We start from the raw sequence: 72,089 nt of genomic DNA, 5'->3' as shown, positions 1-72,089 counted from the left end.
ACATGTTAACACAGCACATACTTAGATCACATTCCCGAAGGATAACATAATAAGATAAAAGTATTAGGAATAGTCACATTTGTAATGATCAACCCGGGGCTTACAAGAACAACGTGGGATTCAATTCTAAGAGAGAAATTTAGCCAACATACCTCGCCTTGCGCGTCCTTAAATTACTACAATGTTTTAAAAATCCTAGCGACTTTGGTCTATTTGAAAATATAACAAAATTGAGCACAAATTAGGAAGGAGTTCATGGTTCCAGCTCATTTGAGCATTTTATCAAGCACCAGGTATGCATTAAGGTTTCAAGGTCCTCCTATTGTGGATTCCTTCATCCCACTACCCAAAGTCTACCCAATTGAGCTCAACAATATTCCCACAAACCTTGGTAGTACATGCATGCATAATGAACAACTCCCACACCCAAGAATTGCTTTTCTCATAACCTATTTTCAATTAAATCCTGAAATTGAGGGTTAGGGAGTAAAATCTTACCTCTAGGATGAAGACCAAGTGAGTTTTCCTTGTTAATCCTCCATGCCTTGATCAAGAATTGATGAACAATTAGTTTAGGAACCCCCTCTCACTCTAGAGCAATTCCTCACTCTCAAAATATAAAATTCTTACTTAATAAATGGTCCTAACGTCTATATATCGAAGTAGGGTTGGGTTATAAAAATCAAAAAATGGACTCTCCGAACACAGCTCTGCGGTCGCAGAGTGGACCGCAGAACAGATATGTGATCCACAAAATGGGCCGCATAAGTGATGTCAAGAACTGGGTTGTTCGGGTCAGGTCTGCGGCAGGTCTGCGGTCGCATAATGCACCACAGAACTCCCCTCCATAAATATTCATGTTGGATCTACGATGAATTGTGCGGCCCGCGAAAGCATTATTCGGTCGCATATTGGACCGCGAAATGACCCTCCAAAATTGGCCATTTTTCTGTTATACTTTGCGGCTGATCTGCGGCCTGCAGAGTGATTCTGCGGTCGCATAATGGACCGCAGAAATGACTGCAGCTACCTTGGCATCGCGAAAACCCGGGTTCTAGGTGAAATTTTTACGGGGCCTTACACCACCAAAGTTAGTTGTGGATTGTGTCTTCTTTGAATTTCTGTTTTGAATATTTGCTATCCTATTGGGCCAGTTTTGGTACTAAGAACTGAAGCAGATTTACGGCCATCTGGAGTGTAGGCCTGCTCATCCACATAAGGGTCCAATCTTAGTTGAAGGCCCAGAAGCATCCCTGGTTTATTCTATATTTTGTGTTAGGCCTGTAGTTGTCCTAGTTTGTCCTATGATTATTTTATTTAACCTTGAATTTATGCTATTTAGGTTAATAATAATGAATGATGGGGAAATTAGTGTAAGAGGGGGTTGGGGTACTCTAATTCTTGCATGAATGGGTGAAACATATGCCTATAGGGTCTAAATGCTTTATTTGCTATTTTGTTTACCATGCTCTATTCCTATGAACTACTTGCATATAGACAGCTTGCTTATAGGCCATCAACCTCGCATATTCACCTAGAGAACTTGATTTAGGACCTTAACTAATTCTAATATTGGCCGCGTCAACAAGACTCGCAATATGCTTAGAAAATATACCTATAGGATTCAAATTGAATTTGTTTTCTATTTGCTTAGCCTATTTTACTTCCCCGTATAGACAACATGCCAATAGGATTCTACTTTAAGTAATTGATACTACTTACATTGATATTTCTTTCAATTGTATGGCTCGCCTAAAAATCGTGCCTATCGGATCAATGAAACAAAACTTGCGCCTTTCAACAGCTTCACGCCTAAATTTGTCTAAATTTGACCATTTAGAAATCATGCCTATAGGACTCCATGTTTGAAACTGTTTACGATGATACCCTCTTTAATCATGTTGCCCACTTAGAAATCATGGCTATAGGATTAAATACAATGAGAATCAGCATTACTCAAATTGCTTGGTTTTAAACCGTTTAAGTTTAATCATCTAGAAATCATCCCTATAGGACTTAAACAGTGCAGCATGTCCACCAACTATTCATGTACCGATTCCAGGTCTTCTTACTTATAATTGATCGTCCACTCGCTCACCTAGTAACCCCGCCCAAGGCTTAATTGATTCGTAAAGCAACTACTTGTCTAATTCTGACTAGGGTGTAATTACTTTACCGTTCTACTATTGTCTATTACTTGATGAAATATGTGCATATGCGCCTATGTGTGGAGGTAAACATGAAACTCCCTTTTGTGCTAATTGTATCTTACCTGAAGTCCTATTTGTTTCATTTGTATGACGCCTAGTCTTCTCATTTTTGAGCAGCCTAGTTTGAGTCTAGAACCACCTACATAGTGGTTCAAAGCCTCCTAGACCATAGGCATGGGACGGGTAGGCAGGCATAGGACGCGACTTAGAATTGAACTAGTGTGTTTTAGGTAAACAACTTAAAGATATTAATCGGGTAGCAGAAGATGATAGTATGCGCTCGCTGAATAATATAAGCAACCCTTGTACTTTAAAGGGTTGCGAAGTATTATTTATGTTGCACATGGTGATCTTTCAGGCTAAAAAACATAGGACCCCCATGTATAACTATTGCTTGTGCAACTCAGCTTTGACTTAGCTATATCTTGTAACCTCCAAAGAGTTGTACCAGTTAGCTTATTAATGGATGAATTATGTTTCCTTCGAACTATTTCCTTTAAATTACTTATGTATGACTTCTTTATGTTAATTGCTTTAACCCGATTAGCTAATCAATCATTTAGACTCCTCACTCCTGTGTTTTGTATGCTCACTTAGAATAATTTTCTATAATTTGATAATCCCCATATAGTTTTAAATTCGGTCGGGAACCACAATTGTGGACCTCGAAGAGTATCTAACCCCTTCTCTTTGAGGTAATTTGAGCTCTTACCCGATCTTTGATAATACGGACTAGTTTAAACAGATTTATTTACAAATAGGTGCCCTAGCACACCTCAAAATCGTTAGGTGGTGACTCTTCTCTTTTAACACCCATTTAAAAGAATTTTCACATGTCAAAACCCGCTTTCGCGAAAAAACGGGGCGCAACACATGAATCATCATGTGATGATAAAATTGGTAAATAAATCTGCATTGATAATCTATCATCACATTTCTTTTAAGATATTATTGAGAAATTAAAAATTAACCTTATTAACTGAAACCTCAATATTCTAACTCTACTGATAATATATGATTAAATTATCGCTCTAGATAATTTTTTGAAACTGAGCAATCAACATTTATTATATAATATTTTTAGTTTATGTTAAGCATGATTAAAAAAGTAATATTAATTTAATATTATGTATAACAGTGTAACGACCCGACCGATCATTTTTGTGAATTGTAGCCTCGTTCTCCAGTTTATCGCTTCTTCTATGTTCATTTGTGGTTATGTGACTTGCCAGGTTGGTTTATTTGGTTCCGAGATGTTCGAAGTGAATTGGGACACATAGTCCCAAGGCTGGAAGTTTAAGTTGAAAGAGTTGACCAGAGTTTAACTTTTATGTAGACGACTCTGTAATAGAGTTTCAATGGTTCTGATAGCTTCTTATTGTAGTTCTGAGCTCAGGAGTATGTCCTAATATTGACTTGGAGGTCCGTAAGTCATTTTGACTTGAATTGGTAAAAGTTGGAATATTGAAGGTTTGGAAGGTTGAGAGGTTTACCGAGAGTTAACTTTGTTGATACCGGGCTTGGATTTTAGTTATGGGAGTTGGAATAGGTCTGTTGTGTTATTTGTGACTTGTGTGCAAAATTTTAGGTCAATCGAAGTTAGTTTGATAGGTTTCGGCATTTGTTTTAGAAGTTGTAAATTCATTATTTTTGTTAGGCTTGAATTGGGGTGCTATTCATGATTTTGATATTGTTTGATGTGATCTGAGGCTTCGACTAAGTTCATATCATGTTTTAGGATGTATTGGTAAGTTTGTATGGGGTGTCGGGGGCCTCGGGTTTGATTCGGATTGAAATCGGATCAAGGATTTAGACTTAAGGATTGCTAAAGCTTAAAGCTTCTGGTATGATCGCACCTGTGTGGTTCTGGCAGCAGGTGCGGGATCGCAGAAGCAGCCATGGGGTCGTAGAAGCGGTTCTGGGTTGGAGTTGGCAAACTGCACAGGTGCGGGGAATTTTACGCACCTGCGAGCTCGCAGGTGTGAGTAGCTGGTCGCAGAAGCTAATATTGGTCAGGTGAGGTTAGAGTCGCAGAAGCGAAGCTTCTCCACTGGTTCGGAAGCGTATGAGCGAGGTCAGGACCATAGAAGCGGTCCTACAAATGCGCAAAAGGGGTCGCAGGTGCGCTTGATCGGGAGTTAAGTGATTTTTGCAGATGCGGACATGTGAACGCAGAAGCGAGGATTTAAACCACAAGTGCGGTTTTGTTGGACAGAATATACATGTCAAAGGGTTTGGCATATTTCTTATTTTTGGAATTGTGGAGCTCGGCTAGGGACGATGTTTGAGAGGAATTTCACTATAATTCAAGAGGTAAGTGAGTTTTGATCACTTTTGTCCATAAATATTGAATACCCATTGATTTTTACACCTAAATTATGTGTGTTTGAGGTGAAATTCGGGGGATTTTGGACTATGTATTGGAGACTAAGATTTGGGGATTTGAGGGTCGATTTGTGGTTTGAATTGGATGATATTTGTATAGTTGGACTCGTAATTTAATAGGTATTCATATTTTGTAGATTTTGTCAGGTTCCGAGGTGTGGGCTCGGGGTTGACTTTTTGATTTTTGTTAAAGATCTTCGCTTTAGCGTATGGAATCGATTCCTATAGATTGTATTGATTATATTAAGTTGTTCATGGCTAGATTCAAGTTGTTTGAAGGCTGATTTACGAGGCAAGGGTTTGTTGGAGCATTGAGTTACGCACTTTGAGATAAGTAATACTTCTAAACTTGGAATCCAGGGTATAAATCCCTTGAAAACGTATTATATGGTTTGTGTTGGGGTGACGTACATACTAGATGACGGGAGTGTGGGCGTGCACCGTGGTAATCATGATCCGACTGATTCTTTGTATTGTGTTGCTATCAAGTCTTTTCCTGTCCGTGAAAACCTTATTTGTTAGAGCAATTGAACTGTGATTCATGTTAGAAACCATGTTTAGGCTATGTGTTTACTCTGTTGAGACCTAGTGTGGTTATTTCTGATATTTTGAGTTATCTCCTTTAACTGCAATTATGTACTCAATCATTCATTTACATATCATATACGAGTCTCTGTTATCCTTTATTGTTACGTCACATGTTATTATTGATTGGGCTTAGTAGTACGAGATTGTGAGCCCTTGAGACTTGAGAGATTGATGACTGAGGTGGGCGTCATTTTGTAAGTGTTATTATGAATCGGGTTGCACACCGTAGCAGGCCTTATTGTCTTATTTATTATTGTGGATTAGGCTGCACAGCGTAGCAAGCCTTATAGGCTTTATATTAGCGCTTGGGTCGGATCTGCCCCTCTAGTGTCTGACATACCAACAGTGAACGTAGACATAGTGATTTATACACGTGCTTTGGTGAGGGGCATTGATGTCAGGCACCCGTACAGTTCTGAGTGATTATGTGTGTGATGAGTGGGTACTTGAGAATGACAGATTGAGCACTCTCAGAGTGGGAGTACTTGGAAATATCACTGTGATACCTTGCATTTGACATGCATATTTGACATGTAGGCATAGAGATGTATCATTCCTTATTCTAGCTATATTTTACATGTTATTATTCAGTTTTGGTCTCTAATTGTGAACTTGAAAGCATGTCTAAATTCCGTACCATGAACGAGCTGAATATGGAAGTTTCTTTGAGTTATTTATTATCATTTTCATTGTCTTACCAGCGTTGTCCTTATATTGGTTCTAAATATATCATTCTAAGCTCGTCACTACTTCTACCCAAGGTTAGTCATGTTACTTATTGAGTACATTGGGTCGGTTTTACTCATACTACACTTTTCACTTCGTGTGCAGATCTAGGTACATCTGGACAAGGTGATTTCTAGATCGTTGCCAGTACTTGCTTGGAGATGTCAATTTAGCCGCTATGGTGTCCACAGACCTTGACTCTCATTCCTTTTCTTTTCTTTAGTACTGTTATATTATTCAGATAATTGTACTAGAATTTTGTCTTATGTTGATACTTAGTAGGGCTTATGTACTCGTTGACACCAGGTTTTGGGATGGTTGTAGTAGAGTTTCAGTTACTTTTATTATATATTTATAAGATTATCCGTCGTTGAGTTTTTTAAAGCATGTTCCATTCAATTGTTTAGTTGTTATGTGATTGTCGGCTTGCCTAGAAGTGTGTTAGGATCCATCGCGATAGGTTGGAATTTTGGGTCGTGACAAGTTGGTATCAGAGCACTAGGTTACTTAGGTCTCACGAGTCGTGAGAAGGTTTAGTTGATTCTTATGGATTGATACGGAGTCGTCTGTAGTTATCTTAGAGAGGCAATCGAACTGTCAGGAAACTTCACTTTCTTGTATTCTTGTCATGCGGATTGTTTATTCGGGAATCTAAAGTTCTATTCTTTCTTTCAATAACAGATAGTGAAAACAAGTGCAACCAGATCATATGGATGGCCACCAGTACCACCTGCTAGGTTCACAAAAGGTCAGGGCCGCGGTAGAGGCCGAGGTGCGACTCGTACTACAGCTCGAGCAGCACCTGTGGAGCCACCAGTTTCTCCAACTGATGAGCAGATACTAAATGATGTTGAGCTAGTGGGACCAGCTCAGGCACCAGTTATGCCCCATTATGATCCTAGGCCTTTAGGAGGCTTTGGCCAAGATATTGATTGTATGCATGAGCCTTGCTCAGGCGGTTTCAGTTCCGGCTGAACCAGCCACTTCTCAGGTCGTAGGAGGTGCTCAGACTCCCGCCGCTCGTACTCCAGAGCAGGTAGCTCAGGGACTCCAAACACTAGGGGTATTACCAGCCCAGCCGATTATAGTTGCTCAGGCCCAGGTTGGCCCACAAATGGGTGATGAGGAGAAGAAAAGACTAGAGCGGTTTGGGAGGCTTAAGCCTTAGAAGTTCAGAGAGGTAGAGTCAGAGGATGCTCAGGATTTTATAGATAGGTTCCAACGGATCCTTCGCATAGCTGGTATTTTAGAGACCAACGGAGTCTCATTTACTACTTTTTAGCTGGCAGGGGCAGCCTACAGATGGTGGGAGGCCTATGAGTTAGGCAGGCCAGCCAATCAAGCACCACTTACATAGCATGAGTTCTTAGTTCTCTTCTTAGAGAAGTTTGTCCCACATACTTGCGTAGATAAGTTGCGTAGGCTGTTTGAGAAGCTACTCTAGGAGGGTATGACAGTGAATCAGTACGAGATGAGGTTTCCAGAGTTGGCTCATCATGCGGTATGGTTAGTTCCTACTGAGCGGGAGAAGATTAGGAGGTTCATTGATGGCCTCAACTATGGATTACACTTCATTATGGCTCGGGAGGTTGCGACGGGTGTGAGGTTTGACCAGGTAGTCGATATTGCTAGATGCTTAGAGCTGGTTCGTAGTCAGGAGCATGAGGAGCGGGAAACCAAAAGGCCTCATAGTTCAGGTGGTTTCAGTAGTGCCTCATCTGGAGGACAGTCCCATCACAGCAGGGTCATCCTTATAGTCCCGCTCAGATGGCTTGTCTAGTTCATCGTGGTACATCAGCTAGTCATGGATCATACAGTGCCCATCTGGTTCAGTCATCTTTCAGCGCCATCCCAACTCAGAGTTCATCCCATGCTCCATTAGTTTAGGGTTTATCAGTACCTGGTTCTTCTAGTGGTTATTCTGGCTCTCGGGGTCCGGTTTAGTCCTCGCCACCATTTGTAGATAGAAGTTTCTATGAGTATGGAGAGTTGGGGCATATGAGGAGGTATTGCTCCCGTCTTATGGGAAGTCTAGTTCAGCAGAGAGGTCAAGTTATGACTTCTGCACCAGTTACTTCACCACCCGCTCAGCCAGCTCAGGGTGGGACTCAGGCAGTTAGAGGTCGCCCTAGAGGGGGAGGTCGATCAGGTGGTGGTCAGGCTCGATGCTATGCTTTTCCCATGAGGCCAGAGGCAGTTTCTTCAAACATAGTGATCATAGGTATTATTTCAGTGTGCCACAAGGATGCTTCCATATTATTTAACCCTGGTTCCACTTATTCATATGTATCATCGTACTTTGCTAATTATTTGGATATGCCCTGTGATTCCTTAGTTATGCATGTTCATGTATCTACACCAGTGGGTGATTTTATTATTATGGACCGTGTTTATCGGTCGTGTATGGTGACTATTGGGGGATTAGAGACGAGAGTTGATCTCTTACTTCTTAGTATGGATTAGTTATCACCATGTCACGCTATTCTAGATTATCACACTAAGACCGTGACATTGGCGATGCAGGGATTGCCTAGGGTTGAGTGGAAAGGTTTCCTAGATTATATTCCTAGTAGAGTGATTTCATACTTGAAGGCTTAACGGATGGTTAAGAAGGGATGTTTGGCATATTTGGCCTTTGTGAGGGATGTTGATGTTGATACTCCTACCATTGATTCTGTTCCAGTAGTACGGGACTTTCCAGATGTGTTTCTTGCAAACCTGTTGGGCATGCCACCCGACAGGGACATTGATTATTGTATTGACTTGGTGCCGGGCACGCAGCCCATCTCTATTTCTCCGTATTGTATGGCACCAGCTTAGTTCAAGGAATTGAAATAGCAGCTTTAGGAGCTTCTTGATAAGGGATTTATTAGGCCTAGTGTGTCTCCTTGGGATGCACCGGTTCTATTTGTGAAGAAGAAGGATGGTACTATGCAGATGTGCATCGATTACAGTCTATTGAACAAAGTTACAATTAAGAACAAGTACCTGTTACCGCGAATTGATGACTTATTTGACCAGCTTCAGGGTGCTAGAGTGTTTTCTAAGATTGATTTTAGGTCTGGGTATCACTAGTTGAAGATTCGGGGTTCTAATATTCTGAAGACGGCATCCAGGACCCGCTATGGTCACTACGAGTTGCTTGTGATGTCTTTTGGGCTGACCAATGCCCCAGCAGCATTTACGCATCTGATGAATAGTGTATTCCAGCCATATCTTGATTCTTTTTTCATAGTATTCATTGATGATATACTGGTGTACTCACACAGCCAGGAGGATCATGAGCAGCATCTGAGGATTGTACTCCAGACGTTGAGGGAGAAAACGTAATATGCTAAATTCTCTAAGTGTGAGTTTTGGCTTGATTCTGTGGCGTTATTGGGGCACGTGGTGTCCAGTGAGGGGATCAAAGTAGATCTGAAGAAGATTGAGGCAGTTCAGAGTTGGCCCATACCGTCTTCAGCTACTGAGATTCGGACTTTTCTTAGCTGGGCCGGATATTATCGTTGTTTTGTGGAGGGTTTCTCGTCCATTACTGCATCTTTGACTAGATTGACCCAGAAGGGTGCTCCATTCTGATGAGTATGAGGAGAGCTTTCAGAAGATCAAGACTTCCTTGACCACAACTCTAGTTTTAGTTTTTCCTTCAGCATTAGGTTCATATACGGTGTATTGTGATTCTTCTCAGATTGGTATTGGGTGTGTCTTGAAGCATGAGGGTAGGGTGATTGCGTATGCTTCACGCTAGTTGAAGCGCCATGAGAAGAACTATCCCATTTATGATTTAGAGTTGGCATCCATTGTTCATGCATTGCAGATTTGGAGGCATTATTTCTACGGCGCATCTTGTGAGGTATTTACAGATCATCAGAGTCTATAGCACTTGTTTAATAAGAAGGATCTAAATTTGAGGTAGCAGAGATAGTTGGATCTACAGCACGTGGTGGCCGATGCCTTGAGTAGAAAGGTGGTGAGTATGGGTAACCTTGTATATATTCTAGTTGGTGAGAGACCGCTAGCATCAAATGTCCAAGCATTGGCCAATCAGTTCATGAGGTTAGATATTTTGAAGCCTAGGCGGGTTCTTTCTTGTGTGTTTTCCCGATCTTTTTTGTATGAGTGCATTAGAGAGTGTCAATATGACGACCTACATTTGCTTTTCCTTAAGGACAAGGTGCGGCACGGTGATGCCAAGGAGGTTTCTATTGGAGATGATGGGGTATTGCAGATGCAGGACCGGATTTGTGTGCCCAATATGGGTGGATTGGGTGAGTCGATTCTTGAAGAGGCCCACAGTTCACGATATTCCATTAATCCAGGTGCCGCAAAGATTTATCAGGACTTGAGGCAGAATTATTGGTGGAGGATAATGAAGAAAGATATAGTGGAGTATGTGGCTCGGTGCTTGAACTGTCAGCAGGTGAAGTGTGTGCATCTGAGGTCGGGTGGTTTGCTTCAGAGACTTGAGATTCTTGAGTGGAAATGGGAGTGTGTTACCATGGACTTCGTTGTTGGACTCCCATGAACTTTGAAGAAATCCGATGCAGTTTGGGTGGTTGTGGACCGGTTGACCAAGTCGGCACATTTTATTTCGGTTGTGACTACATATTCTTCAGAGCGTCTGGCTGAGATCTATATCCGCGAGATTGTTCATCTTCACGGTGTGCTGGTGTCTATTATTTCTAATCATGGCACGTAATTCACATCGCAGTTTTGGAGAGTAGTGGAGTGAGAGTTAGGCACATAGGTGGATTTGAGTACAACAATCCACCCCCAAATAGATGGACAGCCCGAGTGCACCATTTCGAACTTGGAGGATATGATACGCGCTTATGTTATGGATTTCGGGGGTTCTTGGGATCAGTTTCTACCGCTTGTACAGTTTGCCTACAATAACAACTAACAATCGAGTATTCAGATGGTGCCTTATGAAGCCTTATATGGGAGGAGGTGTCATTCTCCAGTTGGTTAGTTTGGGCTGGGAGATGTTAGGTTGTTGGGTACTGATTTGGTTTGGGATGCCTTGGAGAAAGTCAAGTTGATTCAGGATCGGTTTCGTATAGCACAGTCTAAACAGAAGAGTTATGCTGACCGGAAGGTTTGTGATGTTGCATTTATGGTGGGAGAGAAGGTATTGCTCATAGTTTCTCCCATGAAGTGTGTGATGAGGTTTGGGAAGAAGGACAAGTTGAGCCCTCGGTACATTGTCCCTTTTGAGGTGCTTGAGAAGATTGGAGATGCGGCCTATGAGATTACATTGCCACCTAGTCTATCGGGTGTTCACCCACTGTTTCATGTTTCTATGCTCTGGAAGTATTATGGTGATTTGTCTCGTGCATTGGATTTCAGCACGGTTCAGTTGGATGGAGATCTGACTTATAATGTGGAGTCAGTGGCCATTTTGGATCGGCAGGTTCGAAAGTTAAGATCAAAGAATATAGCTTCTGTGTATCTTTTTAGTGGAGAGGCCAGCCAGTCAAGGAAGCTACTTATGAGACCGAGCGGGAGATGCGGAGCATCTGTCCACACCTATTCGAGGCTCCAGGTATGATTCTAGACTTTTGTTTAAGGGAGGAGAATGACCCGATCAGTCGTTTTGTGTATTGTAGCCGCGTTCCCTTATTTATTGCTTCTTCTATGTTCATTTATGGTTATGTGACTTGCCAGGGTGGTTGGTTTGGTTCCGTAGATGCTTGAAGTGAATTAGGACACATAGTCCCAAGGTTGGAAATTTAAGTTGAAAGAGTTGATCGGAGTTTGACTTTTGTGTAGACGACTCTGTAATGGAGTTTAGATGGTTCTAATAGCTTCGTACTATAATTTTGAACTTAGGAGTATGTCCGAATATTGATTTGGATCCGTAGATCGTTTTGGCTTGAATTGGCAAAAGTAGAAAAGTTTAAGGTTTGGAAGGCTGAGAGGTTTGACCGAGAGTTGACTTTTTTGATACCGGGCTCGAATTTTGGTTCCTAGGGTTAGAATAGGTCTGTTGTGTCATTTATGACTTGTGTGAAAAATTTGAGATCAATCGGAGTTGGTTTGATAGGTTTCGGCATTGGTTTTAGAAGTTGGAAATTCATTTGTTTTGTTAGGCTTGAATTGGGGTAAGAATCGTGATTTCGATGTTGTTTGATGTGATTTGAGGCTTCGACTAAGTTCGTATCATATTTTAGGATGTGTTGGTATGTTTGGATGGGGTCCCGGGGGCCTTGGGTTTGATTTGAATTGAAATTGGATCAAGGATTTAGACTTAAGGATTACTGAAGCTTAAAGTTTCTAGGGTGATCGCACCTGCATGGTTTTGACTGCAAGTGCGAGAATGCAGAAGGGGCCATGGGGTCGCAGAAGCGGTTCTGGGTTGGAGCTGGCAAGTTGCACAGGTGCGGGCAGCTGGTCGCAGAAGCAGAAATTGGTCAGGTGAGGCTGGAGTTGTAGAAGCGAAGCTTCTCCGCAAATGCGAAAACGCAGGACCGAGGTCAAGGCTGCAGAAGAAGTCCTGAAGCTGTGCAAGAGGGGCCATAGGTGCGCTTGGTCAGGAGTTAAGTGATTTCCATAGATGCGAAGATGTGACAGCAGAAGCAGTTCCGCAAAAGTGAGCATTTGGACCGCAGGTGCGGTTTGGCTGGACAGAACATATATGTCGAAGGGTTTGGCATTTTTTTCATTTTTGGACTTGTGGAGCTCGACTAGGGGCGCTTTTTGAGAGGTATTTCACTATAATTCAAGAGGTAAGTGACTTTTGATCACTTTTGTCCATAAATATTGAATACCCATAGATCTTTACACCTAAATTATATGTGTTTGAGGTGAAATTTGGGGAATTTTGGACTATGTATATGATAGTAAGATTTGGGGATTTGAGAGTCGATTTGTGGTTGGAATTGGATACTTTTGGTATGGTTGGACTCGTAATTGAATGGGTGTTCGGATTTTGTGAATTTTGTCAAATTCTGAGGTGTGAGCCTAGGGTTGACTTTTTTATTTTTGTTAAAGATATTAGCTTTATCGTATGAAATAGATTCCTATAGCTTGTAATGATTATATTAAGTTGTTTATGGCTAGATTTGAGTCATTTGGAGGCCGATTCGCAAGGCAAGGGTTTGTTGGAGTATTGAGTTGTGCACTTTGAGGTAAGTAATACTTCTAAACTTGGAACTGATGGTATAAATCCCTGAAAAATATATTATATGGTTTGTGTTGGGTGACGTACATACTAGGTAACGGGCATGTGGACGTGCACCGTAGTAATCACGATCCGGTTGATTCTTTATACTCTGTTGTTATCAAGTCTGGTCCTATCCATAAAAACCTTACTTGTTAGAGTAATTGAACTGTGACTCATGTTAGAAACCATGTTTAGTCTATGTGCTTACTCTGCTGAGACCTAGTGAGGTTATTTCTGTTGTTTTGAGTTATCTGATTTAACTGTAATTATGTACTCAGTCGTGATCCTTCATTTACATATTATATCTCAGCTTCTATTATCCTTTACTGTTACATCACATGTTATTATTGTTTGGGTTGAGTAGTACGAGATTGTGAGCCCATGAGACTTGAGAGATTGATAACTGAGGTGGGCCTGAGAGCCGGGTTGCGAGTGTTATTGTGGATCGAGCTACATGTCGCTGCAGGCCTTATTGGCGTATTTATTATTGTGGATTAGGTTGCACGCCGCAGCAAGCCTTATAGGCTTTATATTAGAGCTTGGGCGGGATCCACCCCTCAAGAGTTTGACACACCAGCAGTGAGCGCTGGCACAATCATTTATACACGTGCTTTGGTGACGGGCAATGATGCCAGGTACTCGTACAATGCTGAGTGATTGTATGTGTGATGAGTGGATATTTGAGATAGAAAGATTGAGCACTCTTAAAGTGGGAGTACCTGGAAATATCACTGTGATACCTTACATTTGACATGCATATTTGACGTGTAGGCATAGAGATGTACCATTCCTCATGCTAGCTATACTTGACATGCTATTATTCAGTGTTGCTCTCTAATTGTGAACTTGAAAGCATGCCTAAATTCTGTACCATGAACGAGCTGAATATGGAAGTTTCCCTGAGTTATTTATTGTCGTTTTCATTATCTTACCTGCGTTGTCATTATATTGGTTCTGAATGTATCCTTCTGAACTCGTCACTGCTTTCAGCCCAAGGTTAGTCCTATTATTTATTGAGTACATTGGGTCGGTTATTCTCATACTACACTATGCACTTCATGTGCAGATCCAGGTACATCTGGACGAGGTGATTGCTAGATTGTTGCCAGTACTTGCTTGGAGACTTCAACGTAGCTGATATGGCGTCCGCAGACCTTGACTCTCTTTCCATTTATTTTTTTCAGTACTGTTCTATTATTCAGACAGTTGTACTAGAGTTTTTACTTATGTTGATACTTAGTAGTGCTCATGTACTCGTTCACACCAGGTTTTGGCATGGTTGTAGTAGAGTTTCAATTACTTTTATTATATATTTATGAGATTATCTGTTGTTGAGTTATTAAAGTATGTTCCATTCAACTGTTTAGTTGTTCTGTGATTCTTGCCTTGCCGAGCAAGTGTGTTAGGTGTCATCACGACAGGTTGAGATTTTGGATCAGGACAAAAGGCTAGTTTAAAGCTCTTCTAGTTGCTCAAAAACTTTAGCTTTCATACGTCTAATATATCGAGTGAGTCTACAACATAGGATTTTCAAGTTTTGTTAACTTAACTTAAATTAGCATGTCTGGTTCTTTCATGTTGTGTAATTAATTTGGTTGCTTAAATAACTTTGTACATATATAATTATCCTTGCTCACATACCTATAAAAATAATGATTAATTCAGGCAACTTATCAAAGAATTATTCGACAATTGTTGTCGGTACTGTATTTTCTTCTAAGTTATAGTGGGGTTTAACGAAAAACAAAGTTATCTAAACTAGAAGAGTTAAAGTTGGAGAAGCAACTTAAACTTCTCAATATACTATAAATCAAAACAATTAAGGTATATATTTTGAGAAAAATATCATTATATTCATAAGTTTTATGACTGATTATTAAAAATAAATTTATGCTTCTATCCTATAATTTTTGTCCATGATGTTCAAATAATCTAACTAATTAATATTTGTAAATTGACTTTATTCATTAGAGACTGGATTTTTTGATTTTGAAAACCTATGTGGGCTTGGATTTGAAAATAAATTACATATTTGAACTCGAAAGATTATGGATCGCCAGAATTTGATCTTGGTCTCGAATTTTGACTCTGTGAGCTCGGATTGATTTTTATTGACTTTTGAGATCTTAATAAAGATTGATTTTTTTTTATGTGGGATCGATTTCTACAGTATTGTTTGACCTTATTGAATATTATTTGGCTAGATTGTGAACATTTGAAAGCCATGGAAAAAGGCGCTATTAAAGGTTGAAACTTATTTTGAAGAAGTTAAGTATCCTGGCTAACCTCGACTTGACGGAATATTTCCTAAAATGGACTTATGTGCTACTTGCTACATATTTGTGGGTGACGTATACACGAGGTGACGAGCATATATATGGATATATAGATAGTTTTATACTTGGGGGTAGATTTTAGGCTTCTTTATACCTTGTTCTAAAACATGTTTTACTTGTGACATGCTTTACTTATTTATATGTTAACTTGATCATTCTTATTCATGCTAGAAGTCATGTCTAGGATTTTTATGTTTTATTTAAATATGATGGGCTATTTTTATATTGGATTATATGTTGTAGTAGTAGTCATACATAATACACATGCGTATATCTCTGCGTATTTATCTTTCTTGTCCATATGCATTGGATATACTTATTTCTTGTATATACACATACACCCTTGCATATGGTTCTCCTATATGGATTGAGGATATGAAACAATAGAACATTTTGTGCGGTTGTTAAGATTATAGCACGATGGTTTGTTTCGTGTGGATTGATAACTGATTACGGAGATATTGACATTTGAATGAATTTTAATCTATCCTTCTAGAGTCATGTTATTACTCATACTACATTGGGTCTCATGTGTGCAGGTTTGTAGGACACTTGAAAGATATCAGTTGATGTAAAGTTTGAGCCTTTATGCAATGACCTGTCCGGTCGTTTTGAACATTTGCATTCCGTTCAGCTATTTGAAGTCTTGAGCAGCATCATATGATATATTATGACTTGTGTGAATCGTCAGTTTTAATTTTTAGGTTATTCGGAATTGATTTGGAAGAATAAATTTCATGATTGAAACTTTAAAGTTGGAAGAGTTGACCAAGTTTGACTTTTTAGTATTTGACCATGGTTTGGAGTTTTGACAATTACGTCAGGTCCGGATGGTGATTTTAGACTCGGGCATATGCCTGAATTTGCAATTGGATGATTCTAGAAGGTTTCGGCGCTAATTGGCGAAAGTTAAAAATTTGAAGGTTTGCAAAGTTCATAACTTTAACCGAGAGTTGACTTTGAGGATATCGGATTCGGATTATAGTTCCGGAAAATTGAATAGCTTTGTTATGTCATTTGGGGCTTGTGCGCAAAATTTGAGCTCATTTCGGGTTGATTTGATATGTTTCGGTGCGAGTTTTGAAAATTGAAAGTTCAAAAGTTCATTAAGTGTGATTTGAGGTGTGATTCGTCATTTTGATATTGTTATGCATGATTTGAGGCCTCAAGTAGGTCCGTGTTATGTTACGAGACTTGTCGGAATGTTCGGACATGGTCCCGAGGAGCTCGGGCGTGTTTCGAATCGATTTCGGACCATTTCTTCTTCATATTGCATTGCTAGTTTCTGCTGAAGTCTGGTGCACTAAATTTTCTTCGTGATCAAGAAGTAGGTGATGTGATCGCGTAGAGAAAAAATTGGAGATGTACAGTTTCTTAATCACGGTCGCAATTGGAGGGCTGCGATTGCGTAGCTTGGTGTTGGATATTGTACGTGTTCGCATAGTGGAGGCCGCGTTCGCATAGAGACGAGGTGGGAAGCTGGAAGCTGGAATTTCTTCAAGACGTTCGCGTAAAATGTGACGCGTTCGCAAAGTATGAGCGCATGACTGCTTCGCATTCGCATGACTTAATTCGCGATCGCGTAGAGTATTTGTGGAGGCTGTGTAGTTTGTTCTTCGCGATTACAAAAGTTGCTCCGCGATCGCATAAGAGTATTTTCTGGGGCAGTGCTTTTTCCTTCTTCGCGATCATGATGTTATTTCCACGATCGCGATTCATTAATTCGCCCAGTGATTATAAGTACTCTAATTTCGGGGGTTTCAGCCATTTTTACATATTTGGAGCTATGGAGCTCGGATTGAAGCGATGTTTTAAGCAATTTTCACTATATGGATTGGAGTAAGTGTTCTCTACTCGATTTTGGTTATATTTCGGTAATCTATCTTCACTTTTGGTAATTGGATTGTGAATTTTAAAGAAAAATTTGGGGGTTTTGGCAAAAGTTTCATAGAGTAAATTTTTTTGTTTTGAACATCGATTCGGAGTCGGATTTGAGTAAAACTTGAATCTTTGGACTCGTAATTGAATGGGTTATCGGATTTTATGAGTTTTGTCAGGTTACAAGGTGTGGGCCTGGGTTTGAATTTGGATTTTTGATTAAAGATTCAGTCACGCCCCGAACCTGGGGGCGAGACCGGCACTCGGTGCCTCACCTATCCTCGCATACCAACTTGCGACGAAGGGACTCTGAACATATAATGTCATACTTTGGTCATGTGCCACATTGCAAGACAATTGCGAATACTAAATAAATATCAATAAAAAAGCTGGGCCGACAAGGCCATCATAACTACTACAGCTGACAATCCAACAAAATGTACATAAAAGGCCTACAAGCCCAACATACTGCATTAACTGACAGGATATGTCTACAAGCCTCTACTGATGGATATACTGTGATCAGAATAGGGCCTGACCTACTCATAATATATATATATATATATATATATATATATATATATATATATATATATATATATATATACAAAGATGTACGTAAAGCTCTAGACCCGGCAACTCCGAAGGGTATGGAGCTTACCGATCAAGCTGAATTTCGGCAACACCTAATAAGGAGGTCTACCCATCTGTCTGTATGAACGTGCACGCATGAAATGCAGTGTCTCCAGAAAAGGGACGTCAGTACGAAATAATGTACCGAGTATGTAAGGCACTATACTGAAAGCTGAAACTAAACTGATAATATAATAACTGAAAGCAACTGGAAGTCAATGATAATTTGAAGATATGCTTACCTGTCGATACTGACTCAACTCTCTTAATATAGTAAGTAAAATAGCTATCCGGCCTTATAAGGCTCGGTATATATATAAATGCTCTGCCATGGTAGGCTCGCTCATAGGCGCTCGGCCATACTAGACTTTGTATCTCGGCCAACTGGGCTCGCTCATAGGTGCTCGTCCACAGTAGGCTAGGTATATAACTTACCATATGATCAGAGGTTTCCCAATAGGGGCCTGTCCATCGATTATATCTCGATGATAATAAAAATACTGTAATACTAAATATATAGATTCTTTGCTCTCTTGACTGGAAAAAAAAAAAAAGAAATTCTCAATTGAATATAAAGTCCCGATAAGGAGAATATTGTAACTTACAAGACTAGAAAAATATACGTAAATTTCGGAATATGAATTTCTCTTTATGCCTCGTTATCAAACTCGTATAATTACGAGATCATGCCAAAATGAAGGAAGGTCTTAGCCTTAACATACCTAGAGTAGGAAAAAATTCGTATGATATTCTTGGAAAAGGTTGCACTGTACTCCCTTAGAATCGCAAAATCTCACGTTGCTAAGGTGCTAAGAAATCTCGTTGGAATTTTTGGTTGCTAATGTTGGAATTCTTGTAGATGTTATGAATTCTTCTTTGTTTTGTAACCTTTTCAATAAGAAATTATTATCAGATTACTACTTGAATATCTAATACCTAAAGAAGCCAAAATTTCCATTTCTTTAAGTCTTTACACGTAGAAGGATTTAGTGTTTAGTATGTGACACTTTAGCTTGCCACCTTTCTTTGTGAATAATGACTCATTCAATTGATCCACCTTGCTGCCACGTTTTGGCATATAAGCTTATCCATAATTCTAGTTAATCCACTAATCTCCTGATTAACTTATTAATCTCTCACTAACCAATAATTAACTAATTACCCACATACTTAAGAATTATCTCAAATTACTTAAAATATTGCTCATTTTTAGCATACTTTATACACCTCACTATCATGGCCATGTGGTACCTTGTATAGTATTAGTCCATAAATACCGGATATTTTAGCTCGGGCCATATTTTATCCCAAAATATCAAACTTCGATGAAATTCATTTTCTTCGATTTGCTTACCCACTCACCTTCACCAATTTACTCATCACTTGTTTAAAATATCATAATGCTTATAATCATGAAATAATTTCATTCCCGAACTTACGTCGATTAACTTACGATAAAACTTTATTATACGAAAATGCAGGATGTAATATCATTCCCCTCTTTGGAACATTCGTCCTCGAATGTTGACTGATATACTTATCATTTTCATAACTTATGTCCTCTGAATACTTTAGTAATTTCCTTGCCATCTAAGCAATTGTTCTGTGAATAATTCTAAGGGCCAGGGCATTCCCCCTTTAAGCTTCTTTCTCACACCACGACTTGTAGTCGAAATCCTTCTAATCTCGTAATTGTTGCTACCTTCTCGCATAGATCCGTTTATCCATCCGTATGACTTTACTGCCATAACTCTTACTTTGATTTATTGTTATTGAGTGCTGCTACCGAAATCTAGGTTACTTTCGTTGCTTATCCTATATGCAATAAGCTAAGTCCTTTAATGCCCTCTCATTACTGTTCATCTTAATAATGACGGCCTAATCTCATCTCATACTTTGTGACCTTTGTCCATCCATTATTGATTCATCTTAATACCGATAACTTGGCCTCTTATGTAACACTACCGCTAGGGCTCACGTCTCATCGGGAAACATTTGAAGTGACTTTCCTAATCCACTTAGGGGTGATATTGTACTTCAATCACCGTATTTTATAGCATCCCAATGTGATTCACTTACGTGGGTATTTTAATCTCGTACAATCCATGAAATCCTCTTCAAATCATTACTCACTCGAAGGCCTAAACGTCATCCTTTATCTATCGCAATCACACCCTTATTTCACTACCAGGGCAGCATTCCATCTCTTCTAAATACTACTAGTCATAGACTCCTTTGAGCTTATTCAGGCACCCATCAGCTCTCTCTCATTTTCGTGGGCTTAATCCCGAGGGCTTATCCATTCTCGTCACCTTCTAACTCGCCCTTTATTATCCTTACTCCTATCTTCCTACAATCTTGTCGCTCTACCATACTTTAGATTGCGACCCATACATATCCATTTATACTACTTGCAGCCTTCCTTCAACTTCCTTGCACCATAGATTTCCTTGTGTTATTCTGGAACATCAAGTGAGACATCACATCGTCTCTAACTCTTCTTTTACTTTCTTAACTAGACCTCTCGATACCTAGAAACCATAGACTATAAGATATGCCACTGACGATGCCGCTATCATTCCTGGATATTGAATCCTCGTGGTTCTAGCCTTCTATCTGAAGTATGGACTATTTCCAACCTTCTGCATCTGAGTATCTCGTATGTTGTTCACTTTTACCTTACTTACCTTAAAATCCCGCATCACATCTTCTATCTCTTTCATGACCTCCTTTCCACATAGGTATAATTCATATTCACAACTTAAAGCTCTATTATAATACTGGCACCTCTGGTGTATACCCAATCCAGTGAGAGCTTCATACCGACTTCTTATAAGGTTGGTACTTCTTCTAACTGGCTTCCTTATAGAGCCATTATAGAATATTGTTGTTGCATTATCTCTCTTGCACCTCTGATATTAAGAGTGATTCTGCCATGTTCTCAAGCGCAATTTCTATATTTTTCTAGGTCCAATAATCAGACTCGTGATTTACTTCGTTGTTGTAACTCTTTAGTTTCCTCTTCCTTCTGATCAACCTTTATGTAGGCTTAATCTATCTTTCGATCTGCGGCTCATGGCAATAGTTATTACTTTAGCCCTTCATGGACGCTATGGAATATCCATGATACAATCTTAATTCAATCTTTTGTCTACGACCTGGGCTCAATTCTTTCTTTTAACCTATACCGGAATCTTCTACGGCTGTATGATTGTCAACATATATGCCGCATGGATAATACTCCGAAATCTTAGGTACATTCATTATGTAATTATCTCTAGATCATTGATCGAATAATTCCTTTCATTCCTTCTCAACTTTCTTTAAATGCAAGCAATTGTTTTTCCTGGTCGTTCTGCCTCCTTGTTGCGTGCATACTTAGCTTATTTTAGTGCCCACACATATTGGAATTCCATACAACCCATATGATCTTGAATATCACCTTTTGATTTTGATATATATATTTTTTTCTTCTTCCCATTCATTAGCCACGATATATATATATATATATATTCTTCTTCCCATTCATTAGCCACGATAGGTGCTGCCTGCTGATTGAGTGCATACAATGTTGTTGTGAGACTGTTGTTGCATGACCATTTCCTCTTTAGGTGACTGTGCTTGGTTAAAGCCTTATTCCTTATTTCCTCCGCTAGTCTTTTATTGTAGTACTTAGGGAGGACCCTCTGATTCTTGCAAGGCTGCAAGATTATTACATCGTATACTCGACGGAATTTTTGATGTTCGTACTCACATATAAAATTCCTTAGTTACTTACCTCCATACTTATATGCTTGTACGGTTGCTCCCGAACTGAAGTTTTGACTGTCTTCCCTTAACACCCATATAGTATCTTTAACTACTCCAACTCCTATCCGAATATTTCTCAAGGTCACAATGTCATATCTGCGAGACTGAATTCCCCATGTTGGGGTTCACTCTGTTTATCTTGCGCGATTTATTGATTTGTCTGTATCCTCATGTCTAGCCATAACTAGGCTCTTCTTGAATCAACTACTAACTACTCATTGGCTCATTCTCATATTAATATTCTGTGTAATCTTTCATGGGTCATTTCCTTTATCTTAACTTATGTCCCGCACTGGCTCCTTATCTATCAATAAAATCTCAGGCGGGAACCCTTACCTCCTCTCCTTGACGTCGTGTTTGCATAATGTTCTTGAATCATAGCGTATCTGCAGAACTTGAATAAGTGCAATCTTATCCCTTTCTCATTCTTATCACATTCTTTCTTTACCATTTCTATAGTTACTAGAACCACTTAATTCTGACCTAATGCCACATCACACCATATTCCCCCTTTTAAGGGAGCACTAAGATTTAGTGCTACGATGATCTACATATAGATTTTTTACCCTCTCATCTTTGGAATCTTTTCACATCATCGATGATCCTTACTCGCCTCGTGGTAATCCTTCAGTACCAAGGATAACGAAATTCCTCACTCGCGAGGGTGACACTTAGTGTAACTAGCACATACAGTCCCTTAAGCTTAACTTTACTCACCTTGCTTGCTTTAGGGAAGCGTCTTCCTGAATGACCATTCTCTGAATTTCCCATGAATCTTCTTCTGTTGTCCGCTCTATTATCGCCGAAAATAAAATCTTAAATTCTCATGATGCTGACTATTATCCAATCACTCAATCCCTAATTCATGTTTAGTTTATCTTGTTCACCAGCCCATATTGATTTCTATTGTTCTGGAGTCTAACTTTTCCTTCTGGTAATCGCGTTGGAGTTACGAACTTATTTCTTGAAATGAGGATATGACTTTATGGCCTATACTCTTTTGTTGTCTCAAGGCATGTCACCTCTCGTTTTTTCCTTCCATTGACTATAGACTCGGTAATACTGTCATCTTTTTGATCCACCGTTGCCATCCATGTATCATATCTTATTCATAATGCTTCATTAACTCTTTTCTTATTTCCCGCTAACATTTATGTCTATCACTTTATTCTGAAAACTCGAACAAGACATTCTTTTGCTTTTAGCTCCCCTTGCTCCATCCAGTGGCTCTAGGGGTTGCTTAACGTTCTCGCTCTACTAGGGATGCGAGCCACACTAAGGTAATATTTATCCCTTCCAAGCTTTCCGTACCACATCTAATTGTAATATTCTAGAGTGCACCATCTGGGTGCCTCACAAGGAGATCTATTAGCACCTTTGTAATATCCTTCAGAAAACACAAACAATCCATTTACCATTTTGGGTTACTCTAACCCTAGTCGGATCCTAATATCCTGTCCTTTTCTTAAACTACACATGTTAGCCCCAATAAGGTATAACTAAGATGGGTGTGGCCAATTCTACATACGTCCGTTACTGTTGAAGGTAAGTCACAATGCTTATACTTTTCTGCCGGATTTGAAAATACCGGTAATCTTCATTAACTGGGTACCTCGTACCCTTCTTATCTTTCTCCTTTTACTTGTTGAAGCTTGTATCTATCTTCTGAACCTCTCATTGCCTTTCACCATAGAGGTGGATAAATATTGTTGCCTTAAGGCACCTTATCAAGAAGCGTACACGTAAGGTACACACATGTTCTACTGAAGACCTCACATTTATCCATCATAGGAATGATGCAAACTCTAATTTCTCTAACTCAACTCTTCCACAGCTATATCTCTACCAACCATCTTTCTAGATGTAGGTATCGTCGTATTATGAATAAGATAGACTTTAGGAAATTGAGTTCTTACAATGGAGCTCTACCACACGATCTAGAGTAAGAAGAAAGAGTGACAGTCTTAAATGCCCTGTAGCCTCATGCTTATAAGTGTGGTGCATGACACACCCATAAATAAGACTCTACAAGACACGGCTTGTAGACGCCCTAGGACAGAACTGCTCTGATACCACTTTTGTCATGCCCCGAACCTGGGGGTGAGACCGGCACTCGATGCCTCACCTATCCTCGCGTACCAACTTGCGACTAAGGGACTCCGAACATATAATGTCATACTTTGGCCATGGGACACATTGCAAGACAATTGCAAATACGGACTAAATATCAATAAAAACGTTGGGCCGACAAGGCCGTCATAACTACTACAACTGACAATCCAACAAAATGTACATAAAAGGCCTACAAGGCTGACAATCCAAAAAAAGGTACATAAAAGGCCTACAATCCCAACATACTGCATTAACTGACAGGATATGTCTACAAGCCTCTACTGATGGATATACTGTGACTGGAATAAGACTCCGACCTACTCATAACATATATATATATACACAAAGATGTACGTAAAGCTCTAGACCTGGCAACTCCGAAGGGTATGGAGCTTACCGATCAAGCTGAACTTGGGCAACACCTAATAAGGAGGTCTACCCGTCTGTCTGTCTGAACCTGCACGCATGAAATGCAGTGCCCCCAGAAAAGGGACGTCAGTACGAAATAATGTACCGAGTATGTAAGGCACTATACTGAAAGCTGAAACTGAACTGATAATATAATAACTGAAAGCAACTGGAAGTCAATGATAATCTGAAGATATGCTTACCTGCTGATACTGACTCAACTCTCTCAATATAGTAAGTAAAATAGTTGTCCGGCCTTATAAGACTCGGTATATATATAACTGCTCTGCCGTAGTAGGCTCGCTCATAGGCGTTTGGCCATACTAGGCTCTGTATCTCGGCCAACTAGGCTCGCTCATAGGCGCTCGGCCATACTAGGCTCTGTAACTCGGCCAACTGGGCTTGCTCATAGGCGCTCGGCCATAGTAGGCTCAGTATATAACTTACCATTTGATCAGAGGTTGCCCAATAGGGGCCTGCCCATCGATTATAGCTCGATGGTAATAAAAATACTGTAATACTGTATATATAGACTCTTTGCTCTCTTGACTGAAAAAAGAAATACTCAATTGAATATGAAGTCCCGATAAGGAGAATATTGTAACTTACAAGACTAGGAAATTATACGTAAATTCCGGAATATGAATTTCTCTTTATGCCTCGTTATCAAACTCGTGTAATTACGAGATCATGCCAAAATGAAGGAAGGGCTTAGCCTTAACATACCTGGAGTAGGGGAAAATCCGTATGATATTCTTGGAAAAGGTTGCACCGTACTCCCTTAGAATCGCAAAATCTCACGTTGCTAAGGTGCTAAGAAATCTCGTTGGAATTTTTGGTTGCTAATGTTGGAATTCTTGTAGATGTTATGAATTCTTCTTTGTTTTGTAACCTTTTCAATAAGAAATCATTATCAGATTACTACTTGAATATCTAATGTCCAAAGAAGCCAAAATGCCCATTTCTTTAAGTCTTCACACGTAGAAAGATTTAGTGTTTAGTATGTGACACTTTAGCTTGCCACCTTTCTTTGTGAATAATGACTCATTCAATTTATCCACACCTTGCTGCCACGTTTGGCATTTAAGTGTATCCATAATTTTAGTTAATTATTCACTAATCTCCTAATTAACTTATTAATCTCTCACTAACCAATAATTAACCAATTACCCACATACTTAAAAATTATCCCAAATTACTTAAAATAGCTCATTTTTAGCATACCTTATACACTTCACTATCATGACCATGTGGTACCTTGTATGGTACTAGTCCATAAATACCGGGTATTTTAGCTCGGGCCATATTTTATCCCAAAATATCAAACTTCGACAAAATTTATTTTCTTCGATTTTCTTACCCTCTCACCTTCACCAATTTACTCATCACTTGTTTAAAATAGCATAATGCTTATAATCAAGAAATAATTTCATTCCCGAACTTGCGTCGATTAACTTACGACGAAACTTTATCGTACGAAAATGCGGGATGTAACAGATTCGACCTCTATCGATTGGGTTTATTTCCTTTGGCATTATTTGATGTTCTTGAGTTGCTTTTGGCTAGTTTTGAGCTGTTCGGAGGTCGGTACGCGCGGGATGGCATTTTTGGAGCATTGTTTGGCTTGCTCGGTATTGTATTTGGCTTATTCAAGGTAAGTAACACTTCTAACTTTGGTGCTGAGGGTATGAACCCCTGAATATACGTGATATGTATTTGGTGTTGAGGTGACACACATTCTAGGTGATGGGCGTGTAGGCGTGCACCGTGTGAATTATGACTCGATTGATTCTATGGTACAGTGTAGTGACCTAATCTTTATTTTTTTCCATGAAATCTCTACGTGCTAGAGTAACTGAGTTGTGATTCATGTTAGAAACCATGTCTAGCCTATATGATTATTCTGTTGAGACCCACTGAGGCCATATCTACTGCTGAGTTATTTGCTTAAATTGCAGTTACATGCTCAATCATGCTCATTCATTTGCATATCTTATCTCAGTATCTATTGTTATTTATTGATACATCATGTCATTATTTTTGGGATAATTTTCATGACATCGTGAGCCCGAGAGACTAGAGAGATTGATGACTGAGTGAGGTTGAGGGCCTATTTGTGAGTGATATTTATGGGATCGTGTTGCACGCCGCAACAAGCTTTATTGATTTATGCCATGATTGGCTTATTATAGAGCTTGGGTTGGATCTGCCCCTCCGGAGTCCGCAAACCCACAGTGAGTGCAGGTACCTACTGAGTGCGAGTGTCAAGCGCGAGTGTCGAGTGACTGGGAGGATTGAGTGATTGTGAGGACTTAGTGGCTGTGAGGACTGAGTGATTGGGAGGACTGAGCGAGTTGATACTCCGAGAGTATGCATATGGTTTTATCACTGCGTTGCATTACAATTGGCATGCATACTTGACATGTAGGAATTGAGATGCATTTCCTCGTGTTGCACGGTATAGTGACATTCATGACATTCACATGCACATTGACATGTAGGCATAAAGATGTACTTTCCTCATGCCATCTAAAAATGAGACTTCTTATCTGTTGTTGAATGTTTTTGGGAAAAATCACAGATTTCTTACTTACTCATATTGTTTTTGGAGATTCTGGTGAAAGATTTGGGATTTACTGTTATACTTGAAAAGCATGCTTATTTTCTTGTAATTGTGAATGAGGTGAGCATCATATCTTTGAGTTGTTTCTTGTACTACTTTTACTATATTGTTATGAGTTGTTGTTGGATATTGATATTGGACTCTGACCTTTGTCAAGCTCGTCACTGCTTTCAACCTAAGGTTAGGTTTGTTACTTATTAATTCCATGGGGTTAGTTGTACTCATACTACACTTCTGCACCTTACGTGCTGATGTTTCTGTGTATGGCGGGAGCTGGATTTGAAGATGTACCAGTGTTCCGGCCATAGCTGCCTCTTGTTCTTGGTAGCTTTAGAATTTTTAATATGTTCATGTATATTTCAAATAGATGATGTATTTATTTCATACCAGCTTTGTAAACTGTAAATCTTAGAAGCTCATGATTTGTACTAGCAGTCCTTGGGAATTCTTTGTATAAAAGTTCAGTTGTATTATCATTTCTTCTCTTAATGAATCTCATTTGAATTGGTTTATTTTTAACTGGCTTACCTAGCGGGTTGGGTTAGGTTCCATCACGGCTGGTTGGATTTTAGGTCGTGACACTTTGTCATGCATAGATATTCTAGACTCATGTAAAAGCATTCATATAAATGGTACTTGATGCATATCATCTCTATATGAGAATTTGGTATATGCTTATTATTTTCTAGTTGACTGTGCACCTTAATATCTATATTTGTTATTTTTTTATTATTTCTCTGTATTATATATGATTATAAACTACTCAAGTTGTAAAAGTGAGTATCCTTTTTGTTAAGACCTCATCACTACTTTGTTGGGGTTAGAGTTAATACTTACTAAGTAATTATCTTTTATACTCGTGTTATACTTCTGAATATTTTGTGTAGACACCGAGCCTAGAGCTAGCGGAGTTCGGGAGTCTACCTTTGGTGCATGATATAGAGACTTCATTCTGAGTTGTTGTACTTGGATTCGCATCTTATGGAGTCCTCCTCTATCCTATTTACTATTTTGTCTTTGAAAATAGTATCAGTATTTTGAGACAGTATTATAGGTCGTACTAGATTTTCATGACATCGTGACACTAGTCTTGGGAGGTTCTTTTGGATATGTTTTATTTTATATTAAATTTATTTATTCATTTTACTTATGAAGTAACAACTAAACTTTATTTATATTGACTTATGAAGTAGCAGCTAGACTTTATTTATATTGACTTGTTATTGTTTGGATGAATGAACTTTGATTCCTCTGGCTCTTTTTCCTTTTATTATTTTGTTTGTTACTACTCTTTGGGTTGTCAAGTTGTGTGCTACACTGAATAATATATTATGACAATCCGACTGGTCGTTTTGAGAATTTGCTTTTCATTCAGTGATTTGAGGGTATGAGTAGCTCCATATAGTGTATTATGACTTGTGTGTATCATTGGTTTTGGTTATCAAGTGGTTCGGGATTGGTTTGGGAGAATGATTCATAACTAGGAAGCTTTAAATTGGAAGAGTTGACCAAGTTTGAGTTTTGTATATTTGATCTCGGATTGGAGTTTTGATGGTTCGCTTAGTTCTGTATGGTAATTTGGGACTTGGCCGTACACCTGGATTCTCATTTGGATGTTTCTAGAAGGTTTTGGCTCTAATTGGCGAAAGTTGGTAATTTATAAGTTTGAAAAGTTCATAGGTTTGACCGGAAGTTGACTTCGATGTTATCGAGTTTGATCATTGTTCCGAAAATAGAAATAGGTTTGATGTGTCATTTGGATATTGTGTGAAAAATTTGAGGTGATTCCGAGTTGTTTACACGTGTTTGGCATAAGTTTGGAATTTAGAAATTCGAAGTATTTCATTAAGTTTGAATTGAGGTGCGATTTGAGATTTTGATATTATTATGTGTGATTTGAGATCTTGAGTAAGTTCATGTTATGTTTTGGGACTTGTTGGTATGTTCGGATGGGGTCCCGAGGGGCTCGGGGGTATTTTGGATGAGTTTCGGGTTATTTTGTTTATGATGGACAGTTCTGGTTCTTCGCACCCGCGCTTGTTTGGTCACAGGTGCGGATCCGCTTATGCGAGTGTTGGATCGCTTCTGCAAAGAGGAGGCGCCCAGGAGGCGCTTCTGCGGAAGATTTAGCGCAGATCCGTAGTCGCACATGCTATTGGTGGTGCGTACCTGCGGAGTTTGATCAAGCTGAGGATTTGTGCTTCTGCGCTTGTGGAACCACATCTGCGGAGCCGTAGATGCAGTTGGTTAGACATAGATGCGGTGAGCGACCTGTTGAGGTAATCTCGCAGATATGAGATGGGGACTGAAAAGCGGTGTCGCAGATGTGACTGTTTGACTGCAAATGCGGATTCCATGGCAGTTTATATTATATATTGTGGGTTTGGTTATTTCATCATATTTGGAGATTTGGAGCTCGGTTTTGGGCGATTTTAGAGGAGATTTTCACGATTTGGTTTGTGATAAGTATTTTTTACTCAGATTTGATTATTTACATGATTCTAACTTCGATTTTGTCATTTGATTGGTGAATCTAAAAGAAAAATTAGGGGTTTTGTCTAAACTTTTCTAAAATGAATAATTGAGTTTTGAACATCGATTCAGAGTCGGATTTGAGTAAAATTAGTATGGTTCGACTCGTATTCGAATGGGTTATCGGAATTTGTGAGTTTTATCGGGTTCCAAGGTGCGGGCTCGGGTTGACCTTTTGGTTGACTTTGAGTATTTGATTAAAGGATCGACCTTTATCACTTGGGTTTGTTTCCTATGGCATTATTTGATAATTTTGAGTTGCTTTGGCTAGTTTAGAGTCGTTCGAAGGTCGATTCATGCGGGATGATACTTTAAGAGTATTGCTTGGGTTGCTCAGTATATTTTGGCTTGTTCGAGGTAAGTAACATATCTAAACTTGGATTTGAGGGTAATTATCCCTGAGAACTATGATATTTGAGATGTGTTGGGGGTGACGCACGTGCTAGGTGATGGGCATGTGTGCGTGCACCGGGGTATTCATGATTCAGGTAGTTCTTAGGCTATTATATGCCTTATTTTGCTATCATGATTATGTGATATCATGTAATCTCCATTTTTTTGACTACATGAGTTATTATTCATGCTAGAAATTATGTCTAGGATAACTTCTTAATTGTTTGAGACATGGTAGGGATATTTTTTCCATGTTGAGTTATTTTCCTTAGTCGTAGTCATATTGTTCAGTCATGATTGTTATATGTGCATGTTATATCTCTGTGCACTTTTGATATGTTGTCTCACATGTTATTAGTGTCCTTGTACGTGATACGAGTTTGAACTGAATCCGGTGGCATATTGTGATATTCCGTGTTATATAATTGGATTATGTTTCTATGAGATATTGGCATATGAAGGCTTGAGCGGATTGATGACTGATATAGTCCATAGAGCCGTATTATGAGTTGTTATTTGGATCGGGTTGCACGTCGCAATAGATTATTATTTGGATCGAGTTGTACGTCGCAATAGATTATTATTTGGATCGAGTTGCACGTCGCAACGGATTGTTATTTGGATCGGGTTACACACCGTAACAGATTTATATTTGGATCGAGTTGCATATTGATGTCGTGCTATAATTCCATACACTTTGACGTTATTTACGCTATTTGCTTGTTGTTTGGATGCTAATTTGTACGATAATTGAACTTAATAGAGTTTATTTTACGTATAGAAATGCTTGGACATGAAGTGCAGAACAGTTGCAAGAAATGGTACCTCAAAGCGACAAAGCAATAAAATAAGATGTCCAAGGCAATGAAAAGTCATGGTCGTAGACAGTGCAAGGCTTTGTCCAAGGAATTTTCATTGGCACCTCTGACAACGCCTCGCGGGGAAATGTTGGTGCCTCTGATGGTGCCTCGCGGAGTAATGTTGGTGCCTCTGACAATGCCCCGCGCCAATGATGCTTATCCGAGCCACTTTTATTTCCTCATTATGTTTAGACGTGTAAACCTCAGCCCCACCATATAAATACCTCTTAAAGTAAGTTTTTGAAAGGTGAGACATCAATAGAGAGGCAAGAGTCTATGTAACACTTTGGAAGCACGAATCACCAGAGTTTTTCTTTTCACTTTCCTTTAATTTGTAGTTTAATGCTTTTGGATATTACTATGATTATTTACACAATTATGAGTAGGTAAATCCATTATCTAGGGTTGATGGAATCAATTGTTGAATGAGGGCTTGATTGCGTATTGATAAAATTGAGCCGTTTTTACTCTCTAATTGTTCAACTATGTGTTTCTTGTGGTTAATTGAAGGGCCCTTGATTAATCGTGTCTAGTTATCTTGTGTTGCTTGAGAGCGAACACTTGATTAGATTATTGTTGAACAATGCCACTTTCGAGTAAGTTAAGAGATTAATTACTTGAATTTAAAAGTGGGATTAGAGATAACAAAGCGTTGGCGCAATCTTTATGAGTTGTACGAAACGTCAACTAGAGTAGTTCGAGAGAATACTTCTAATAAATTATCGTAATTGATCGAGAGATAATTGCAATAAATAAGAACTCAACATCTTTAGAGAGTGTTGCGGTGAGAGTATAGCTAATGTGTCAGGAATTAATCTGGCAATTGGGGAAATCGTAAACCCTAGATTTTTTTATCCTTGATTCAACCTCATTCTTGCTAGTTGATAGATTTTATTGTCATTTTTTCTTAGTTAAGTAATTTTTGTTAATTCACAAATCAAATCTTGAACTCTGAAAGTTGTCTCAGCTTATCATTAGTGATATTGAAAAGTTGTAGCAAATATGTTAGTTCCCTGTGGGATTCAACTCCGAACTCTTGAACCGAATTATTTTTGCAGCGACCGCTTAGTCCTGTTTATAAGGCATAGTTGGGCATGATCAAATTTTGGCGTCGTTGCCGGGGAACTAACGGTGTTATTCGTTATAACTTGAAAGAATTGGTAGAATTTTTAGTTTAGATCAATTTTCCGTGGTGCTAAAAATATTTCCATTGAAATTCTCATTTGAATTCTTATGTGCCTCATGTACATGCCTTGAAGCTCCTTGAGAACTGGTGAACTATTTAAAGGTCTCTCAGATCTCAAAAAATCATTCAGGACATTGAATCGGGCTAACAAGAAGGGCAAACAGCTAAAATAGAATGAACAAATCGAAATTGAAATGGGTGACATCGAGAACATCAATGGGAAAAATACAAATAATCAAGTTGACCCAAACATCAGAGTGGTAGCACCCCTTGTGCCGGAGGATGCTCTATATGATTAGGCGCAACCAACTGCTCACAATCTGGCAACTACAATTGCAGTCCCTCCGATACAAGCGGAAACTTTTCAAATTACAAACAACATGCTGCACTTGCTCCAAAACAAATGGATGTTCTCCGGGTCTTACATCGAAGACCCACAGCAACATCTGAAGAATTTTCTATCAATTTGTGTCACTCAAAGACAGTCGAATGTGACACACAAAGAAATCAGATTGTTACTGTTTCTATTCTCAGTGACTGGGTAGGCTCAAACTTGGCTGAATTCGCTCCCAATAAACTCCATTGCTGCTTGGGAGGAACTAGTCAAGCAGTTCTTAAACAAGTTTTATCCACCCAACAAGACTGCAAGGCAAATTGATGAGATATTGTAGTTCAGGCAGAAACCAACTGAAACTTTGCAAGAAACATGGGAGAGGTTTAAAGGTATGTTGGAGAAGGGTCCACACCATGGCATCCCGGATCAGATGCTAGGACAGAGATTCTATATGGGTTTGGCTGACAGTCTGAAGGCTAATATAGATGCTTCATCCGGGGGTGCATTCTTGAGCAAATCATTCACAGAGTGTAAGATTCTTCTTGACAAGATGGCTCAAAATTCAGGCTGGATGACGAGGGATACAACACTCACTCCAATAGTGCATTATGTTATTCTTGACCCAAACAATACAAATGCAGAAAACATAGCCACTCTCATGACCCAGATGAGCTTGTTGACAAACAAAGTTGATGAGATAGGCACGAAACAGGTCACATTGTTGACACAACCAATGGAGGCCTATGCACTCCTTGTATTAATCAGCAGTATCTTTGCTCATGGAGTGGAGAAAATGATAACCAGGGCTTCAGAGAAGACATCAGTTTGAGACCTTACACTTAGAAGAAAGAAAAACACCACTAGCGAAGCCGCCGATAGAGGAGCCACCACAGTTAGACCTGAAACCGCTTCCAGCTCACCTCAGGTACGCGTTCTTAGGACCTAACTCTACTTTACTTGTTATCATCTCATCTGGTTTGTTAGTTGTGCAGGTAGAACAACTCTTACAGGTGTTACAAGAATGCAAGACTGCTATTGGTTGGACCATGGCAGACATTAAGGGTATCAGCCCAGCCTTTTGGATGCATAAGATTCTGTTGGAAGAGGGGCACAAGACTTCTAGGGAACATCAAAGAAGGTTGAACCCGAACATGAAGGAAATGGTGAAGAAGGAAGTGATTAAGTGGCTGGATGCGGGCATCATATTTCCTATCTTGGGCAGTGTCTGGGTAAGCCCAGTCCAATATGTTCCGAAGAAAGATGGCATGACTGTTGTACAGAATGAGAATAATGAGTTGATATCTACTCGTACAATCACGGGTTGTCAAATTTGCATGGATTACAAAAAACTGAACACTGCCACCCGAAAAGACCACTTTCCTCTACCGTTCATTGACCAAATGTTGGATAGATTGGCAGGGAGGTCTCACTTCTGCTTTTTGGATGGATATTCGGGGTACAATCAAATCACAATAGCCACTGAAGATAGAGAGAAAATTTCATTCACTTGTATGTATGGCATCTTTGCCTTTCGGAGAATGTTGTTTGGCCTATGCAATGCATCAGCCACTTTCCAGAGGTGTATGCTAGCCATTTTCACTGATATGGTTGAAGATATTATGGAAGTCTTTATAGATGATTTCTCAGTGGTGGGAAAATCATTTGATGACTGTCTTATTTGAGAAGAGTGTTGAAAAGGTGTGTGGAGACAAACCTGGTGCTGAACTAGGAGAAGTGTCATTTTATGGTACAAAAAAGTATAGTTTTGGGACATCGAGTGTCAAGTAAGGGTATTGAGGTCGACCACGCTAAGGTTGACATGATAGAGAAGTTGCCACCGCCCACTTAGGTCAAGGCCGTAAGAGGTTTCCTTGGGCACACCGGTTTCTACAGGTGATTTATAAAGGATTTCTCTAAAATTGCTAAAACTTTATGTAAACTACTTTAAAAGGATCACCCCTTCATGTTTTCTGATGATCGCAGATTATCATTTGAGGATCTGAAGAATAGACTGGTGACTGCACCAATCATCGTTGCACCCGACTAGGAGCAGCCTTTTGAGCTCATGTGTAATACGAGTGACTATGCTATAGGAGCAGTTTTGGGGCAGCGAAAGGACAAAATGGTGCATCCAATTTACTATGCAAGTAGAACGCTAAGCAATGCACAACTCAATTATACCGTGACTGAGAAAGAGATGTTGGCTATAGTGTTTCGCATTTGACAAATGCATGTCTAATTTGATAGGTTCAAAAGTGATTGTTTATACTGATCATGCAACACTTAGGTACTTGATAGCAGAGAAGGAGTCAAAGCAACGCTTGATCCGTTGGGCTCTTTTGCTACAAGAATTCGATTTGGAGACCCGTGATAGGAAAGGAACAAAGAACCAAGTGGCAGACCACCTTTCAAGATTGGAGGGAGCTGAAAAGAAAGTAAGGGTTAAAGATATAACAGAGACATTCCCGGATGAACAATTACTAGCAGTGGCAATGGAGGAGGCGCCTTGATAAACTGATATTGCTAACTATTTGGCAAGCGGTATTGTACCTTATGAACTCTCGTCGATTCAAAAGAAAAAGTTCTTTTGTGATTGTCGGTCTTATTACTGGGATGAACCTTTACTTTTTAAAATTTGTGTGGATAACATGATCCGGCGGTGTATCCCCGAGAAAGATCAATCTTCTATTTTGCAGGCTTGCCACGCTTTACCATATGGTGGACTCTTTGGAGGAATCCGGACAACTGCAAAGGCGTTGGAGTCGGGTTTGTATTGGCCGACTCTATTCAAGGATGCCCATGCCTGGGTAAAAAGTCATGATGAGTGCCAAAGAACCAGTAACATAACTCGCCGTCATGAGATGCTGATAACTACAATTCAAGAGGTGGAAGTGTTTGACATGTGGGGGATTGATTTTATAGGACCATTTGTCAGCTCGTATGGTAACAAATACATATTGGTAGCAGTTGACTATGTCTCCAAATGGGTTGAAGTTGTGGCTTTTCCAACAAATGATGCCAAAGGAGTAATAAGATTTCTCAGGAAAAATATTTTCACACGGTTTGGCACTCCGAGAGCTATAATCAGTGATGGTGGAACTCATTTCTGCAATAGAGTGTTCACAAGGCTATTAGAAAAGTATGGAGTTCGCCATAAGGTTGCCACAACTTACCACTCACAAATGAGCGAGCAAGTGGAAGTGTTCAAGAGGGAAATCAAAAGTGTCCTGACCAAGACAGTGAATGCGACTTGGATTGATTGGGCAAGGAAGTTGGATAATGCGTTATGGGCTTACCGCACAGTATTTAAAACTCCAATCGGTATGTCTTCGTACAAGTTTGTGTTTGGAGAAGCATGCCATCTTCCGATAGAGCTTGAGCATAAAGCCTTATGGGCACTGCGGCAGTTGAATTTGGATATGGAAATCACGGGCACAAGTAGAGTTACATAGTTACATGAACTCGAGGAGTTCTGGTTCCTGGCATTCGAGAGTACAAGATTGTACAAGGAAAAGATGAAGATGATGTATGATAAGCACATTCTAGATAGGAACTTCAAACCCAGAGATCTAGTGTTGTTATACAACTCGAGATTGAAATTATTTTCGGGTAAGCTGAAATCTAGATGGTCAGGACCATTTACAGTTGTGCAAATGTTCCCAAGTGGAGCAGTAGAAATCGATTCCGAAGATGGGACAAACAGGTTTAAAGTGAATGGGCAAAAGTTGAAACACTACCTTGGAATGATTGAAGAAAAAAGGGAGAAAGATGTGATGTACTTGGAAGAGCCCCAATATGTGAGCGAAGTGTAATCCTGTAATCCTGAAAGCATGCATCGTGCCGTGACGTTCTTCCTAGGAGGCAACCCATGGTCGTGTTGTATTTGTCATGCCATGACGTTAACTAAGGCGCTTATTAGAAGGCAACCCAATTCGTAGCGTAGATTAATTTAGTTTAGTTTTTGTTTTTGTTTGATATTGAGGCCGACTAACAAGTGGGTTTTGTGTGAATTTTAAGTGTTTTGATAGGTTGTAGAGGTACTTGGAAGAAAGATGTGCTCGGGGCTAAAACATCTTTTGCAAACCAAACAAGAAAGCACTGAGCCATCGCAGGGCAAAGTCGAATGCGCCATCTTAGCATACCTCACGTTGCTTAGCACAAAGGTACAGAGCCCCACACTCCGCCCTGCGCTAAAAATTCACTGCCCCACATGATGCTTTGCAGGGTCTAGCACGCGACTGTTAGCGCACCTGCTAGCGCCTCGCAGGGTTTGGACGTCGCCTCTCACATGGCATGGTTGTGTCCAACACTGCACAATTAGTGCGCCTTAGGGCGCCTCGCGCAGCTTCAAGGCCGTGTCTCAAGCTACCTCGCGCAGGCCAGTGCCAAGAGGCCCAGTTAAGTCTTTCCTTTCCTTTTTCTTGTGTTTTTTTTCTTTCACCTAAAACCCTACATCCCTCTTAATTAATTACCCAGCCCCACAAACACCCCTTCCCTAGTAAAGACACACACGCCCCAACCTCTAAAACAAACAAAATAAAAAAACAACCTTCTGCCTAACATCTCCCAACCACATTGTCTTGTTCCCAAGCAGAAACAAAAATCCAAGTTCCTCAAGTCACCACCCCACCCCACTGCCTCATCCTCTCTCTAAATTCCCAGGTATGATTCTCTCTATCTATCTATCTATCTATCTATCTCTCTCTCTCTCTCTCTCTCTCTCTCTCTCTCTCTCTCTCTCTCTCTCCCTCTATCTTTTTCTATGTAATTTCTAGTTCTTGGGTACTCTACAATGTACAACAATGGTGCGATTGTGCTAAATGAAATTCCCAATCCCAAATACCCCATAGGATATCTTGTGATTGTTGCAATAAGTGTTTCACACTCGATTCTCAAGCCGATTTTGGAGGGTGGAGCAATCCTTCACCCATAAATAATGAATACAAGGTATTCGATAAATTTTCTCATTAGCAATTTTAGTCCCAATTGGAGCTCGAGTCTACGAGGTTGGTTGTTTTGTGTTAGGTGATCATGATTGATACAATAGCATATGCATGGGGTGACTCTACGGAGTCAGGGTGGATTGATAAAGTGTGTTTGCAATGACATACGGGCTATGTGTAGTGCCACGATTTAGATGCTAATGCACTTACTTAATGAAGGCGAAGTCTAAGTAGCCTATGGTCTAAAGTAATTAGCATATCTTAGAGCTTTAAGTGTGGGGTCACTCCGACCTTATTTCTGTGATAGTTCGTGTTTACTTGAATTGACAATTGGCATGATTGACAGGTACATGCAATACGGTTCGTTTAACAGCTAGTTCTAAGGCACTAGCTAAGGACAAGGCACCACCAAAGGCAAAGGCTACCACGTCAGGCCCACCGCCAAAGAAAAGGAACAGAATTGAGGCTACATCTAGTAGTCACAGTGGTAAAGGAAAGCAAGTAGCTTCTGCTTCTACCGAGGCACAACCTCAAGAGAAGGTGACTCGTGAGTATGGAATCAACAGTGTACCCCCATCTGGGAGGGCATGGTACAGGAAGTGTCGTCCAAACTCATATCTCCCTCATTTTGCAGTTAATTAGCACAAATTAAAGTCCCATTACCCTCAGATTTGGGAAAGAATACATGAACTAGGACTGGTTTTGTATTTAAAAATCCGGGAGAGGCAAACTTTATCTTAATGCACGAGTTCTACGCCAGGTGGAACCTTGAGGCTGAGGAGAAATTAGTGCCTATTCGTGGGATGCTTATTGATATTTCGGCTAGCGCATTATGTAGATTTTTGGATGCCCCTGATATTCCATGTGGGCGTTGTCTGACTTTATTGATCAGCCTGCTTACACAAATATTAGGCACACGTTATATGGTGTTTATTCAAATGCGGTGTGGACACGGGACAAGAAATACAACACCCGTGCCTTTTTTCCTAAAGTGATGTTTATGAAAATTGCTAAAGTGTGGTTGCGCTTGGTGAATACGAGACTACTTCCTTGTGATCATGATTATGTTGTTGTCCGAGAAAGAGTATGTCTAGTGTATTTCTTGATGAAAGGGTGGCCAATGAATGTGGGCCAGTTGATACGTAGCCAGATGGCACAATCTAGAAAGCTCACGCTTACTAGGATATTCTTTGTGAATCTGCTTACGCAATATTTGCGTAGGGATCAAGTGGATGAGGAGCCTAGGTATGATATGTTGATTCCAGCCACATCTCGAGATACCGACATTACTGTTATCTTTGGGTCAGATGAGGAAGATGGTATGACATTGACTACAGAGGAGCAGCAGGCTCGCGATGAAAGCGTCATGGCTCATTTATATGGGACGATGAACTTGCAGTTGTGGATTATGCGTAAGACTGCTACTTCAAAGGAGAGGACTCAGTTGACTGAGCAGTTCCTTCATACCATACCTGCATAGCAATTGGTTGGTTTAGCTGTGGGCCAGTGGGTGCCACCAAATAAAGATATCAACACTCTAGAGCATTCGGTACAGGGCGACGAGGAGCATGTTGATCCAGCGGTTGATGCCACTGGTGAGGATCTGGGTGATGATGTTGATGATTGGGATGAGGCTGGTAGAGCCTTCTTCGATAAGGGCCATCATCTCAAGGATTGATCAGGGAGTTTCTTATTCACCCTTACTACTTTAATTATGCACTGGGGACACTGCATGTTTTAAGTGTGGGGTGGGTAACTCTCGTTGTGCATAGTAGTAATAGATTAGTAACAATATTAGCTTCTTATATTTTTAATTTCTAGCTTCTTATTTTCTTTATTGTTAGCTTCTTATATTTTTAATTCCTAGCTTCTTATTTTTTTTATTGTTAGCTTCTTGTTTTATTATTTTAGGATGCTTATATAAAGTAGTATAACCATTAGAACAGTATTAAGTAGTGTAGTAGTTTTTAATTTATTTATTTTTTTATGAAAACAAAAATAGAAAAATTAAAAAAAATGGACTTTTTCCGATGATGGATCTCCTATACAGTTTTTTTAAGGGATTTAAGTCTAAACAAAAATGCAAAAAAAAAATAGAAAATAAAAAATACAAAAACATGTCTTTTATTTTCCTTATGCTGTAATAATCTCTCGTGGTTTTTCTTCGTGCCTCAGTTCTTTTTCATGGGATGTAACTTGAACCGGGTAGTAGTTTTAATTTTTAATTTTTACTTTTAGAGTAGTATGTAGGAAATAAAAGAGAAGAACTGATGTGATTCGCACCTTTTGACTTGTTTGATGGTTGCATACTTAGGTTCTCGCATTTTAACAATTTTTAAATATAATACTTTTGAATGTAAAGCTAGAGTATTCATTTGACAATAAAAGAGTGTTAAGACAACTTTTTAAATTCTTTGAAACTACCGTTAAATATCTATTCTAAGTAAAAAATTTATGCTTTTAATAAGGCATTCACATGATTGAAAAAACAAATAAAGGAAAAGAAAGAAAAATATAATATTACTATAACTCAATAAAATCAACAAACTACATTGAAAGAAATATAATTACTATTGAGGTAAATAAATTGTGTTAGCGTTTGGACATCGATTTGATTGAAATATGAAGAAAAAAATTGAAAGTTGAAGTTGTGTTTGGACATGCATTTTATTTGAAGAAAAGTTGAAGTTTTGTGAGTGAAAGAAAAAATTTCACCCAAAAACTACTCTAAACTAGTTTTTTGAAACTTGAAATTTTTTAAAAAAAAAATCCCAAAACATGATCATATTTCATTAACAAACAACCTTTTTTTTTATAAAAAAAAAAATTGGAAAAATGAAGCCAAAATTGAGAAACACACTCCTATTGCAAGTGGGTTTTGCGAAAACACAAGCTAATAAAGTTATATTGTCGGTTGGAGTGCACATGAAGAGATTTTTGTTAGGTTACCCAAATTACTTTTTTGTTATAATTGGAGAGCAGCAGGTGTTGAATGTGTTGTGGGGTAACATTCCTGTTGCAAGTGATTTAAACCTAATTAAGAAACACTAAAAATATCATTAGCCATTAAAAAATTTCGAACTTTGAATTCAAAAAATAAATTCTACTAAATTATTATTTGTTTGAATTAGAGGTTGTTACAAATTATTGAGAATATCTTTTGGAGTTGATATCTCAACTTTGAGGGTGTTTGGCGAAGATTCAAGTTAATTTTGATTGGATTTTCATATTAAATCTCAAAGAAAATGAAAAACAATATTGTACAAAAAAGTTGTATGTATTTTATATGTTGGGTGTATGTTATTTGTATGTTCAATATATCGCTGGATATATAGTGACATAAACACGACATACAAAATACATACAAATGACATAAACAATACATACAATAATATAATTGTATGCAAGTTGTACGCACTAATAATTGAGAAGCGTGAAGTTCTATATTGTTGGGTTTGTGTTGCTCATATAACTGCTAAAATAATTTTGAAATTGAGATTTTAAGATTGAACCTACTTGGGTATGGGAACTATGAATACAAGCATGATCATAAGCTGCTAAACCTTGTTGGATCGAGAAATTTCGAACTCAAGTTTATTTACCCATCGATTTGGAGTATGAAAACTTGAAGAAGAGTTGTCTGACATTAAATAAAGCTTAAAAGCTTCGAGTTCAAAAACCAGGTTTTCGAAATTGGATTCGATTTTGAAATTAAAATTACTTTAAAGAGTTTATATCCAAATTTTCGTGCAATTTGGTGAAGATATCGAACAAAGTTAGTAGGATTTTCTGTTCTATATCAAAGGAAGAAGAACTTGCTACAGTTTGACTTAGTATATATTTTGTGAAAAAAGTATAGCTATTTGTCTAAAAAGAAAAAAAAACCTAGCTAATACCGGGTAAATGAGTATAATTTTGTATATATATGAAAAAAAATCCCCAAAAGAAATACACCTCCTTGAACACATGCTTAACCAAAAGGTGAAAGAACTAATTTCGAACCTCTTTATTTTCTTAATTCGGTTTGCAAGCCCATTGAAAAATATTACATTGTGTAAAACATGACAAGCCATACTTGTGTGAGGGTGTTTAGTATCCCCTCTCACCGTCACTCTCTCCCTCTCCCTTGCAGTACACTCCCCAAGCCAAATTACTGAAGTGCTGGAAGTACTTGTATCAACAATAACTCCATTTCTTTCAATCAAACAGATAGTGTGGTAAGCTGCAAACTCCAGCTAACATAGCTTTAAAGAAAATATTTTGGACTGCTGAACTTTAGATGAATTATGATTTACTATTGAAACTCCAAAAACCATTTCAACTAAAAATCATATTGGATGCATGATGTATGGAAAAGCCTTCAATACCTTTCTTCTTTTCCATTTCACTTACAAGGAGCAAAAATTAACACAAAGGAACTACAAATTGTTAGCTTTCATCTTATCCTCTTTAAAACAGTCAGGAATACAAGTATCACCCACTTTTCCCATTCCCGTCCATATGTACCGAAGACAATAGGCAAACAAAAAATCAGAATATGAATGTAGAAAAACAAAATTACACCATCATGCTAACTACTACTACATAAGCAAACCAAGCTGAACTCTTGACTTGGCTCTCTGGGAAGGATGATGACATACCCAAAAGTCCTTCATGACAGCTCTGTTATCACCCGTTCACATTTTTCTTCCAAAATCTTCACAGCTTCAGTAAACAGCACCTCAGGTGGCAATGCTCCAGTTGACTCTATAGTAACTAGAAAGATTCACGAGAAATAACATAAGTTATCTGAAGATCAAGCTATTTGATCGGGATGAATTAGCCCAGAATGGTAAAACATTTATCAGCAAGAAGCCCAGAATTGTGTTCATCCAGCTATTGAAAAAATATGCACAAATTGCTCTCATGTTACAACCAACTTAAAGGACAAGAATCTGTTCTCATCTTGAACTTCAAAATATGTACAAAATTCTAACATATTACACTCAACCATACACTTTGAAATGCAGAATTTCAAAGTGATGAGAAAGTTGCAGTTATATTCTCAATACCTTAAAATCTCTGTGCACTATAACTTAATATCACAGACTGAAACAAAATTAATCTGCTAGAAGCAAAGGCAAAAAGGGTAGCCCGGTGCAACAAAGCATCCTGCATTCATGCAGGGTCCGGAGAAAGGCTGCACCCCTAGGGATGTGATATAGACAGCCTACCCTGATGCAAGCATTAGTGACTGCTTCCACGGCTCGAACATGTGACCTATAGGTCACACGGAGACAAAATACTAGAAGCAATTGAAAAAATACTAGTATTTACTACCATTATTTTCTTTGACAAAGTAACATATTTTTATTATTATTATTATCTCACCACAATTACCTCCAAAACTCAAAAAGGGGAATCTTAATAGTCCAGTTTGTTGGTTACCTGAACTTTCGCCTTGTCCGTAGGGGGTTTCCTCACCTTGTAATCCCCTCCCCCATTACCCCTTCCCCTTCCCCTTCCCCCTTATGTATAATAAAACTAAAATGAAAATCCCAAAGAGAAATTGAAACTCAAAAATTTTGAATTTAAGATCACTCACAAGAAAGTACTCCTTCCGTCCCATATTAACAGTCGTGGTTACTAAATATAGTTGTCTCAAATTATTTGTCATTTTAGAAGTTCAAGACAAAATTGATTTTTCTTTTCCTTTTTTACCCTTAGTAATAATTGTTCTTGAAGATAGAGATAATACATAAATAGAATAAATATTCAATGAAGAGAGATTTTATCTTAAGACATAAATAAGGGTATGATAGTCTAATCCCTTTCCTAATTAATGTTTCTTAAGGGGCATGTAAAAGAAAAACATGACAGATAATATGAGACAGAAGGAGTAGATAAATAAAGAGACAAGGATACAGAGGATTTTCTATTTAAAGGATGGTAAGAGCTTTGGAGGTCTCTGCATATAATACTCAACCTATTAAATACACTGCTATTACTACACTTACAGATGAAATGGTCTTTTACACGTCTCACTGCTACATTCTTATCCCAACCTTCCTCTCTGATGCATTCCCTGCAAAGGGTGCAAGCCCTTGGTCGTGCAACAGTAGCCCTTTTTTTACCTATACATTAGTGCTTGTTAGAACAGTGGAAAGATCAACATTGCTTCAGCTTTATGTTTTGAACTTTGCAATTGGTGACCTAATTAAATCAACGACTGACAGATACATGTCACTTTACCTTTACCAATATCCTCGATATCGAACACCTTAACCGGACATTTCTTCACAAGTTCTTCTGCTTCATCATCTTCAATATCTCGCAATAATACAACCTTCAGTAACCAAACAAAAAGATTAAAACCAAGCATTTACTGAAATTGATCGACCACAATTTTAAGAAGTGAAATCTGAAAACTAACAGTCAGAAGGTATTTTCTATACACAAAAACGAATATGGTGAAAACATTTATTCACCTCAGGGAGCATCCTGTACCAAGCCGTAGCCACAGGAGACCACTTTGCATGCGTCTTACCCATGCCTTTAACAGCATGAACTTCTAGCTCGATCTCCTACAACGAAGGCATAAAAGTTCTCCAGAAGTAAATTAAACACCTTAATTTCTTAGAATTTTTACCACTAAAATATGACAAAGTAAATCTCGGTTTAACAGAGACAAATATGCAATATTTAAAACAAAACCAGAAAGCAAAAACATTTGTGGGATGAGTTAGTGCACCACGTAGAAGGAGTCAAAAGGTGTTTGTGCACTTTTCCATTCTTGGTCAGATGGTGAGATGGGTATTTTAGATCTTCAAAACTTTTGTATCAAATGGTTGTCAAGCAGTATCTTCATTTAGTAATGCAAAGAACAAAAAGGATATAAAAGCACTAGCAAAAGAGCACCTATAAGTTTGTGAAATAACAAAAGAGCAAAGAGTTGACGATCAAACAGTGATACTACAATGTTCAAAAGAAATAATTCAAACATTTTCTCTAGTAATTTTCTTCCTTTGTTTTTTTTCCTTTTTCAACAGAAAGCAGCATAAAAGAACATACATGACACAAAGGCTACCTGACCAGGTCCAAGTTTAGCTATAATGATATCTGCATCTCTGGGGGCAATTGGGTCATTCGAGAATTCTGGTAGAGAATCCTGACTACAGCTGAATGAAGTATAAGTTTTTGGTTTTGCAGACGAATTTGACGCTTGACTTTCTGTTCCTAATATGAATTCACTGCCATTGGGTAACCACTTTAGCTCACTAGACAAGACTGCAATTTGTAACACAAAAATGCAGAAAATTGATTAACTCGCATGTGACTAGTGGCAATCAAATGAAGAATCACACACGAAAGAATAGACAATCGAAAACTAAATGAATAAAGCATACTAATAGTACCTCTAAGTCGCTCGCCACCTTTTTCACAAAGAGCATGGAGTTTGAAAACAATTGTATTCTTTTCATTAGGCACATCATTTTCTGGAAAACATAAACAAGTAATTAGTCACCATTATTCCCATCAAAAGCAAATCCTTCAGGGATTAGAAGGAAACACAGTAGTAACTACTAACTACTCATACGGTATTACAAGAAGATCTAACACCTGACATATACTCAAACAGCCTTGGATCGATCTTAATTGGAATGAGACCAAGTCTGTGAGCAAGCACTTCATCTTGGATAATGGACGTATTGTTTGCAATAAGAACTTTTTCAATAGCCATAGTTGGAACCTGCATGACGAGGCAACATCGGAAATAAATAAATTTTATCACCTCAAATACCAAACACAATTTCAAGCAAGTATTCGGGCAGAGGAATTAACCCCAAAAAAGGCCATAATCCGTTCTGAGGAATAAAAATATATATGCCCCAATCATTCAGCGTTCTTGTCCTTTAATTAACCAATACATTTTTACCCGGGAGGAGGTAGAAGGTATGTCACGGATTCGGCTAAACCCAACAGCTTTAGTCCAAACTCTATATTTATACTAAGAAATTCACTGAATATGTAAAATATTAAACTTAAAACCCAGTTGCTAACACATAATATCGCTATCCTAAATTAGAACCCATAAAGTTCAAATCATAGCTCGGGCCTCTCCATTTTTATGGTCCAATAAAAAAGGCTTGCTAATCAGATGTGACTCCAGTACTAACTCATTTAAATAAGCTTCACAGTTTATCTAAAGAACAACACAAACAGTAAAACAAAACCAATAATGTGTGTGTGTGTGTAAGAGAGAGAGAGAGAGAGAGAGAGAGAGAGATGCGCACCTCAGCAATGAGGATTCTGCGAAAGGCGTTGGCAAGGGAAGGATCAATACCAATCATGTCAAACTCCAATTCGTCCTCATCAAGTCTCACAACTTCCACTTTGAAATTGTTGCGGAATTGCTCAAAGCGCACGCTGTTATCAACACCCATAGAAGCATAGGCACCTGAGTATTGTATATTCTGAGTATTAGTGGGAGCTAAAAAATCACACATAACGCGAGTCCTCTGGAGCTCAAGATGTGGCGGCAACTTCCCCTGCGGCACGTCCGGCAAATCCCATACTGAAATCTTTGCTATCTTAGTAGAATCGATGATCTCCCCTTGTGTCCATGTGCTCTCGCTCTCTGTCGGGGAACCCATTGTCCGGCTGAGAGTCTAAGGTTTAGGGTTTTAAGGAATCATAAATATTTTCTCTTTATATCTTCATTCTGAATCTTTTTAGGCGGATTGGCTAACAGGACAACACAAACCAAGGGCATTTGCATCAGTAGCCACATTTAGGGCTGCTGCTTAAAATAAGTCAACATTTGTATTTACAATATAGCCACTTGTATCAACGGCACACGACACAGGTAACATGCACTATAAAAAAAAAAAGTTAAAAGTCCAATGGCTGAAATTTGAACTACTCACCACTCCTTTTTCTCACCTCCACAACCTTATTGAACAAATCATTGAATTCATTGATGTGGGCCAATACAAACAGCCACTTCATAATCCAGTGCATTAGTTACGGATTTCCGTGAACCCAGTAACTTTTGTTTAGATCCTGTGTTTGTATTGAAAAATTCATTAAATATATAAAAATATTTAGCTTGGAACACAGTCCGTTAATTCAGTTATTATTGTATATTGACTTGAAATTTCTATAGGAACTCATAAACTTAAGATACTGGATTCGTCTCTACTCGGACGACGTTAATGCTATTTTCTCCTTACAATCTCTTATATGTCATCATCTCAATGATTCTCTAGAGTCTGCGAAAAACTTTTACGTACAATTTGCGCCTGGATATGTTACTTTGTTTCTATATTTAGAAGATGGGTTCAAAACTTGTCGCCTTATTAGCTTCGCAAAGTCATTTGTTTTTCTATGTGGCTTTAGTTCATATTGAATGATTAGGCAGCGGAGAAATGGCTAAAATTTGAATATATTGTAAATTGTCTATGTTCTTTAACATCATTAAAAGTGGCTATATGACGTCGTTTCCACAACAGAATATGTTATTGGCTAGCAAATTTGGGATACTTCTACCACCAAGATTTAGGGGTCGTTTGGTTATCAGAATTGAAAAAAAATAAAAAATTATAATGATATTTTGAATAATTGTATTTTATTCTCATGTCCAAAAACTCCAAACTTAATTTTCAAATAATAACTCTATAAATAGTTCTCTCAAAACTAAGTCCACACTTTAATTAAAAATATAGAACTAAAACAAGGCTAGAATAAGCACAAAACAAACCAAACTGTTTTCTAATACAAGCGCCACAAAAGAAGGAAAGGACAAAAGACTTGTTAATTTGTAGGTGTTCTTATCTAAGTATAAATAATACACGTACTCTTCTTATACATCATATTTTGTATTTCTTTTTAAAAACACCTAGATTCCTGTATATTATGTGAAAAGAAGGACCTCCAAGTATTTCCAAAAAACCTTGTCACCTTGCACTCACATTTATGCATAAGAAATCCATATGAAGAATGTTGGAAGGAAATTTCAGTATATGTACTAAATCTAGTGATGTTAAGAACACCTATGCAGGTAGCTAATGATGTCCAGGATTGTTCTCTTCATTTGCAGAAAGAGCCACAACACAAGGAAAGGAAAACTATTTACCATGTTTCCTAGGAGGCCCCTGAACCAATTTCTGGCTCCTATTGCAGTCAGGGTTCTATCATACATATTTTTTCTTTGGAAAATTTTAATCTAAGTTGGCTAAACTTTAGCGAATCTTTTTGTACTAAAAAGCCAAACTTTCTAAGTTATCAAGCACTAATCCTGAAGCATTTTCTTCAATTAACATGATGCTTGTGTGTTGCAACGTTTTGCAATGCAGAAATTTACATTATGATGTTCCATAGATTAAAGTGAGTCCCAAATTAGATCTAACTTCTGTACCTACAAAAAAAAGAAAAGGAAACAGGATGAAATAAAGAGCGGAAGAAATGCAGCTCAGACGACACTTGGATTGTGTTCTGAGGGTGAGTATTTGGAGTTATCATCTTCAGTACTCTTGAGTTTTTGAGGAGGTAAGCTGTGCTTCGGGAGCTGGTCACTCGCCTTTTCTCTTGATTCCTTTATGCTAAGGGACGTATAAACTGTCATTCCACCAAGAGCTGTAATGGCGCCACAAATACTTATCCACCCTGGATCTGAACCAAACAGGAAATATCCTCCTAGTAGGATCACACAAGTCTTGAATTGTCCTAAAACAACGTGTGATGTCGCTGATGTAGCTCTGCATAGAAAAGTTACGGTTTTACATGACAAAATAAGAAAGTTTCACATTAATAGGAAAATAGTGTCTCTCACCCAAGTGCTAAAGCTCCAGACCATTGCAAGAGAAAACCAAGTAAAGCTGAAATTAGAATAGCAGTCGTATTATGGACATCCCATTTGAAGGATAGCACTCCAGGAGGATCTAACCAAGGCATCAGAGCTACCAAGAAGAAAATTGTCACTGGGGTTGTCCTCCACATCAACCTGCGTTAAAACATTTGGTATTCATTAAGTATATTCAAGCACAAAGTCACTTGCTATCATAATGTATTTAAATGAAAAGAATAGAGAAGCACTTCTTACGCGAGAGCAGTCCAATTGGTTTGTTTCTGGAGACTTGACCAAAGAATTTTATTTACACCGCTTGGAACAATCCATGCTATTGCTATACAAGCCCCAAATAAATTAAATTCCAAGTCCGTGACAGTTGCAACTGCAATGCCTACTGACACGACAGCCAATGCCACAACCTGCAGCACCATTCTTTGAACTTAAATAGAAAATTCCAGGATGATGTTATCATGAAGGGCTATAATATGATTTGTCGATATTATTTGGTAAAGCTTTTACACGACTAACTTTGTGAAGAGATACGGTTTTCTTGAAAAGAAAGAACTCTGCAATGACAATGGTTGGAGTAACAGCAATTTTAGCCATCTGATAAAAACCCACACTGCACAAGTCGGGGCTAGTTAGGAAAAAGAAGTTGCCACAGGTTTGAGACTTGGAGAAAACGTTTACACTATGGGAACCTGTTATGCTTCAGACTTGCATTGGCAAGACCAGAGGCAAAAGCCATCACAACACCCAAAGAAAACAGTGAAGAAAATGGCGTTGATTTAGTGGGAGGAGAAGCTGGAAGCAATGACAAAGCCTTGAAGATGGCAAGTAGTATCCAAGCACAACAGTAGTGAATAAAAGTTAGGAAAATTGGAAAATTAAATCCAACTCTGCCCATAACCTGCAAAACATATTAACAAGCTTAGAAGCCAATAACATATTACACGCTAGACCATGTCAACAACAGTTAAAGACACTTTATTTGGGGTTACATATATTGCTACCATCCACAATCTATAAATATGGGAAAGAAAGCCATACAAGTTTGTTTCCCAATATTATTCCAACCGCAACCATGAAATTGAAGGTCATTGCCACAACTGGACCACAGAATCGTTGTTGTTGACGCTTTGCTCCTTCTGATGTTCGAAGCTCATTGTAGAGAGAACCTCTGAGTTCTTCCAATGCTCTACCTGGTTTAGAATAGAGCCATACCAGTAAGATTCAAACAATATAGCTTTTAATCAAGGCAAAAGCACAAGTTGTTCTGAATATTAGCAAAAATTATGTATAGTAAGTACTACTAAGCGGAGATAAATTATTGTCCAGGTAATGCCTTATTACCCAAAATGATGCAGAGCAATCAAAAAGCAGAAATCCTACAAGATATGTGTGGATGTCGCGCAGCTTAGCTTATGCATTATGGGTTCAACTAAACCAAGTATTTTTTAACGCCTAAACATATATATACATAGATATGCGTGTTTGTGTGAAACTTCACCAAAACGTCAACAAATACTAAATTCTAAACACATAATTCTGAAAGACCAATGAGCTTCACTCATCAAGGCATATAAACCCAATAATTGATTCTAAACCAAATGCTCGATAAACTTAGATACTCCTGATTAAGACAACAATATACAGCAATTTCTTGGAGCAAAGAAGTAGACTGCATTACTAAACTCAGACTCTAATTTCATAAAGATAATTAATGAACAGATTGTTAACTCCCAGTTTCCAGATATTAACACACGAAAGAATGTGTGCAAAATAAATTATATTTATGAAAACCTAAAACCCTGTTGACCCCTTAAAACATAAAGTATATAACAGGAACCGCAAGAATAACAATGCAAACAGAAGAGTGTATTTTAAGATCCTCAATTCTAACAAATTGAAAGGGGCAAATAGCGGACAAACCTGCTTCACCCGCATCACTATCTTTTCTCTTGATAAACCTTCTACTCTCATTTCCCAACAAAGAATCTACAAGGCCCATAACCCTCCTCACAAGAAATCGTTTACCAAAGGGAAGAATTCCTAGTGCATATGACAATAAATTAAGTGATAATAATGAAAACCACTATTTAGACTGAGAATGATTTCAAAATCTGATGAATGCGATGGCAAAATCTCAGAGAACTCATGAATGATATGGAGTATAAGGACTGTAGGAGAAAAAAGAATGAAAACTTTCTGTCACCAAACTCATGTGGATGTTTTTAAGGTAATATTTTGAGAATTGTTAAAGCCATGCAATTGCGTGAGATCCAAAAGTGATAACAGCCTACTCCACAAATTGAACTTTTGTGCATTCCAATAACATGACATTTTTCAGTACAAAGTAACTTTGTGGTTATACAAGATCATTTTCTCCCTAATTATAAAAATAAGTAAATAAATAAAATTGTTTGAGTGAGTAAATATATATATATATATCTTGTGGAAAGAAACAAATATTAAGTATTAGTCAAATTAAAGAGTCTGAGCATTAGAGATAACACATAAATTTAAAAAAGAAATGGAGAATTGAATGTTTGAGCGGCAGAGGAGGAGGCAACAGTTCAGTACAAGAAGTGATCAAATCAAAGTAAGGTGCCGTAAGCAAAGCGAAGATCACGGATCTCAATCTCCACCAACGAGGTAAGATTTGGTATTCAAAACTTCCTTTCTTGGGCTTTTTTAAATTCTGTCGGTTCAAACTACTCAATAACACGGAACATCGTATCTTTTATTTTTAAGAAGGCGGGTTGCTCGGATGGTCCGAGTTTCATTTGGAAACAAAAAATGAAAATGATTAGATTGCAGCAGGAATATTGTGGATAGAGGATTTGAAATTACAGCCTAATAACTATAATTTCATCCTACATCACTTATATTATAAATAGGGGTGTACATGGACCGGGTTTGTTCGATTTTTATCAAAATCAAACCAAACCAACTATATCGGTTTGAATTGGTTCATTTTTTAGATTTTTTGGGGTTTTTTTGTTGTATGAATATTATTTCAATCTTACTTTGTTAAATTTTTTATAAGTAAATATATGTTTAGTAAAAATTAAAAAAACTGACAAATATATGATCTATTAAAATATTCTTATAAAAGAGTTTTCTTAATAACACATGATATTTATTTTTTAATCGTCTTACAATAATTTTACGTTGATGTATACTTTAAAAGTTAATCGAATTTAATAATTAAACATAAAAATAAATATGAACCTATATAATGATATGTTCTATTTAATTTTAAATTATCGAAATGTCATTTCAAATTCAAAAAAGATATAAGAATTTAATAGATCTTGACATATGAATATGGAAGAACAAAGAGATTGACGCATTTCACTAACACTTGATAAGAAAGTGATCATATAACCCATTATTTAAAGTTAATAAATATGGAGCACTTCATATTTAACTAAATATTACATCCCATAAGAGAATCACAAATATTTCTAGATATTTTTTAAAGAAAATTCTATAAAAAGTCTTAAAAGTATATATAAAAATTATATATTTATATGTCGGTTTGGTTCAAATTTTTGTATTCAATACCAAACCAAATCAAACCAATCCTAATAGGGTTTTTTAATCGATTTGGTTTAACTTTTTGGTTTGGTGCGATTTTCCGATTCGGTTTGTACACCCCTAATTACAAGTCATCAAGACTATATAAATGAGCGGCTAAACGCAAAGGTAAAAGTAAAATGTTGCTTTAGGTCTCAAAAATTACTCCCATTTTATCTGTATTGTTATAAAACAATAAGATAAGAAGAAGAGTATTGCAGAGAAAAGTAGAGAGAGAATTCTTATTGATTTGGGATGATTTACAATAGAATAGAACCCTCTATTTATAGTGAAAAAGTGACTTAGCCACCAAGTAACAAACCCTAAAATCTCTCTAAAATATAGACATTCACCTTAAATATAATTCTATTTATAACACCCCACCTTGAATGTCTATTCAATAGATAATGTGCCTCGTTAATACTTTAACTAAAATAAAACTCAGTGGAAAAATAATTTTAGTGAAGGAAAAAGAGTATACATATCTAACAATACGCTTTTTGGTTGCTTCATTAAAAAACTTGCAAGAAAAACCAAGTGGGACAAAACCTTGTAAGAGAAAAAGAGTACAACGCGTATTAACTCCCCCTGATGAGAGCATCAATTCACATCTTTGAGCCTTCGTATTCTAATCTTGTGCACTAACTTCTTGAAGGTTGACGTCGGCAGAGATTTAGTAAATAAATCATCCATATTAACTCCAATGAATATGTTGCACCTTGAAATAATCATTCTTGATAGATATGTAATGTCTTCGTATAATGTCGTGGAATAGACTTTTCAATATCTCCATAGTGGTAAAAATTCTCTCTTTCATATTATCATGCTTATAGTTATAGCAAGATACATTTGTGCATAAATTACAGTGAGGATGTGGTACTTCAAGATCAAGAATTGGATATGTTTTAATCGATTTAAATCCTTCAGGGATTATCATATAAGTTAAGTCATATAAACCATATAAATAGGCTTTAGATGCATATAAGCCATATAAATAAACTTTAGATGCATATCAAGTTTTCATCTCATGCGAGATATATAAGATAGATAAAAGTGATTGCACACACCATTGACTTTATACTTTTAAGTGCTTGAACTGCAAGTCCAAAACTACATGTCTTTCATATGAAACCAATTCTATTTGAATTGTTTCTCCAGACTTAAGATCCTCATATATATATTTAGCATTATCATAGATGTACTCGACGATAATTTTATATCGGTTCCAACCTCTTTTTTTCATAAAGACATAACATAGAGATCTCTTCGTTTATATTTTCATGTACCTAACCTCTCCTGAGATTTTATGAAGTGTTATGTCATGTGATGTTATAGATCACTTGCCTCCTTATTATGATTATTTTGATCATTTGCTCATCTTCTTTATCAAGAATTTTATTTGAAACCGATTTGTCTATACTCTTCAAGCGTACCATAGATTTTGTCCTTATAGGACTTATTCTAATAGGAGCATTTGCAGTGAGAATATAGTTACTTTCTTTGAGTCAGCAAATGCGTCCGGCATGCTTTGAAATATATTACCAATGAATAATCTTTTTATGAACTTCAAGTTCATATTATCTTATTCGATGATCTAGATGTAGAAATGATAATTCATTCCACGTAACGTTTTCTCAAATGTTTATCATCTCTCCCCCTCATGCTAGAAAAACTAACTTGCTTCCTCAACTTTGGGAACCCATCTTTGTGCGTTATGGTGTTAATCAAAATATACACCGTACATCAATAATAATAAGATAAAATTATTTGGTTCCTGACCCTGAACGAGTTGTGAGGAGAGAATGCAATATACTTTCGTGTATAACGTATATCAAACTAATATAGATAACTTTGTTCTCATAAGCAATAATTTAGCTATTAAGTGGAGGCAGTCAAAAATTTATTTTGCTAAACCAACTGTGATGTAAACCAACTTATCAAAATGAACTTTCTTGAATAGAAAATCTAGAAATTATGCTCTAAATTAAGTTATTGAGCAAGAAACATGGTATTCAAGTTGCGGGTTGATAATAAACGCATATGTAACCATCTCATAGATGCATTTTTATAAGGTTTACATGGCAGGTGAATGAGCCCATATTCACCTTTGATAAATTTCAGAATTCAAGGGATTCAATCTCAATTTTAGTTGGTATATTAATTAATGAGAACAAGAAACATATGAGAATTCATGAAGAATCTTCTTCAACACTTACTCATGTGAATTCTCATTTATTTTGCACATCATGCTTAAATCAAGATTGCTCAATAGGCCGTGCGTGATAAAATTGTCTGTATCAGTAAACTTCAGGTTTACATTATGACATGTGCAATTATTAATTAAATTCTCAATTTACTATGACATGGGTATTATATATCAATAAACATCCAGTTTACTGTGTCATGTAATTTCACCATACTTTATGTATGTAGTACAAATAAGGCAATAAAGCGGGTAATATTTATATACATATTACCCTACTAAAGTTGTAGTAATATAAAGATATTAAATCTTCTCATTATTTATAGTCTCAATATAACCAACCGCTTTCGCGAATACTTTAGAAACTCAATAAGTTTTTTTGAGAATTACTACAACACAATGCCTTATTGATAATCAATTTTATTCCTAAAAAATAGTAGTAATTGGCTCTTCCAGATAGGGTTGCTTATCGGGCGGATCGGGCGGTTATTTACTCTTAACGGTTCGGCTTATCGGTTATCGGCTTTTAAATATATTAATCCGCTAGCCACACGATAAGATATCGGACGGATTGGTATAAGTTTAGCTATTATCGGGCGGTTTATCGGCCTAACTCAATCTATATTACAGAGGACTATTTTGGTCCTTCATGTTACAATATATTAGTTGTTACACCAAAATTGACACCTCTAAACACTAGAGAAATCTGCTAGTGCCTACTAACGCTGCTTTCAGTTCAGACTATAAATATTGGAGCAATGAATGCAATTGCACATGACGCACATACCATTTTCATAAAGATCACATCGATACTAATTTAATATGTAAAGATCTAGATAAAAAAGATCTAAAGGCAAAGTTGTAAAGATATTTAATTTACACATGCTTAAATCACTATTTGCTAGTACGTGATTAATCCATACACAGAAATAACAAAGAGTACAAAACTTTAATACACATAATTACACATGCTTATTAATCACCAATTTACTATCCATATATAGTAACCACTTGAAATCTTAACTGTTTTATAATAATGATGAATGGAGATTCTATTAACACTTAACACTTCCTAACATGGCAATTACACCTGTCAAAATGAGTCCAGAATACAACTAGAGATAAAATGGAAATTTAGACATAAAATCTATAACAATTGGAGACATCCACAAAATATAATTGTTGTAGCTAACGCCTAATAGTGCTTCAATTTCTGCAGCTTCAAAGTTCAAACAACAACCTAAGAGTCTTTGGAATCACTTTGCAATGGTAGAACCATTTACATTATTAATAGCATTCAAGAAATAACAAACTGCTAACATCCAACAGCCTAGCATTATATAACTCAAATGGTAGCAGACTTGAAATATGACAGCTTGAGGGCACAAGACTTTACAAAATGAGATCAATGAGTTTGCAGATACACCTTAAAATTTGAGCTAATTAGTAGAATTATATAAACTGTTGATCTAAAAATTCATATTTGTTGTTAATATATTAACATATTTATTAACATTGTATTACAATTCGAATTCTTACCAGATATATTAACAGTACACGTCAATTACGGAAGGGTCTTTTTCATTGCTGGCTAAATCTGAAGAAAATAAATTAAAATAATGAGTCGTGTAATAAATATAAGCATATCCACAACATTTATATACAACAAATATAGTAATAATATTATTACCTTATTCAAGCTGCTCGATTTTATCAATATCTTCCTCAACACTAACAGGTTGTTTTAATTTTTCATTTCGAAGCCAATCTTGAAGACACACTAGAGCTTGCACCAATTTAAGAGTTAATGAACTCCTAAATGAATCAAAAAGACATCCTCCCGTACTAAACGCACATTCGGATGCCATACTTGAAACCAGAACCGCTAATACATCACGAGCCATCTCCGCAAGAATAGGAAATCTAGCTGAGTTCAATTTTCACCAGAGAAGAACATCAAATTCTTTAGTGTCATCCTCAGTTTCTTCACCAAAATATTTATCTAACTCTGTTTTAGTATCCACACCTCCACTCCCACTTTTATATTTTTTTATATCTTGCATTAGTGATTCTAAAAGTCCTGTATTTTGGGTGCTTACTTGACTGTCAGAAATCCCGGAAGTAGAAGTGTCCAATGAAGAACAATCTGAAGATGAAGCAAGCACGACACCTTTTGAGTTGGACTTTACATTCTCACTAAATAATAAAGTCATGTACTTCCTCACTTCTGCTTGTATAGTTACCCCCAGATCTTCACCACACATCTTTACAAGTGCATAACCAACTGATTCGAGCTTGTAACGTGAATCCAAAATACATGAGATGAAAATTATCTTGTTCATTTTCCCTGGATCACCCCAATACTTTTTAAACTTTTCCTTCATCTTTTTTGCCATTTCACTTAAAACAGTATCTTCATTTGCTATTAATTGCTTCAAATAAACAGCAACTGCACAAATTTCAAGAAAATAAATATTCGATGTAACATAACGTGATCCAGATATTTTCAAAGTAAGAAGATAGAAGATTTCAAGAAACTTTGTAATTCTTTTTACATTCTCCCAATCACTACTCAAAAGTTCACCTGTAGGAATTCCAACTTCAATATAAGAATGCTCAAGATAATGTCTTAGGCCAATTTCACTAGATGCATAATGTGAAAATGCACTTTCAAATTCAACAGCCCTGCGCAACATCAAGTAGGTGGAATTCCACCTAGTTGGAACATCCAAGCATAAAGTTTTTTTACAATTGAGTTGTTCATCATCAAAACATTCTTGAAACCTCTTCAACCTCGCAGGAGACTGCCTAACATATCTCACTGCATGCTTAATACGTTCAATAGACACTGAAGATTCTTTTAAATAATCCTGGACCATAAGATTCATGATGTGAGCCATACATCTCACGTGAAGGTGATTACCGTTCATCAAATTAGTTCCCATTTTTGTTAATTGCTTAGACAATTCTTTTACTGTCACATCATTGGAGCTTGCATTATCAACTGTGACAGTGAAGATCTTATTTATCCCCCACTCACGTAAGCACCTACCAATACCATTTGCCATATCTTTGCCTTTATTACTAACAATAGGACAAAAATTAATTTTTCTTTTATGCATATTCCTTTCACTATCAATTCAATGGGCAGTGATACACATATAATTGATTCTTTGTATAGAAGTCCAGGTATCAGTGGTAATACATACTCTTTGTTTCGTTTCTATAAAAGACCTCTTCAACTTTTGTTTTTCTTCATTAAAAAGATCAAAACAATCCCTAGTTACAGTACTACGGGAAGGGATCCGAAAATAAGGTTGCGCCACTTTCATAAAGTCTCTAAAACCTTCTTTCTCAACAAAGCTGAAAGGAAGTTCATCAACTATTACCATACGACATAACAACTTCCTACACTCTTCTTGATCAAATTTTCAAGTAACAACAGCTACGTCACCCTGACTACCCCCCAGAACAGATTGAAAACCTAAATTTGATTGTTTTTTATCAACAATAGCAGGGCGTTTAGGACATTTAAACATATGAGAAAGAAGTGTCGACATACCGTCTTTGGTCTTAAAACAATACTCAATAAAGTAATAGTCACATTTTGCTTTTATACTCCCTTCAGAAGTAATAATTTCTGTAAAATGATCCCACACAATTGACTATTTTTTCCTTTTTTGGTTATATTTGACTCCGTTGTTTCAGATTGGCTTATTGCATTTGAATTAGAAGCCCCACTTTCACCCATCATCTTATCACTTTGTATATTTTCAGTCATGCTATGAGTCACTACAACAAGAAAAGAAAAGGAATGAAAATAACAATTTCCTTAACAGATATTTAAACAGAAACTGTCAAAATTGATCTCAAAACAGCACAAGGCAGAGAAGGCAACAGTTGGAATTTCAACAAGAAAAGAAACTTACCATCTTCTACTCTGGGCTCTGGCTATGGCGAGAGGGAGAGGCGAGACGACGAATTGGCGAGTTGGCGAAAGGGAGAGGCGAGATGGAGAGGCGAGTTAGCGAGAGGGAGACGGTGAGTCTGCTGCTCTGGCTGCTGGGTGTAATACTGAAATTAACACTTTTAGACGTTAGGGTTTCTATTTTCTAATGTCTTAAATCTAAATGCCTAATAGAGTATTGGTAAAGAAGGGTACTGGACTACTGTAAAGAAACACTTTTAAGTTTTAACACTTCTGCTTGTATAATGACACGGCCCACGATAAGAAAGGGATTTTTATTACTTATTTAATATACATCTTACATATATATTCTTAACGGGTTAACGGATTATCTGTTAAGAAAATTAAATAATCCGTCCCCAAACCGATAAGCCGTTAATAAAAAAATTCAATCTGTTCCCCATCCGTTAAACCGTTAACCCGACACCAATAAGCCATTAAGCCATTTTTGCGGCTCGGTTTTCGGTTTCGGTTCAGTTTTGAACACCCCTACTTCCAAAGCTCTCAATTAATTTTGTACTACCATATATTCATCAACATTTATATAGTGAATATCTTTTAAAGAGAAAGTTATACTGTAATGACCCGGCCGGTCGTTTCGAGAGTTATAACCCCGTTTTCCCCATTCCTACTTCTTTTTATGTTATTCATATATATTATGTTATATCGGGTTAGTTGGTTCGAGTCCGAAAGGAACTCGGAGTGAAATGAGACACTTAGGACCCGTTTGGCCATGAGTTTTGCCAAAATAAATTTGGAATTTATTTGGCAAACACATGTTTGACCATAAATTTTGCCCACATTTTGGCAAGATCCCAAATCCCAAATTCCAAAATCACCTCAATTGCTGATTTTGGGCCAAAACATGACCATTATATTTTTTAAATTTTTTAAATATTACCCTAAACTTTTATAGTTTGTAAAAGAGCCCATATTTAAATAATCACCTCAATTTCTGCTCTTGTTCCTGCTTCTTTCTTTGTATCTGCTCTCGAAAGAAACTGAGATTGATATCTACTCTGAGAAAGCTGTGACTACCCACTTGCAATTTGTCTTGCAAAAATATGGTTTAGCCGACGAAAATTTTTCACTAGCAGTGCCTTTCTTGCTTAACCCCAGCTTTCGCAAGATATTCGCTCATATGACCAAAACAAATCAAGTCGAATGGTTTAACGACTTAAAGAAAAATTGAGCTAACTGTTATTTTTATTTTGTTATGTTGTACTCTAATGCGTTGATGCTAATTATTTTAGTTGTACGTTGTGGTGTAGGCATGATTGTAATCTGAGTAATGACTTCCTATGTGTAATATGAGTAATGACTTCCTATGTGTAATCTGAGTAATGAAGTTTATGTATATACATGATAGCAAGTTTATTTGTTGGGTATTTGTGATAGTTTTTAGAACTTGTGGGTATAAGTCATGTTTCATATTTTTTCAAATAAAAAGTGAAATATGTTTTGAAAAATCATGTCCAAACACATTTTCATCTTCAAATCAAACTTCACCCAAATCAAAATTTTCAAAACAAATTTGGGAATTTATGGCCAAACGCTAGCTTAGTCTCATAATTGAAAATTTTAAGTTAGAAAAGTGAATCAGATATGGACCTATGTGTAAACGATCTCGGATTCGAATTTTGATAATTCCAATAGCTCCGTATGGTGATTTTGGGCTTAGGAGCGTGTCCGAAATATTATTTGGAGGTCCGTAGAGGAATTAGGCTTGAAATGCCGAAAGTTTAATTTTTGAGAAGTTTGACCGGGGGTTGACTTTTTGATATCGGGGTCGGAATCCGATTATGAAAATTGAAATACCTCTGTTATGTCAATTATGACCTGTGTGCAAAATTTTAGGTCAATCGGATGTGATTTGATAGGTTCCGGAGTCGTTTGTAGAAATTAGAAATTTCAAAGTACATTAGGCTTGAATTGGGGTGTAATTCTTGGTTTTAGCGTTGTTTGAGGTGATTTGAGGATTCGACTAAGTTCGTATGATGTTTTAGGACTTGTTGGTATATTTGGTTGAGGTCCCGAGGGCCTCGGGTGAGTTTCAGATGGTTAACGGATCAAAAAATTGAACTAGAACAGTTGCTGCAATTTCCTTCTGTTGGAAATTGCTTCTGCCAGATTCGAGCCCAGAAATCGAGCCCAGGGTCTAGGGCCACGATCGAAGCCATGATCGAGCCCAGAGTCGAGGGCCACGATCGAAGCCATGATCGAGCCCAGAGTCGAGGGTCACGGTCGAAGGCCGGGTCGAAGACAGGATCGAAAGCCTAGGATCGAGAACCGGGATCGAAGCCCTAGGATCGAGAACTAGGATAGAAGGCCTAGGATTGAGAACTAGGATCGAGGGCCAGGATCGAGGACCTCGATCAAAGGCCAAGACCAAGGCAGAACCGAGGTTGTCTAGGCAGAATTATAAAAAAATAGGGACTTCGTCCCATTTGCCATTTTTGACAAATTGGAGCTTGAGGAGAGGCGATTTTGATATATTTTCAAGGAAAACTTGAGGTAAGTCCCTTGTGAAAATTTCTACTCTATAATATTGAATTATCATCAAATAATCCGACTAGATTACATGATTTTGAGGTGTAAATCGGAGATTGGAACTTAAAAATTTGGAAATAAGATTTGTAGATTTGAGGGTCGAGTTGAGGTCGGATTTTGGTAAAATTGATATGGGTAGACTCGTGGTTGAATGGGCTTTCGGATTTTGTATCTTTTGTTGGGTTCTGAGTCGTGGGCCCCACAAGCGATTATTTTTAGCCAATTTCGGGTTTTGGTATAATTTTGAAGCTTTTCTTGTGGAATTCATTCCATTAGCGTATATTGATGGTATTATACTGATTGTGAATAGATTTGAAGCATTTGGAGGCCGAGTCCAGAGGCAAGATCATTGCGGGATAGAGATTTGACCGGTTTGAGGTAAGTAACGATTGTAAATCTAGTCCAGAGGGTATGAAACCCCGAATTTCGTATCATTCTACTATTTTGAAGTGACGCACATGCTAGGTGACGGGCGTATGGGCGTGCATTGTTGGGGATTTGTGACTTGGTCCATCCCGTAGCAACTGTAAAGTTGCATACTTTGTTGAAACCATTGATACTTATATGTTTTGGAAAGATTTTCTGTAAATTGGGCTGAATGCCATGTTTGGGCCTTGCGCCAATGCTGTTTGAACCCTTAGGGGCTGTTTCTTACCATCCTCTCACTGTTTTCGGTTGAAAATCTATACTCAGTCATGTTTATACTTGTTTATTGCATAACTCAGTGTTATGACTCTATTTTGATGCATATAAATGTTTTGGGCCGAATTCCCTGTTTTACTGAAATGCCTGAGTGGCTTGATTTGTGAGGATGAGTGTGGATCGGGGCTGCCCGCCTACAGCTTACTTTATGACTGAGTGAGGCCAAGGGCCTGATTGCTGAGGATGAGTGTGGATCGGGGCTGCCCGCCTGCAGCATACTTATGACTGAGTGAGGCCGAGGGCCTGATTGGTAAGGATGAGTGTGGATCAGGGCTGCCCGCCTGCAGCATACTTTATTATTATGGCACGTGAGTTGTCAGTGCAAATTATAGCTCTTGGGCTGAAGGAGCCCCTCCGGAGTCTGTACACACCCCCAGTGAGCACAAGTACCTACTGAGTGCGAGTGCCGAGTACCGAGTGCTGAGTGACTGGGAGGCATGAGTGATTGTGAGGTATGCCCGAGTGGCAAGAGTGATTGTGAGGTATGCTTGAGTGGCAAGAGTGATTGTGAGATATGCCCGAGTAGCACGAGTGACTGTGAGGTTTTCCCAAGGGGCTGTATATGAGTGATGTTTTGCCCGAGGGGTTGTTTATAATTTCATCATTTTTGCTCACCTTTGCATTGAGCATTTGTTTGAAAAACTGTTGGAAAAATGTCTCTAAATGATTTTTTTTACTGGAACTGGGTTTAAACTAGTTAATTTGATTCAAATCCTGATTTTTAAAGGCATGTGGTATTTTACTGAGATTTTCTGACATGAACGTTATATGCTTCATTGCTCGTCACTACTGCTCAGTCTTTATTTATTGTTATTACTTATTGAGTTGGCGTACTCACGTTACTCCCTGCACTTTGTGTGCAGATCCAAGTGTAGCTGGACACGGTAGCGGTTATTGAGTGTTCTGGTTGCAGATTTTCTTGGAGATAGCAAGGTAGCTGTTTGGCGATCGCAGCCCCTGCTCTTCTCCCTCTTATCTTTCTCTAGTTGTATTTAGCTATTTTCCGGGTTGAGTTAGCCTTGATATTGTTAGACAGATTGTAGTATATGTTCATGACTATTGACACCCCGATGTCGGGCTTTTCTTTTCCGCACTTCTGTTTTTCTTTGATTTGAACTCTTTAAATGGAGATTTTATGTTAAATAACCTTGAAATTATCTTTGAAACGAAAATATCGGTTTGTTTTGGAAATGAGTCGGCTTGCCTAGTTCCATGATAGGCGCCATCACGACAGAGGTTAGTTTGGGTTGTGACAGCGACGTACCATCTCGAGTGTGAATGTTTTGAAGGATCTTTCACGTTAAATTTTGGGGCAAATTAAATTCTCATGTCTGTCAATGAGTTTGAACTCAAGAAGAGTAAGTGGTTGTGTAGTAGTGGTGGTTACGAATGGGTATTTTGATGTTGATAGCTCGGGAAAGATAATCTTTGAAGAGACTTAGAGTCAGTAACATTTTATTGGTTCAGGTGCGACAGAAATACATTTCGATTTGATGCAGCAGTTGGGTAGCAAAGTATGAGGGAAGACATGACGGGAAGTGTTTCACGGTGGTTGAAGTACTAGAAGTCAAGTAGGAGAAGTAGAGGTTGAGAAGTTTCTTAAAGGAGATGATTTAACCGAAGTAAGAGTGGCAGATTAGCATATGAATTCACTAGTAGGGTAGTCGTGTGCCTTGAGAAAGTGTAGAATGGTTTGGAATCGTGTTAGTATTTGAACCAGCCTGTAGACTCTATTTGGAGTGATGGTTAGTGTACAAAGGAAAATTGAATATGGCAGAAAGGAGTGTGTTTGAAATGAATAGAGGCGTAAAGTTCTGACTATCGTGTCAGGTGCAATATGACTTGAGTTCGGAAGGTATTGTTGACATACAATTGATGTCAATAGGGAAAGTGCAGACTTATACAAATGGTGGGCGAGCATGAACTCAGGAGAATTTACGGATTCAGTGGTCGTTGCACTTAGTGCAGTGTCATTGGGAGATGTCGGTAAGGAATTCCACATGTGGATTATCTTCTATTTGCAGCTAGCGGTGGCGTGATATTGATGAAGCTTTGTGAGGAATATTACTTGCTACCCAGTAGTAGGTCGCGTGTGTGATTTTGGCTGGAGATTCAGAATGTTCATGAAAGGCTTAATAAAAGACTTCGAGAAGTCTGGCAGGTTAGCAGAGCGAGACCTTGGTAATTGAGAAGGAGAAATCCTTACGGGTTTTAATTTTATATAATTGCAGCTTAAGGCTAAGTGGGGGAGTCTGCTATCGACGAGTTAATTGCACAGTTATGGGTCGTATTAGTTTCGGTTCGGGGTATACCGGTAAAGCAGTTATGACTTGCAGAGGTCGAGGTCGAGGATGACTCGGGTAAAGGAATTTCTGGACACAAGTTGTATTACACTCTATGGTTATAGGAGGACCATAAAATAATTGAGTGGTTATTCACAGAGAATGTAGTGTACATGAAGCGCGAATTTGCTCGGTTGCGTAGGAGTGTGGGTTACTCTTTATTCCCTTGGGTGTTGGTGTGCTAATGGGGCACAAGTCATTTCGGTCCGTTTGGTCGGTTAATTCGAGAATGGTTACAATGGATTCAAGATTTATAAATATGGCTAGAAAACTGGGAGTTGCATTGAACGGTTTTGAGACTAGTGGCATCTTATATCATTGTGAAGTATGCATTTTAGTATCAAAAATGTGAAGGAAACAGTTTTAGATTCACATAAAGTCTCTTCGAAGTAAGCATTTTTGGTTGTGGAACCTTTGGAATACATAAAAAGGGAATTCAGCGGCTTATAAGCCTTAGGGCGGTGTGATTCTATGCTAGAGTTCGCGGGGCAAGTTTTAGTTAAGGATAGTAGTGTTCTAATAAGGAAATAAAATAGCAATTTGAAGGCAATTTGGAAAGGACTTGGGGAAATGGGATAGTTTGGAAGTAGGTTGGGGTAGCACAGTAATGGGTATGATCGGTTATTTATGTACTTATGATGTGGCTAGTATCTACAGGTGCTTCGTGGCAATGCTCCCGGATTTGGTAACCTGTGTGGCTTGGTGAAGTTAGAGGAATTCGGTTCAGATAGCTTGATTATGTGCAAATGGATTTCAAAGTGTTCATGATAGGTTCTACCATGGTTTAAACCGGATAATTTCTATCGATGTACGGACGTGTTGTGTGTTATGATTTTCTCCTAGAAAGAAGCAAGAAAGAGGTTTCTGACTAATAAGATATGTAATTGCTAGTGACTCAGAGTTGATAATGGAATTTTTATGCTTGTCACATGATGGCATAATAGATGTGGTTTGTTGTGCGGGAATAGGATTTACATGTACCAGGTCACAGTTCAGTTTTGAAGGGAAGGACATAAATTCTTAGGCAGCATGAACGGTTTCCGATGACTAGGTAAATGATATTACTATCTGGTATAGCTTGATGAGAGTGTACATTTCAGAAGGGGCAGTGTGTTTTGATTTATGGGTACTTCGCTGGTATTGCGGCACTCTCCTGGTTGATCGACTGTTGATATTCAAATTTTTGCTAGGTGGCACGGAAGAAGTTTCAAAGTATTTATCGTGGGAGGATTGTGTTTGAGAGAGGTGTTAGGCATTCGGGCGATGGAGGTGGAATCAAATAGGGTGATTCATGTGTTCTATGGAATTGAAGATTGGAAGTTCTCATGAGCAGATTGTTTCATGGTGGTGGACTGTGAAGTTGTGGCCGGAGCTAGCCAGATGATAGAAGGTGTTATGATTCCGTCATTGTGGACTTTCGGAGGTTTTTTTATCTATTGGTGGCTGACCATAGTTGATTCGGGGCCTATTTTGGTAGGCCCAATTATGATGTGTATTCTACACCGAGCCGAATTGATTGGCTCCATACTGCTATTGTTGAAGGATATGCCATTCGGTTGATGTGAAGCTTATTCGTGCTCTGAAATGATCGGTGAGTTACTCTTCTAGGCTACGAGGAGTTGGGATTCGTGGTTATATGCACATATGGTGCGGTTCTATTGTGGCCTTATAGCGGAATTTGAGCGAGAATAGTATTGGATATTTCTTAGTTGATGACGTATTGGTCGTGTTCTTTCGGGTTTTATGTGGCATGGTGTCGTTTGCTTCTCTGTGGTTATAGCAATGCACTTTGGGTACTTGATGTCGAATTGCGCATGGTTATTGATTTTTAGCAGGGTGACTTGAGGTGTTTCATATGGACCAGTATTTGGATAGGGTCGCATATTGCAGCAGAGTTATGTGGAAATATGATCCCTCGTGTAAGATTCATGTGTTATGGTTCTGCGGTGTGTGATGGGTTCTTAGCATTGCGTCGGGGTGGTACTCGTCGAGCTTGCGGAACAGTTCTCCTATTTGGGTCATTGTTACGATTGGGTACATTTGTAATATTGCTATCTGGTGCATAGATTGCACGGGTTGTGGCTTTAGATTGTATTGATGTGTCATGTCATTAGAGTGGTCGTGTTGGATGACACGAGGTCATTGGGCCTAGAATGGATGCTATCAGATTTGATTGTGGTATAATTGGGAGGAGGTGTAGATCTCCGGTTGGATGGTTTGAGCCTGGTGAGGCTAGGCTCTTAGGTACATACTTGGTCCAGGACACATTAGATAAGGTGAAATTGATTCAGGAGCGGCTTCGCACAGCGCAGTCTAGGCAGAAGAGCTACGCGGATAGGAAGGTCCGTGATGTGTCTTTTATGGTTGGGGAGAAGTTTTTGCTGAAGGTATCACCATGAAGGGTGTTATGAGGTTTGGGAAGAGGGTCAAGTTGAGCCCCCGGTTCATTGGGCCTTTTGAGGTGCTTCAGAGGATAGGAGAGGTGGCTTATAAGATTGCCTTGCCACCCAGCTTGTCGAGTGTGAATCCAGTGTTTCATGTTTCCATGCTCCGGAAGTATATTGGAGATCCGTCCGATATTTTGGATTTCAGCACGGTTCAGTTGGAGGGTGATATGACTTATGATATGGAGTCGGTGGCTATTTTAGATCGGCAGGTTCAAAGGTTGGGGTCAAAGGATATAACTTCAGTGAAGGTGCAATGGAGAGGTCAGCCTGTGGATGAGGCCACCTGGGAGACCGAGCGGGAGATGCGGAGCAGATATCCACGCCTATTCGAGACTCCAGGTATGTTTCTAGACCCGTTTGAGGACGAACGGATGTTTAAGAGAGGGAGGATGTAACGACCCGACCGGTCGTTTCGAGAGTTATAACCCCATTTTCCCTATTCCTATTTATTTTTGTGTTATTTAGCTATATTATGTTATATCGGGTTAGTTGGTTCGAGTCCGGAAGGAACTCGGAGTGAAATGAGACACTTAGTCTCATAATTGAAAATTTTAAGTTAGAAAAGTGGACCGGATATGGACCTATATGTAAACGACCTCGGATTCGAATTTTGATAATTCCAATAGCTCCGTATGGTGATTTTTGGCTTAGGAGCATGTCCGGAATATTATTTGGAGGTCCGTAGAGGAATTAGGCTTGAAATGCCGAAAGTTTAATTTTTGAGAAGTTTGACCGGGGGGTTGAATTTTTGATATCAGGGTCGGAATCTGATTCTGAAAATTGGAATACCTCTGTTATGTCATTTAAGACTTGTGTGCAAAATTTGAGGTCAATCGGATGTGATTTGATAGGTTCCGGAGTCGTTTGTAGAAATTAGAAATTTCAAAGTACATTAAGCTTGAATTGGGGTGTAATTCTTGGTTTTAGTGTTGTTTGAGGTGATTTGAGGATTCGACTAAGTTCGTATGATGTTTTAGGACTTGTTGGTATATTTGGTTGAGGTCCCGAGGGTCTCGGGTGAGTTTCGAATGGTTAACGGATCAAAAAATTGAACTAGAACAGCTGCTGCAATTTTCTTCTATTGGAAATTGCTTCTGCCAGATTCGAGCCCAAAAATCGAGCCCAGGGTCGAGGGCCACGATCCATGATCGAGCCCAGGTTCGAGGGCCATGATCGAAGACATGATCGAGCCCAGAGTCGTGGGTCACGGTCGAAGGCCGGGTCGAAGACAGGATCGAAGGCCTAGGATCGAGAACCAGGATCGAAGGCCTAGGATCGAGAACCAGGATAGAAGGCCTAGGATCGAGGGCCAGGATCGAGGACCTCGATCGAAGGCCAAGACCGAGGCAGAACCGAGGTTGTCTGGGCAGAATTATAAAAAATAGGGACTTCGTCCCATTTGCCATTTTTGACAAATTGGAGCTTGAAGAGAGGCGATTTTGATATATTTTCAAGGAAAACTTGAGGTAAGTCCCTTGTGATCATTTCTACTCCATAATATTGAATTATCACCAAATAATCTGACTAGATTATATGATTTTGAGGTGTAAATCGGAGATTGGAACTTAGAAATTTGGAAATAAGATTTGTAGATTTGAGGGTCGAGTTGAGGTCGAATTTTGGTAAAATTGATATGGGTAGACTCGTGGTTGAATGGGCTTTCGGATTTTGTATCTTTTGTTGGGTTCCGAGACGTGGGCCCCACAGGTAATTTTTGAGCCAATTTCGGGTTTTGGTCTAATTTTGAAGCTTTTCTTGTGGAATTCATTCCATTAGCGTATATTGATGGTATTATACTGATTGTGAATAGATTTGGAGCATTTGGAGGCCGAGTCCAGAGGCAAGATCATTGCGGGATAGAGATTTGACCGGTTTGAGGTAAGTAACGATTGTAAATCTAGTCCTGAGGGTATGAAACCCCGGATTTCGTATCATTCTACTATTTTGAAGTGACGCACATGTTAGGTGACAGGCGTGTGGGCGTACACTATTGGGAATTTATGACTTGGTCAGTCCCGTAGCAACTGTAAAGTTGCATACTTTGTTGAAACCATTGATACTTATATGTTTTGGAAAGATTTTCTGTAAATTGGGCTGAATGCAATGTTTGGGCCTTGCGCCAATGCTGTTTGGACTCTTAGGGGCTGTTTCTTACCATCCTCTCACTGTTTTTGATTGAACATCTATACTCAGTCATGTTTATACTTGTTTACTGCATAACTCAGTTTTATGACTCTATTTTGATGCATATAAATATTTTGGGCCGAATGCCCCGTTTTACTGTAATGCCCAAGTGGCTTGATTTGTGAGGATGAGTGTGGATCGGGGCTGCCTGCCTACAACATACTTTATGACTGAGTGAGGCCGAGGGCCTGATTGGTGAGGATGAGTGTGGATCGGGGCTGTCCGCCTGCAGCATACTTATGACTGAGTGAGGCCGAGAGCTGATTTGTGAGGATGAGTGTGGATCGGGGCTGCCCGCCTGCAGCATACTTTATTATTATGGCACGTGAGTTGTCCGTGCAGATTATAGCGCTTGGGCTGAAGGAGCCCCTCCGGAGTCTGTACACACCCCCAGTGAGCGCAGGTACCTACTGAGTGTGAGTGCTGAGTGCCGAGTGCTGAGTGACTGGGAGGCATGAGTGATGTGAGGTATGCCCGAGTGGCAAGAGTGATTGTGAGGTATGCCTGAGTGGCACGAGTGACTGTGAGGTTTGCCCGAGGGGCTGTATATGAGTGATCTTTTGCCCGAGGGGTTGTTTGCGATTTCATCATTTTTGCTCACCTTTGCATTGAGCATTTGTTTGAAAATTATTGGAAAAATGTCTTTAAATGATTTTTTTTATTGGAACTGGGTTTAAACTAGTTAATTTGATTCAAATCCTGATTTTTAAAGGCATGTGGTATTTTATTGAGATTTTCTGACATGAACGTTATATGCTTCATTGCTCGTCACTACTGCTCGGTCTTTATTTATTGTTATTACTTATTGAGTTGGCGTACTCGCGTTACTCCCTTCACCTTGTGTGCAGATCCAGATGTAGCTGGACACGGTAGCGGTTATTGAGTGTTCTGGTTGCAGATTTTCTTGGAGATAGCAAGGTAGCTGTTTGGCGATCGCAGCCCCTACTCTTCTCCCTCTTATCTTTCTCTAGTTGTATTTAGCTATTTTCCGGGCTGAGTTAGACTTGATATTGTTAGACGGATTGTAGTATATGCTCATGACTAGTGACACCCCGATGTCGGGCTTTTCTTTTTCGCACTTCTGTTTTTCTTTGATTTGAACTCTTTAAATGGAGGTTTTATTTAAATAACCTTAAAATTATCTTTGAAACAAAAATATTGGTTTGTTTTGGAAATGAGTCGGCTTGCCTAGTTCCACGATAGGCGCCATCACGACAGAAGTTAGTTTGGGTCGTGACATATACCATTATGGTCATGGTCAAAATTATATGAAAGATGTGTTTCTTGTATTACTATTGTTCTTTAATAATCACATTGCCAAAATATTTTGGCGTATAATAGGTACGTGACCAATGACCATTCATGTCATAATAATGGCATTATTTTCTTATTTCATCTCAAACCTTCTTCTAGAGGTGAGTGTGGTGTATTAACTACCACTAGCACGTTCATATTCTTCCAAGAATAAATATGTATTCATAAATCACATGTTATCACATTCACATAATGAATGGACCATAATTATCTATATGTGCTTTACAAAATCTAATGTCAAATCGATGACAAACATTACTTTTACAGAGTGAAGGATTATTTTGAGAATCCTTATTATTCTCATTACCATAATGATGACGATCATAATTTCGTCTATTGCCACATCCACATCCATTGATACCTTCACGGTAATAATTTTGCCTTCTTTTAGACTTATTATATATTGCTACCATATTCTCTTTAGGGAATGAGAATGAAGCAAATTCAATGGGACGAGTTTTCACTTTTTGTGCTCACAATCATACATGAATTTGATCATGGCAAGACAGAGAAATTTTGCCACTTTGAGTGGTTATAATTTCTTACAAACTCTATTAGACTGATAATCAAACTTTTTTGTCTTTGCTTGTATTTAAAATCAAATAATAAAATTTCAAGAGTTTAGAAGAGAAAAATAAGGTAAAATACTTACCTTCAATCCAAAATTTATTCCTGAAGGAAGTTCACAGAACAATTGTCACGACCCGAAATTCTCACCTTCGGGATCGTGATGGCGCCTAACATTTCACTTGCTAGGCAAGCCCACGTTAGAATAATTCTTATACCAATTTTAAACATTTTGATCAATTTAACCAATCAAACAAAAATAAAGCTAAAGTGAAGTATGAAATAGCATAATAATCCAATATCTAGTACAACCCGGATCTGGACTCACAAGTACATGAGCTTCTAAAGGTTTTACATACAGAGTCTAAAATAAATACAACTGTCTCGAATGAGATGAAAAGTAAATAAGGAAAAAAGAAAGGGGACTCCAAGGTCTGAGGACGCCAGCAGATCTACCTCGAGTCTCCAAATGCTAATCCGAGCTAATGCACCTCACGTACAGCTGAGACCAGTACCAAAATCTGCACAAGAAGTGCAAAGTGTAGTATGAGTATTACCGACCCAATGTACTCCGTAAGTGTCGAGCCTAACCTCGACGAGGTAGTGATGAGGCTATGACAGGACACCTACGTAATTAAACATGTATAGACAAAAATAAACGCACAACATAACGACAAATAAGGATTTAACATGTACTATTGGGAGGGGACATGCGAGAGGGGTACAAAATAAACTGCACGACATCACCCTTCATTCTTTTACCCTCAACCTCACCATGAAACAGTAATAATGGTACGACATCACCCTTCGTTCTTTTACTCTCAATCTCTCCATAAAATGATAAATACGGCACGACATCACCCTTCGTGCTTTTACTCTCAACCTCACCATGAAACAGTAATAATGGTACGACATCACCCTTCGTTCTTTTACTCTCTTCCTCACTATGTATGAATCAACAAATGGTACAATAATCGGCACGGCATGAAGCAATGAATATATGACATTTGGGAGAAAGAATAATCAAGAATAAATCTTACATCAACAACTTTTCCACAATACCTGGGCTCAATTTCTAATAATATTTAATTATCACAATTAATTCATAAATGCGGAAAGACTGATCAATTAAGTAATAAACTAGTCTAGACAAGGAAATCATAATCAAAGAAGGAAATAAATCACGAGACAAGTTCTAACCGCATGCTTTAACCTAAGAACAACGCATAAGTACTTGTCACCTTATATATACATTGTACCCAACATTTTAACACGTAGCAAACAGGCAAACAAGTCCTAATTCCCCAAGTCAAGGTTAACCACGATACTTACCTCGCTCCAAAAATTAACTCAAAGCTTAACCACGGCTTTGCCTTTCGAAAAAGCCTCCGAGCAACCAAATCTAGCAAATTATCAACCAACTATTCAAAATAAGCCTTAAGAACTACCCACGAATGAGAAAGGTTCAATTTAGGTCATTATTAAAAAAGTCAACAAAAGTCAACTCCTTGGCCCGCTTAGTCCAAACTCGAAATTCGAACCAAAATCCGATTACCCATTCACCCCCGAGCCCAGTTATGCAATTGTTTTTGATATCCGACCTCAATTTGAGGTCTAGCTTCCAATTTTACAAAAATTCCCAATTCTACCAAAATCTCCAATTTCTATCATGAAAATCCTAGATTTTAGGTTGAAATCTTATAAAATGCATGGTTAATTGAAAGAAAGTAGGTTAGAATCACTTACTAACAAATTGAGGAAGAAAGGCTCTTGAAAAAATTGCCTCTAAGGTTTCTAGGTTTGAAAATTTGAAAGAATGAACAAAATCCAGTCTAACTCAGCTTTTGACCAAGAATAGATGTTGCAATTGCGACCTAGGGTTCACAATTACAAAACCCGCAAATGCGAGATTTCCTTCGCAAATGCGAAGTCCCCACATTTCTGTTATCATCGCATTTGCGATGATTTGTTCGCAAATGCGAACTAGGCCCTACTTGTAATGACCCAATCGATCATTTTAACTTTTAGAACCTCGTTCCCTAAAATAAAATTTCCCGTATGTGCTTTTAATGATTATTGACTTGCGGGGATGGTTGGTTCGGGATTTGGAAGCGTTTGGGTTGAAATCGGAACACTTGGTTCCTTAACAACAACGACAACCCAGTATAATCCCACTAGTGGGGTCTAAGGAGGGTAGTGTGTACGCAGACCTTACCCCTATCATGAGGTAGAGAGGCTGTTTCCAATAGACCCTCAGCATCCTTCCCTCCAAGAACTCCCC

The 72,089-nt window shown here is 38.3% G+C and overlaps 2 protein-coding genes and 1 non-coding gene across 4 annotated transcripts; all 3 read right to left on the bottom strand.

Moving 5' to 3' along the window:
* Positions 1-32,492: 32,492 nt before the first annotated feature.
* LOC142175558 (small nucleolar RNA R71) lies at positions 32,493-32,599 on the bottom strand. Its single transcript, XR_012704668.1, has one exon. It is a non-coding gene; the product is annotated as a small nucleolar RNA R71 (small nucleolar RNA).
* An 8,870-nt stretch (positions 32,600-41,469) lies between these two features.
* Positions 41,470-45,879, bottom strand: LOC107787692 (uncharacterized). The gene is made up of 8 exons (XM_016609295.2): positions 45,396-45,879; positions 44,722-44,851; positions 44,517-44,597; positions 44,189-44,388; positions 43,590-43,685; positions 43,354-43,447; positions 43,119-43,235; positions 41,470-41,877 (listed from the first exon to the last, which is right to left on the bottom strand). Exons 1-8 carry the CDS (start codon positions 45,753-45,755, stop codon positions 41,774-41,776), a joined length of 1,182 nt encoding a protein of 393 aa, XP_016464781.1. The 5' UTR covers positions 45,756-45,879; the 3' UTR covers positions 41,470-41,773.
* Positions 45,880-47,286: 1,407 nt separating this feature from the next.
* On the bottom strand, positions 47,287-50,720 carry LOC107787665 (nucleotide-sugar uncharacterized transporter 2-like). Of its 2 annotated transcripts, XM_016609277.2 has the most exons (8): positions 50,534-50,720; positions 49,883-50,002; positions 49,001-49,152; positions 48,652-48,860; positions 48,479-48,572; positions 48,203-48,369; positions 47,933-48,103; positions 47,287-47,858 (listed from the first exon to the last, which is right to left on the bottom strand). In XM_016609277.2, the coding sequence occupies exons 2-8, from the start codon at positions 49,959-49,961 to the stop codon at positions 47,573-47,575; spliced, it is 1,158 nt and encodes a 385-aa protein (XP_016464763.1). In that variant the 5' UTR covers positions 49,962-50,002; positions 50,534-50,720; the 3' UTR covers positions 47,287-47,572. The 2 variants fall into 2 exon arrangements, with proteins under 2 accessions (XP_016464763.1, XP_016464756.1); XM_016609270.2 differs by lacking the exon at positions 50,534-50,720 and having other exon boundaries at positions 47,290-47,858; positions 49,883-50,516.
* Between the last annotated feature and the right edge of the window lie 21,369 nt (positions 50,721-72,089).

This window comes from Nicotiana tabacum, chromosome 21 (genome assembly GCF_000715075.1).
Source record: "Nicotiana tabacum cultivar K326 chromosome 21, ASM71507v2, whole genome shotgun sequence".
In the NCBI taxonomy this organism is placed as follows: domain Eukaryota; kingdom Viridiplantae; phylum Streptophyta; class Magnoliopsida; order Solanales; family Solanaceae; genus Nicotiana; species Nicotiana tabacum.
Note: the sequence above shows the minus strand (reverse complement) of the source record. Positions and strands in the feature narration are given on the sequence as shown.

What these genes read in the sequence shown, in the direction of transcription:
- LOC107787692 (XM_016609295.2), bottom strand. Translation starts at nt 45,755, where the DNA reads ATGGGTTCCCCGACAGAGAGCGAGAGCACATGGACACAAGGGGAGATC. An exon ending in GGTACAGGATGCTCCCTGAG is followed by an intron (nt 43,448 to 43,589) that starts GTGAATAAATGT and finishes TGGTTACTGAAG; the next exon opens with GTTGTATTATTGCGAGATAT. An exon ending in TATCGAGGATATTGGTAAAG is followed by an intron (nt 43,236 to 43,353) that starts GTAAAGTGACAT and finishes ACTAATGTATAG; the next exon opens with GTAAAAAAAGGGCTACTGTT.
- LOC107787665 (XM_016609277.2), bottom strand. Translation starts at nt 49,961, where the DNA reads ATGGGCCTTGTAGATTCTTTGTTGGGAAATGAGAGTAGAAGGTTTATC. An exon ending in GCAAGTCTGAAGCATAACAG is followed by an intron (nt 48,573 to 48,651) that starts GTTCCCATAGTG and finishes CGACTTGTGCAG; the next exon opens with TGTGGGTTTTTATCAGATGG. An exon ending in ACCAATTGGACTGCTCTCGC is followed by an intron (nt 48,104 to 48,202) that starts GTAAGAAGTGCT and finishes GTTTTAACGCAG; the next exon opens with GTTGATGTGGAGGACAACCC.